The 72089-nt window shown below is 45.2% G+C and overlaps 2 protein-coding genes and 2 pseudogenes across 2 annotated transcripts; 2 read left to right on the top strand and 2 right to left on the bottom strand.

Moving 5' to 3' along the window:
• The first annotated feature begins 21162 nt into the window (after window positions 1-21162).
• On the top strand, window positions 21163-24058 carry LOC124691025 (annotated as a pseudogene).
• A 25723-nt stretch (window positions 24059-49781) lies between these two features.
• On the bottom strand, window positions 49782-55095 carry LOC124691024 (annotated as a pseudogene).
• A 562-nt stretch (window positions 55096-55657) lies between these two features.
• Window positions 55658-58982, bottom strand: LOC124688920 (mRNA-decapping enzyme subunit 2-like). The gene is made up of 8 exons (XM_047222541.1): window positions 58882-58982; window positions 58657-58808; window positions 58415-58542; window positions 57985-58083; window positions 57196-57348; window positions 56579-56682; window positions 56340-56407; window positions 55658-56019 (listed from the first exon to the last, which is right to left on the bottom strand). Exons 1-8 carry the CDS (start codon window positions 58965-58967, stop codon window positions 55838-55840), a joined length of 972 nt encoding a protein of 323 aa, XP_047078497.1. The 5' UTR covers window positions 58968-58982; the 3' UTR covers window positions 55658-55837.
• A 249-nt stretch (window positions 58983-59231) lies between these two features.
• LOC124693542 lies at window positions 59232-65562 on the top strand. Its single transcript, XM_047227019.1, has 3 exons — window positions 59232-59385; window positions 59782-60184; window positions 64914-65562. The coding sequence occupies exons 1-3, from the start codon at window positions 59256-59258 to the stop codon at window positions 65191-65193; spliced, it is 813 nt and encodes a 270-aa protein (XP_047082975.1). The 5' UTR covers window positions 59232-59255; the 3' UTR covers window positions 65194-65562.
• Window positions 65563-72089: the final 6527 nt, after the last annotated feature.

Genomic DNA, 72089 nt, shown 5'->3' with positions numbered 1-72089 from the left:
ACTGGGGTACAGGGACCGATGAAAATATCTTTTTCCCACACAAAAATTATTTGACTAAACCATAATGAATAAGTAATAATAATCTTGAATTCAAATAACAATAAAATGAATTTTACTTTTTTAAAAAAAATTACCGAAATCTAAAACCTAAAAAATCTCCTATTCCCTTTTTGATTTGGAGGAATGCAAAAAATGGTAAACAGCCATAGGCAGTAGAAATCATATGTAAATTATTTCGTATGTACATTTTCATATAAAAAACGTTTTCATCGGAGGTCGTATGTAACCAAAAAAGCAGTTTTAGCGAAACATGACGCGATTTTGCGAAAAAAATCAAAATTCATGTTTGTTAATTTCTCTTGCAACTAGATGACATGGCGCATGAACATCTCGAAATATTTTACTTTTTGCAATTTTTATCAAATTTTTTTTGTAAACTAGAAAGACGATCCAAGGGGGTGCATGGGGCAAAAAACATCCAAAACTTCTCCGTTGACATAGAATTTTACGGTCGGCGCCATTGCATCGCCGTTACGGCGAATCCTTCCAAGGCCACGTGTCCCAGAGTACGCTGATGGTAGGCCTTGCCCTACGCCGACGACAATTCCTACGCCGACGGTGGCCGTCGGCCTAGCATGCCCCTACGCTGCTGGCTTACCTGGGCTGACCGCCCTTCTGGGGGGCTCCCAGGCTCGTGCCCTACACCGATGGCCCCGATAAATGGCCGTCGGTATAAGTTCAAGCCATCGGCGCCTTGACTATTTTCTGTAGTGATATGGTGTGGCATATTTTCCAACGGTTTGTAAGTACTAATGCGGATTTGTTGCGTGAACGTGTTTTAATTATTGCATTATTTTTGCACATTTTCTTCTGACCATGGGTAAAATATATCGGGCTTCCACATTGCACTAGTTATACATTTCTGACCTCAGATTTAAATGAGGTCGGATAGCCAGGGAGAAGATTAAGTTGGTGAAAAATTCAGCCCACCGACGGCTAGGGTTGGCATTGTTGTTTGCATGTGAATCCATTGGCTGGGGTACAGGGACCGATGAAAATATCTTTTTCCCACACAAAACTAGCATCTTTGCCCTCAAACTGCAGCAAACTCGATCGCAACGCGCACACACGCGACATGCCGTCCGGTGCTCCTGCGTACATGCCTCGAGATCCACGAATGCCGGTGGTCCAATGTGGTCGCTTGGAATACCTGCAATGCAGCCTGCGCTTTTGCCTCCCTTTCCTTCGTCCCTTCGCATGTACAGTAGTAGCAAATCTTGGAGAAACTTTAGCCCGTTGTAAGATGGCAGACTCTATTGTACCCCTGTGTTAGCGACGATTCACGCTACGTGTTTGACATTTTCGGTTGATCACGAATGAGCATCCATTTCTTTCTTCGGGACCGATCGATCGAGTTGTACTGTACGTGTTAGTTCTGTAATTCAAACAAATACGAGTAGAGGACTAGGTGCTAGTTTGGTGTTTGTCACGTTGCTAATTACTACCTCGACAACTCTCTAAGCTTCCCTTCACGTCAAATTAGGGATATGAAAGGAGTGGAACAACTGTGATCAATGCAGCCACCCGTGTTGGGTAATAAAATTCTTGGCTGTATCCAATCGTGTAGACACCTCCATAAATGGGTCTCGATCCTCGAAGCGTTGAATCGGTGATCATGAACGGAGCATAGTTGCACATCTGTAGATAACCTGCATAATAGAAGAATTTGTGTCATTAAAAACCTTGTCGTTTCTACACAGCCAAAGCGACCATACAACTGCAATCGCTCCCACTCGGATAATCGTTTTATACCTTGAATCCACTCCATTTAACCAATTTCCAAATATATTGGTTGTACTACGGGGTGGGTACAAGGTAGAACCTATCTGAATGATTGACCATATAGATCTAGCAACCCGACAGCTGAAGAAAAGGTGTTTTATTGTCTCATCTTCGTGACAGAACACATATTTCTTGCAACCCTGCTAGTTATGTTTTACAAGGTTATCTTTAGTAAGAATCACACATCGACGAAGATACCAAGCGAAGACCTTAGTTTTTAATGGTATCTTCATCTTCCAGATGGATTTATTATTTAAAATCGATTGGGTATGAATGCAAAGGGCTTTATACATTCAGGCTACCGAGAATACACCATTCGACTCCAACAGAATTCATCAGTCCCCGTGGATAACTGTATTAAATCTTACAGCTGAAGCAGTTCGTTCCAAGAGTTAAGGTGGGGACCGATAAGATCACGTTTGAACATTACCGAGGGTGGAGAAGATTTTTTTTTTGAACCAGGACTGTGAGGCAAAAGCTCCACATAAATTTTCTTTATATTAAAGCAAATCAAGGAAACTGCACAAAGTGTTTATAGGGAGAAAAAGAGAAAGAACTAACCTAAATACAAGACTTCTCCCAAAAAGCCTACAACCTACAGCAAGGACTTAATCCAACTCAACAGAGTATCCTTATACTTTGCTTTGATCCTATAATACAGCAAGGAAATATCATGAATGAACTTTGCCTTCCACTTTCCAAAAGTGGGCTTCTCTTGCCTAAAAATTTTCCCATTCCTTATAATCCAAATATTCCAGCAGGCAACCATCACCACTTTCATAAAGAAAGGTTTACCAAAACCTTTTCTAGCTTCTGCTACTACAGCTTGAAGATTATCATTGGACACCCAAGATATTTGGAGATAATTCCAAACTCTCACACTGAACATACAATCAAAAAATAAATGAGCTCTGTCCTCATAATGTCTTCCTGGACATAGCTCACAATGAGTATCAGAAGTTACATTAACCAAGCAAAAACCTTTATCTTCATAATACATCTAGATTTCCAGAGCCATTTATAAACACTTGGTACCTTGATATGTGCATGTATCAGCTTATATAAATTTGCAGAAGTATACTTGTCACTCCATGTATAAGACCACACATCATTCTTATCAGACAACTGATTTTGCTGCAATAGTAATGTCAACTCCTGAAACTGCTGATATGCAATTTGGGACAATAGCCTATAAAATAAATTTGTAATGTCTTCCTCCATGTAGACATCTCGAGCTGAGATCTGACTATTTAAAGCATAAGAGAACAGTTATGGAAACCTTAGCTTCATTGGCCTAACAAAACCATTCAACATCCAATTATCCTCCCAGAACAAAAAAGTATTTCCCATGCCAACAGTAACAACAGCCACCCCTCTGAAATTATCAACTAACTTGAGAGCATCCCTCCACCAAAAGGAGCCTCATAAATTCTCAACATGAGGAATCTTATTGTCATAGTGAGAAAACCATACCAAATTGACCCAGTGGATGTCTTTACGATTGTAGAACTTATCTAAGAACTTCATGAGTAAAGAAGCATTCGGTTTCTGAAAGTCCACAATCCCTAGACCCCCATTTTGCTTTGGCTTTGCAATCATTTCCCGGGCAGCAAAAGATTGCTTAGGTTCATAAAATTTATCTCTCCAAAGACACTGATGAAGGATTCTATCCAACTGCTTGGTTAAACCTGGAGGCAATTGCAGGGAGCAAAGAAAATGCAGAGGCATGGAAGCTAGTGCTGATTTGATCAATTGTAACCTTGCTCCCTGAGACAAAAAAACTTGAACTAGAAGTTAGTTTCCTCTCCAGTCGACAAACCAGAGGTATAAGCTCAGAGATAGTGGGTCTAGTCGACCCCAAAGGCGGGCCCAAATATGTGAATGGCATTCTACCAATTTGGCACGCAAATTGAGTGGCCAAAACCTCAATATCCCTTTCTGGAACATTAATAGGAACCATGTGAGATTTATCAAAATTTATGTTTAGCCCAGTTGATCTGGAGAATTTGTCTAGGGCCTCCTGAAGGACAAATTGTCGGGGGGAAGAACCCGGGTAGGGCAAAGGACTGAGAACAGCTGGCTCAAGGCCGGCTGGCCCGCGGCAAAGGCCGGCTGAGGAGCAGCTGGCTGGAGCCGTGGCCGGCTGCCTTGGGAGCCGGCTGGTTCAAAGTCCACGCTGGTCTAGTCATAGCCGTCTGCGATGTGGCTGGGCCGGCTTCAACTTGTCATATCCGACTTGGGTTGTTTCTCCCCTGACCGGCTCGAAGCTGGTGAGCCTTGCAGGAGAAAGAACTGGAAAGGTGATCCGGCTTCTAAAGTCCACAATGATCTCATCCTTCGTAAAGTGCGGGGCGTCGTACGGCTACAGGCCACTCGATGGCGACAGGGACGCTTCCTCCCCATACCGCTGACTTCGGCAGGAGACAAGACAGGGCTTCCACGTCCAACGGCTCCTAACACCGGCGCCTCGGGAAGGAGCGCGAAGCCGGAGCCGGCCAGCCGGCCAGTAGGTCATAGGGACTTCTTTGTATATTACCATCGTCTATATAAGCTGTGTTACCCCTCCCGTGCGAGGGGACGATCGATCATTTCATTCATTCTAGTCTTAGCGCTACTCTGAGAGAGAGACCTTCGTCTACCTTAGCCTCCCCGAGCAGCCGGATACAGCTCAAGGAGTGCCTTTGTACTGTGATACCACTTATATACTCATAGCAGGAGTAGAGGTGTTACCTCCATCGGAGGGCCTCGAACCTGGGTACGTCGCCGTGTCGCTCGTGCCCATACCCGCATCCGGATACCACCGTAGACCATACAAGGAACCACTCTCATTAGCCACCCTATGGCATATGCCGTGACGATACCACGACATTTGGCGCTAGGAGCCACTCTCATTAGCCACCCTATGGCATATGCAGTGACGATACCACGACACAAATAACTTATGACTATCAGCAGGCATGATTAATAATGTGTCATCAGCATATTGGACAATAGGAAAGTCATGATCATTTGTTTCTATTGGCCTGGAGATCAAACCTTTCACAACCAAATCATTCACCACAGTCTGGAGCAAATCTGATCCAAAAGAGTAGAGTAATGGGTGACACGCGTACAGCACGCGACCGTTGGGAACCCCAAGTGGAAGGTGTGATGCGTACAGCAGTAAGTTTCCCTCAGTTAGAAACCAAGGTTTATCGAACCAGTAGGAGTCAAGAAGCACGTTGAAGGTTGATGGCGGCGAGATGTAGTGCGGCGCAACACCAGGGATTCCGGCGCCAACGTGGAACCTGCACAACACAAACCAAGTACTTTGCCCCAACGTAACAGCGAGGTTGTCAATCTCACCGGCTTGCTGTAACAAAGGATTAGATGTATAGTGTGGATAATGATTGTTTGCAGAAAACAGTAGAACAAGTATTGCAGTAGATTGTATTTCAGTATAGAGAATTGGACCGGGGTCCACAGTTCACTAGAGGTGTCTCTCCCATAAGATAAACAACATGTTGGGTGAACAAATTACAGTTGGGCAATTGACAAATAAAGAGGGCATGACCATGCACATACATATTATGATGAGTATTGTGAGATTTAATTGGGCATTACGACAAAGTACATAGACCGCTATCCAGCATGCATCTATGCCTAAAAAGTCCACCTTCAGGTTATCATCTGAACCCCTTCCAGTATTAAGTTGCTAACAATAGACAATTGCATTAAGTATTGCACGTAATATAATCAGTAACTACATCCTCGAATATAGCACCAATGTTTTATCCCTAGTGGCAACAACACATCCATAATCTTAGAGATTTCTGTCACTTCCCCAGATTCACGGAGACATGAACCCACTATCGAGCATAAATACTCCCTCTTGGAGTTACAAGCATCTACTTGGCCAGAGCATCTACTAGTAACGGAGAGCATGCAAGATCATAAACAACATATAGATATAAATTGATAATCAACATAACAAGTATTCTCTATTCATCGGATCCCAACAAACACAACATATAGAATTACAGATAGATGATCTTGATCATGTTCGGCAGCTCACAAGACCCGACAATTAAGCACAATGAGGAGAAGACAACCATCTAGCTACTGCTATGGACCCATAGTCCAAGGGTAGACTACTCACACATCACTCCGGAGGCGACCATGGCGGCGTAGAGTCCTCCGGGAGATGATTCCCTCTCCCGGCAGGGTGCCGGAGGCGATCTCCTGAATCCCCCGAGATGGGATTGGCGGCGGCGGCGTCTCTGGAAGGTTTTCCGTATCGTGGCTCTCGGTACTGGGGGTTTCGCGACGAAGGCTATTTGTAGGCGGAAGGGCAGGTCGAGGGGCGTCACGAGGGGCCCAGATGAAAGGGCCGCGCGGCCAAGACCTAGGCCGCGCCGCCCTGTGCTCTGGCCGCCTCGTGGCCCCACTTCGTCTCCTCTTCGGTCTTCTGGAAGCTTCGTGGCAAAATAGGACCCTGGGCGTTGATTTCGTCCAATTCCGAGAATATTTCCTTACTAGGATTTCTGAAACCAAAAAGCGATGAAAACAGAATCGGCACTTCGGCATCTTGTTAATAGGTTAGTTCCGGAAAATGCACGAATATGACATAAAGTGTGCATAAAACATGTAGATATCATCAATAATGTGGCATGGAACATAAGAAATTATCGATACGTCGGAGACGTATCAGCATCCCCAAGCTTAGTTCTGCTCGTCCCGAGCAGGTAAACGATAAACAAAGATAATTTCTGGAGTGACATGCCATCATAACCTTGATCATACTATTTGTAAGCATATGTAGTGAATGCAGCGATCAAAACAATGTATATGACATGAGTAAACAAGTGAATCATATAGCAAAGACTTTTCATGAATAGTACTTCAAGACAAGCATCAATAAGTCTTGCATAAGAGTTAACTCATAAAGCAATAATTCATAGTAGAAGCATTGAAGCAACACAAAGGAAGATTAAGTTTCAGCGGTTACTTTCAACTTGTAACATGTATATCTCATGGATATTGTCAATATAGAGTAATATAATAAGTGCAATATGCAAATATGTAGGAATCAATGCACAGTTCACACTAGTGTTTGCTTCTTGAGGTGGAGAGAAATATGTGAACTGACTCAACATAAAAGTAAAAGAATGGTCCTTCAAAGAGGAAAGCATCGATTGCTATATTTGTGCTAGAGCTTTGATTTTGAAAACAAGAAACAATTTTGTCAACGGTAGTAATAAAGCATATGTATCATGTAAATTATATCTTACAAGTTGCAAGCCTCATGCATAGTATACTAATAGTGCCCGCACCTTGTCCTAATTAGCTTGGACTACCGGGATTATCGCAATGCACATGTTTTAACCAAGTGTCACAAAGGGGTACCTCTATGCCGCCTGTACAAAGGTCTAAGGAGAAAGCTCGCATCGGATTTCTCGCTATTGATTATTCTCAACTTAGACATCCATACCGGGACAACATAGACAACAGATAATGGACTCCTCTTTTATGCATAAGCATGTAGCAACAATTATTTTTCTCATATGAGATTGAGGATATATGTCCAAAACTGAAACTTCCACCATGGATCATGGCTTTAGTTAGCGGCCCACTGTTCTTCTCTAACAATATGCATGCTCTAACCATAAGGTGGTAGATCGCTCTTACTTCAGACAAGACGAACATGCATAGCAACTCACATGATATTCAACAAAGAGTAGTTGATGGCGTCCCCAGGAACATGGTTATCGCACAACGAGCAACTTAATAAGAGATAAAGTGCATAAGTACATATTCAATACCACGATAGTTTTTAGGCTATTTGTCCCATGAGCTATATATTGTAAAGGTGAAGAATGGAAATTTAAAGGTAGCACTCAAGCAATTTACTTTGGAATGGCGGAGAAATACCATGTAGTAGGTAGGTATGGTGGACACAAATGGCATAGTGGTTGGCTCAAGTATTTTGGATGCATGAGAAGTATTCCCTCTCGATACAAGGTTTAGGCTAGCAAGGCTATTTGAAACAAACACAAGGATGAATCGGTGCAGCAAAACTCACATAAAAGACATATTGAAAACATTATAAGACTCTACACCGTCTTCCTTGTTGTTCAAACTCAATACTAAAAATTATCTAGACTTTAGAGAGACCAAATATGCAAACCAAATTTTAGCATGCTCTATGTATTTGTTCATTAATGGGTGCAAAGTATATGATGCAAGAGCTTAAACATGAGCACAACAATTGCCAAGTATCACATTATCCAAGACATTTTATCAATTACTACATGTATCATTTTCCAATTCCAACCATATAACAATTTAACAAAGAAGAAACTTCGCCATGAATATTATGAGTAAAGCCTAAGGACATACTTGTCCATATGCAACAGCGGAGCGTGTCTCTCTCCCATACAACGAATGCTAGGATCCATTTTATTCAAACAAAACAAAAAACAAAAACAAACCGACGCTCCAAGCAAAGCACATAAGCTGTGATGGAATAAAAATATAGTTTCAGGGGAGGAACCTGATAATATTGTCGATGAAGAAGGGGATGCCTTGGGCATCCCCAAGCTTAGACGCTTGAGTCTTCTTGATATATGCAGGGGTGAACCACCGGGGCATCCCCAAGCTTAGAGCTTTCACTCTCCTTGATCATGTTGTATCATCTCCCTCTCTTGATCCTTGAAAACTTCCTCCACACCAAACTTAGAACAACTCATTAGAGGGTTAGTGCACAATCAAAATATACATGTTCAGAGGTGACATAATCATTCTTAACACTTCTGGACATTGCACAAAGCTACTGAAAGTCAATGGAATCAAAATATCCATCGAACATAACAAAACAGGCAATGCGAAATAAAAGGCAGAATCTGTCAAAACTGAACAGTTCGTATTGACGAATTTTATTGAGGCACCATACTTGCTCAAATGAAAATGCTCAAATTGAATGAAAGTTGAGTACATATCTGAGGATCACTCACGTAAATTGGCATAATTTTATGAGTTACCTACAGAGAATTTTGCCCAGATTCGTGACAGAAAAGAAATCTGTTTCTGCGCAGTAATCCAAATCTAGTACGAACTTTACTATCAACGACTTTACTTGGCACAACAAAACACTAAACTAAGATAAGGAGAGGTTGCTACAGTAGTAAACAACTTCCAAGACACAAAATAAAAACAAAGTACTGTAGTAAAATAAACACATGGGTTATCTCCCAAGAAGTTCTTTCTTTATAGCCATTAAGATGGGCTCAGCAGTTTTAATGATGCACTCGCAAGAAATAGTATTTGAAGCAAAAGAGAGCATCAAGAGGCAAATTCAAAACAAATTTAAACCTAACATGCTTCCTATGAAAAGGAATCTTGTAAATAAACAAGTCAATGAAGAACAAAGTGAATAGCATAGGAAGACAAAACAAGTGTAACTTCAAAAATTTCAGCATATAGAGAGGTATTTTAGTAACATGAAAATTTCTACAACCATATTTTCCTCTCTCATAATAATTTCCAGTAGTATCATGAGCAAACTCAACAATATAACTATCACATAAAGCATTCTTATCATGAGTCTCATGCATAAAATTATTACTCTCCACATAAGCATAATCAATTTTATTAGTTGTAGTGGGAGCAAATTCAACAAAGTGGCTATCATCATATATAGGAGGCATATTGTAATCATAAAAGAAAATTTTCTCCTCAATGCTTGGGGGACTAAAAAGATCATGCTCATCAAAGCCAGCTTCCCCAAGCTTAGAATTTTCCATAGCATTAGCAACAATAGTGTTCAAAGCATTCATATTAATAACATTCCCATTAGCATGCATATAAAGTTCCATGGGTTTTTTAATTCTCTCTTCAAACACATCATGTCCTAATTCAAGATAAAGTTCATAAAGATCTCTCATACTTTTGTTGTTTTCCATTATGTTTAACTAGTGAAATAAAAACATGCATGATATTAAGTAAAGTAAAACAAGTAACTAATTTTTTTTGTGTTTTTGATATAGCAAACAAGATAGCAAATAAAGTAAAACTAGCAACTAATTTTTTTGTATTTTGATTTAGTGCAGCAAACAAAGTAGTAAATAAAATATAGCAAGACAAAAACAAAGTAAAGAGATTGCGATGTGGAGACTCCCCTTGCAGCGTGTCTTGATCTCCCCGGCAACGGCGCCAGAAATTTAGCTTGACACGCGTACAGCACGCGACCGTTGGGAACCCCAAGTGGAAGGTGTGATGCGTACAGCAGTAAGTTTCTCTCAGGTAGAAATCAAGGTTTATCGAACCAGTAGGAGTCAAGAAGCACATTGAAGGTTGATGGCGGCGAGATGTAGTGCGGCGCAACACCAGGGATTCCGGCGCCAACGTGGAACCTGCACAACACAAACCAAGTACTTTGCCCCAACGTAACAGCGAGGTTGTCAATCTCACCGGCTTGCTGTAACAAAGGATTAGATGTATAGTGTGGATGATGATTGTTTGCAGAAAACAGTAGAACAAGTATTGCAGTAGATTGTATTTCAGTATAGAGAATTGGACCGGGGTCCACAGTTCACTAGAGGTGTCTCTCCCATAAGATAAACAACATGTTGGGTGAACAAATTACAGTTGGGCAATTGACAAATAAAGAGGGCATGACCATGCACATACATATTATGATGAGTATTGTGAGATTTAATTGGGCATTACGACAAAGTACATAGACCGCTATCCAGCATGCATCTATGCCTAAAAAGTCCACCTTCAGGTTATCATCCGAACCCCTTCCAGTATTAAGTTGCTAACAACAGACAATTGCATTAAGTATTGCGCATAATGTAATCAGTAACTACATCCTCGAACATAGCACCAATGTTTTATCCCTAGTGGCAACAGCACATCCATAATCTTAGAGATTTCCGTCACTTCCCGCATTCACGGAGACATGAACCCACTATCGAGCATAAATACTCCCTCTTGGAGTTACAAGCATCTACTTGGCCAGAGCATCTACTAGTAACGGAGAGCATGCAAGATCATAAACAACACATAGATATAAATTGATAATCAACATAACAAGTATTCTCTATTCATCGGATCCCAACAAACACAACATATAGAATTACAGATAGATGATCTTGATCATGTTCGGCAGCTCACAAGACCCGACAATTAAGCACAATGAGGAGAAGACAACCATCTAGCTACTGCTATGGACCCATAGTCCAGGGGTAGACTACTCACACATCACTCCGGAGGCGACCATGGCGGCGTAAAGTCCTCCGGGAGATGATTCCCCTCTCCGGCAGGGTGCCGGAGGCGATCTCCTGAATCCCCCGAGATGGGATTGGCGGCGGCGGCGTCTGCGGAAGGTTTTCCGTATCGTGGCTCTCGGTATCGGGGGTTTCGCGACGAAGGCTATTTGTAGGCGGAAGGGCAGGTCGAGGGGCGTCACGAGGGGCCCAGATGACAGGGCCGCGCGGCCAAGACCTAGGCCGCGCCGCCCTGTGCTCTGGCCGCCTCGTGGCCCCACTTCGTCTCCTCTTCGGTCTTCTGGAAGCTTCGTGGCAAACTAGGACCCTGGGCGTTGATTTCGTCCAATTCCGAGAATATTTCCTTACTAGGATTTCTGAAACCAAAAACAGCAGAAAACAAAGAATCGGCACTTCGGCATCTTGTTAATAGGTTAGTTCCAGAAAATGCACGAATATGACATAAAGTGTGCATAAAACATATAGATATCATCAATAATGTGGCATGGAACATAAGAAATTATCGATACGTCGGAGACGTATCAATGGGGAAAGGGGATCTCCTTTCTTAACTCCACGCTTGCACAAAAAAGTTTTACCAGGTATGCCATTCAACAAAATTGCAGATGAGCTAGTAGATAGAATTGTTTTAATCCAACTTAGCCAAATATCATTAAAACCTTTATGCTTCATGACTTGCAGAATGGCCTCATGCTCAATAGTGTCAAAAACTTTAGCAAAGTCAAGCTTGATAATCACAATAGGTTTTTTTGGAAATTTGGCAAAGATATATATACTCAAAAGCCCAAGCCAGACAATCCTGAATGGATCTAGTCTTAAAAACCCATATTGATTCTTGTGCAAACAATCCAAAATTCTATCTTGGAGTCTATTGGCTGCTAACTTTGTCAGAAACTTTAAGCAGACATTGGTGAGTGAGATTGGAAGAAAATCACTGACATCTACTGGAGAAGCTTTTTTAGGCACAAGGGTTATATAAGAGACATTTATATTCTCCAATCTCACTGTGCCAGCATGAAAGTCCTCTGCTAGGTGGTAAAACTCCTTTTGAACAATGGGCTAACATTTTTTGAAGAATAGCCCATTGAAACCATCTAGCCCAGGGCCCTGTCAGGTGGCATATGCTTAACAATTAATGTCATCCATTTCCTTCTTTGTAAAAGGAACATTGAGCTGATCTAAACCTTCCACAATAGATAAAAGGGATGAACGATCAAATTCCATATAAATGCCCTAGGAGAGACCCATTCTTTCCTTATAATTAGTCCATAGCATGCCAGCCATAATTTGGTGATCAAAAATTTCATTACCCTCCTTATCTTTAAGCATGGCAATTGAATTCCTACGAAATCTTTCAGTAACCATGCCATGAATTTTTTTAGTATTATCTTCTCCCCGTTTAATCCATCTCAATGTACATGTTTTCCTCCAATAATTACACTCTGCTAGGAGCACCTCATCAAGATGCAATTTAACCACATTTCTAAAATTAAATTCATATCTGAATAGTGGCCTTCTCTCCTCTAACCCATCCAGAGAGAGAATTACTTGATTACATTAAAAAATTAATTCCTTAAGCTTGGACAAGCTAGTATGCCACTTCTTGATTGCAAACCTTAAGGATTTCAGTTTATCAGCTAAAACAACAGAGCAATAGTCTTTATTAGATTACATGTTCCAAGAATTTTGAACACACTCATTAAACCCTGGCAAATCCATCCAATAATTCTCAAAACGAAAAAGCTTGAACTTGGGTATGTTTGTTCCAATTGTGACTACACAAGGCACATGATCTGACCCTGTTTTAGCTAGTGGCAACAACATGGTATTAGGGTAATCTGACACCCAATTAGCACTGATGAAAAACCAGTCCAGATGTTCTAGTAAAGGCACACTTTGCATATTCGATCAGGTAAAAGATCTACCCTTTAGGGAGAGAAAGTACCTTAAGATTAGGGGGAAGGGAGATTTCGCAAGCGAAGAGCACGGGGAAGGTATCCGGTGGCGACTGCCTCCACAAATCTGCTAGGGCCACTAGTAGAAAAAAGGTCTTCCATCCCAACCCATTAGTCCTCAAATACTTTGGCCCGGGACTAATGGGGTCTTTAGTGACGATTCTGGCAGTGAACCGGGACTAATGCTTCGGCCGGGACTAAAGGGCTATGGCAGGCTGCGGCCGGCGCATGCCTCTTTAGTCCCGGTTGGTATTACCAACCATCTTTTTTTTGCTTTGTAAAATACAAAAGAAAATGATAGAAAATTTTAAAAATAGAATGTTTTTAGATTAGTGTATGTTATGCAACCTACTATTCGGTGAAATTAAGAAATTCCAATTTTCACTTTTTTGCAAAAAAAAGTTTGAAAAATGGTAAAACCGCATTAACGGTTGCATACGACGTCGGAAAAAAAGTATAATATATCAAAATCATCGTGGGAAAAAGTTACATCTGAATTAAAATTAATAATTGCATCCCGCATAAAGATTACGATTACTTTTACCCAACTTTTAGATTTTAAAACTATTTAGGTTTTAGGTTTGGCAAAAAAATAAATATTTTAAAAATTTTAAAAATACAAAATAATACAAATTTAAAAGTTATTTTTTATTTATTTATTCAAGATTATTATTACATTATTAATTTTGTTTATTACAAGAATTATTCAAACAATAAAGAAATATGACATCGACCAACATGTTCATAGGATTGATATGATACTAGTATCACATACATGCGTGCGAAGCACTTGGATGCGCGACGGGATGGAATTCAGAAGTTAAGCGTGCTAATGCTGCAGTAGTGGGAAGATGGGTGATCGAGCGGGAAGTTTGACACGAGTAAATAATTTGACTAGAGATAAGTGTAGTTAGAGATAGAGACTAAACTATGCAAATAACTGAAATAATAGAAATTCTAAAAAAATAGAAAAAGGGAGTGGAAAAATTAGAAAAATAAAATAAAAAATCACCTAGTGGCATTTTCGCCCCGACGAACGCAGCCCACATGGATGGACCTTTAGTTCCGGTTCGTAAGCAACAGGTGTCGTCGTGGTGAACAGACAGATGCCATAGGATGGCTTAAGTTGGGGCCGACTCCGGGGGAGAGTTTTGGTAACAAGGGAGGAGGTTTGGAACAGAATTCCGGTATGATTTCCTTAACTTAGACCTTGGCCAGAGGTTGAAGATGTACAGTACAAGCTCTGCTTCTCTCTACTGCTAGGTTGTGATCCTTCGAATGAGCCCTCTCGCGCAAGGGTGTGCCCCCTCTCCTTATATAGGGGAGATGGTGGCTTACAAGGGAAGAAACCCTAATGGCATCTTTGACTAGAAAAACTACTTTACAAAGCCTCTTTGGCATCAGATGACACCGGTATGTCTTTAATCAGGGAACGGTGACATCCTCCGGTAGCTTCTACGTCACCTTCTGCTTTGGCGCCAGGGCTTCGTTTAAAGCTGATTTGCTTCGCTCATCTTTGTCTTCTAGTTCTCGAAGGAATCTTTGACCAACGTGCCGACAGGCTACAGTAGAGCTCTTGCCGGTACTCCGGCTTCTTCTCTAGTTAACCAGATTCCGGTATACCCCTCCTGGGATACCGGTATGTTTTCACTTGGCGCTTGCCAGCATAAGTTAGTAATCCGGATTAATCTTTAAACCGGTATCTTTATAACTGAAACATGGCAAGTTTGCCAAGCCTTTGGCCTACCAGGGGCCATCCCCCCAACAACCGGGACTAAAGGAGGGTGAGCTTTAGTCCCGCTTATTTAGTCCCGGTTGCACAACCGGGACTAAAGCCCCATATGAACCGGGACTAAAACCCATTTTCTACTAGTGGCTTGATATCTTCTTTCCTTCGAGGAGGAGCCGGAGAATTGGGGATCGGGTAGGGCGGTGGGCACGACAGATAAAGGCCCAACTTAATGGATAGGTGCTGGAATAGAGACGACGTGTATAACCTCTAAAAATCGTCTTTATGTACCGCACTAACTTAGACGTAGAGACGAAGTTGAAAGCATCATTGCAAAAACATCTTTAGGTGCTCTTTTTCTTGTAGTGTTTGATTGGTCAAGATTATTCCAGTAGTGATATTGCCCAAACGCCGCCACAACATTAGCAATATCTGTATCGTTCCTATAGTCAGGCTGCATCCCCAAGAACATCAACCAGCCCCTTATGAAACCCAGCGCCGCCCTATGATTCTGCTCTGCCAAATCAGTACGCACGAACCACACCAATCTACCCTGAATCTGATAATCGCCATGCTGAACCAATGCATTGACTGAGTTCAAACTGCTAAGCTTATACAGACCAACACCAAAAAGACTAGGCTACACTTCAATCACATTGCGATTCAAAGGACCTTCCAGGAAGTTGCAAACATGCTCACGCCATAGCTCCTCCTCCGGCGGCAAAGGAAGCGGATGAACCATACCAATGCAGAACGCCTGATGTTGCGGCGGTGGATCCTGCACAGCGTAGTAGAACGTCCGAGGGAGGCGCGTCGGACCACCGTCAATGACCTGATGGACCCAAGGTAACCATGGCAGTGGATTGACCTCAAATATCGCCATGGCCTCATCGCACTGAGCAGGGGTTGGGCAATGTGGCGGTGGAGAATCTAAAATGCCAACCCTAGCACCATGGGTAACTATATTGGTACCAAAAGCAAAGACTAGGTTGGAAGCTGGAACGGCCAAGGGAATCTTTGTCTCGATACTAGTCGTATTAGGAGCAGAGACTTCTTTATCCGTATTTAAAGAAACACCTGAATTAATTCCACCAATTGATTTTTTGGGGACCCACTTCTGCAACCTCTTAGAAAATCTGTTAAGACAATTCTTTGCTTTATGACCGTAATTATAGCAGTTACAACATCTAATATCTCTTGTACAACCCACTGTATCATGGCCCATACGAAAGGCATCGTCGACAATCCCACATACTGAAAATATCATCAACCACCTCTTCAATACCAGTGAGTTCATGTGCCTCATCCTCAGAATCAGATAGAATACTTGCATCGAGATTACTATTCAGACTAGAACTGTTCGACAGTAATAAACTTCTCCTGAGAGAGCACAATATTAACTGGAACTGTAGTTCCAAACTTGACTATTGGAACAACATCAGATCTAGAACGTGCCCCATGTTGAATGGACCGAGCAAACTGCAAGTTATTCGACATAGCCAAAGTACTGAAAGTAATACTAGATTCAGTATTAGTCCAATGTACTATTGGGGCAGGCGCACCTTTTCTGTATCAGATAATATATAACCACCCTGTTGCAAATCCTGAATTTCCTCAGATGTAGTCGGATATCGATAACCTTGACAAGCAGGATAATGCACTATAGTAGCAAACTGCAAAATTTTCTGCACTTTAGAACGAGAGCGAAGAGCCGACTTCAAATTACCAGCTGCACAGATTGCATTGAAACCCATTTGTACAGTACACTTGGAAGGACTAACCAGAGTCCATTCCTGCTGCCAAAGCTTGAATTCATGCACCCAGTTAGGTCCTCCTCTACCCCAAGGATGAAAGAAGCATTTGAACTGATCACAAGCATATGATCTCTTCTGAAGAATCATAAATCCAATCTGTCGGCATGAAACAGTAAGGGCCACCGATACATTATCCTCAGTTAACCTAAAAAAATGGATCTTCCGAAATAAACCACCATCGTGAAATGAGATGAATTCCTAGTCGGATGCACCGTGGCATGAAACTCAGATCTAGCTTGTCTAGAAAAATCCAACCCTGGGGAGAAATCCAGCCCTAGCACAAGTGAATCATGGACCGAGGAAGACTCGGCCGCAATATCTTTATTGTTCATAGGCGTAGGAGAAGACTTTGACGTAGATCCATCCCCGTGCATGGGAGGTTTAGAAGGTGACACCGGGTGACCTAGTCCCCTAGCCATTTCGCCAAATCACCTCTGGGAGCGGCGATGCAGGATAAAACTTTGACATGATGATTTAGAAATTTTACCTCCGATCCATCCTTGATCCATTCTCCCTCCTTGAATGCCCGGTGCACTCTTGGCATTCATCAGCAACAGCCAATCCTTAACATTCCAGTAGAGAAGGGTTCCATCGTAGGGTTTTTGACGCCCATGATCTTGATCACGTGTGGTGATGTATGTGATCTTCCACCGCAAGTCTAGAGGGATCCCCATGCAGATCTAGCAGATATAACCCAGAGAGGGTGGCCGGCGCCGGAGAAGACCCTGACAGACCTAGGGTGGGAAACCCTAGATCGCCATGGGAGTCTCTCTTGCTATTTTTTTATTTTTCCTTAGGGTGGAGAAGATTCCATCACCTTGTGCAAGGTGTCCCCTTTGTAACGAACAATATTGTACAAGGCTGGATACTAGTTCACGGAGAGTGGTTGTTCCCAACCATTGATCCTCCCAAAAACGTATCGCCGCCCCATTCCTAATGGAGAAGGAGCCAAACGGAAAAAAAGTATTTCTTTGTTGCCATTATGCCATCCCAGAAGTGTGTATCCTCCGGTTTCCAAATAAACTGGGATATCGCCTTTGAGCCTACATACTTTTTCCGCAACAGTTGTTGCGATACACCTCCTCCGTTAATAACCTGGTCAGCCATTTGCCTAGCAAGACCCTGTTTTAAACATCTAGATCGTGAACACCAAGTCCACCTTGATCTTTTGGATGGCATACAACACTCCATTTTGCCAACTGATATTTTTTCTTTTCACTATCCCCTTGCCAAAAGAATCTCGATCGGAAGTAATCCAATCGATGCAAGACTCCTTTGGGTAACTGCAAGAAGATATCATATATAGTATCATATTTGTAAGTACTGAATATATGAGGACTAATCTTCCCCAAGGGATATGAGCTTTCCTTTCCAACTTGTAAGGCGTTTCTGAAGTCGTTGTTTCACGATTTTCCATTCAGCCAGAGTTAGTCTCCGATGATGAATCAGAATACCAAGATAGCTAATTGGAAAACAACCAAGCCCACAGCCGAATAGCTCGGCATAAAGGTTGACATCATCAATGGCTTTGCAAAAACAAAACAACTCGCTTTTATGGAAGTTGATCTTAAGACCTGACAATTGCTCGAACGCTGATAGAATTTTTCAGGAACGCGCGAGAAAGCACGCCTTTTTTTTATGGATAGAGGAAGAACCAAATACAAACTCCACACTTACAACACACGTGGCCAAGGCCAAAGAAGAAAAATAAACTCCTCACAAAAACCCCACAAGTTTCCACCTATCCGCTTCCTCGACAATCGCGTCGAGAAGAACAGCCTCCAACCTAGATTTGTTCTTGAAGATCCTATTGTTTTGCTCAATCCAAATTGACCTAAGAACCAACAAGAAGAGGGAGCACGCTTGAGGCTTCAGCTTGGTCGGCCAGGACTCAAGCACACGCGGCCACCACTCGAGGAGGCCATCCACATTGGTCGGGAGAAGGGAGGTGCGGTCCAAGCCCTTCAGGACTTCGAACCAGATGATTCGGGAGAAAGGGCACTGGAGGAGAAGATGGTCAATAGTCTCTGGGTGTTGCAAGCAGAAGGTGCAAGAATCATCGTTAGTCAATCCATGACGAAGCCTCCGTTCTCCCGTCAAGCAATGGAGAGGGTCTGGCATTGTCGTGGCTTGCGTCAAGGGAGACCCCCTGTCTCCACTTCTATTTGTCATTGTTATGGACGTTCTTGCTGCGTTGTTTAAGGCGGCATATGACAGAGGCCTGTTTGACCCTTTGTTTTCCTTTGGAGTGAAATTTTGGTTACTAGGCCTCAGGAACAGGAAATTTCCCTTGCTATGGAGATTTTCTGCCTCTTTGGTGATGCTTCAGGTCTTCGTGTGAACTATGCCAAGAGTACGGCCACCCTGATCCGCTGTGGAAATCTTGATGTGGATCATATTCATTCGCTGCTCCCGCGTGAGGTGGTGGATTTTCCCTGCACTTATTTGGGTCTACCGCTATCTACTTATAAACTGCCAAAGGCCCACCTTCAGCCTTATATTGACAAATCGGCTAATAGGCTCCCCACGGGGAAGGGATCCCTTCTTGACCTCCAAGGGAGATCGGTGCTGGTCAAGGCTGTGCTTGCGGCGATGTCTATATATATTATGATGGCTCTTGACTTACCCATGTGGATGATCAATGCCCTTGAGGGGCTATGTCGTGGATTCCTTTGGTGTGCGAAACCATCGGCCAAAGGGGGGGGGGGTGCCCCCTTGCTTGGTCCTTAGTTTGCACTCCCACAAGGTTTGGTGGATTGGGGATTCGGAACCTCCACATGCTTAATGATGCCCTTCGCATGAAATGGCTATGGATATGTCGAACCTCGTCTGATAGAGCGTGAACTTGTGATCAATTGCCTTGCACGACAAATGCTAGAGCCATCTTTCAGGCTTCGGTTATGCCGGTGCTTGGAAATGGATTTTCCTGCCTCTTTTGGAAAGACCGTTGGATCAATAACAAAAGTGTGGATATGGTTACTCCACTCTTGCTTGATTTTGTGGACAAGCGCGCCCTACGCACCCGTACTGTGGCGCAGGGGCTGCCGGCACATGCTTGGGTGCATGATCTCTCGGTAGGTCTCTCGGTCCCAGCGTTGGTCCAATATCTCAATCTTTGGAACGAGCTCTCCAGTGTGCACTTGGTGGAGGACATGGCCGACTCGTTTACATGGATATGGACTACTTCGAAAGAGTTCTCCGTGAAGTCTGCATACTTGGCCTTTTTTGAGGGGCGTACTTTGTGGGCGTGGCACGACCCGATTTGGAAATACAAGGCTCCTCTCAAATTCAAACTATTTGCGTGGAAAGTGGCGTGGAAAGTGGCGTGGAACGCTGATAGAATTAACTTCAGATTACGTGCCTTTGCTAAATCATGATCCATACCGTAAATGTGGTGCCCTATAATAGTAAACCCTAAAACCTACTAGATTTTCTCCATTGTGGAGGTCCACGGTGGGCTCATGTAGCAAGAGAAGAGTATTCTCCATTGTACCATTTGATTTATCTTATTAACACAATTCTACAATAAAATTTAATTAACACTCTTTTAATTGCTACGAATGACAATAAGAGATAGTCGTTGTACAACTTTTTTTTTATTGTGATATGGAGGGCTAAGGAAAGGCTCGTCTTATGTATCATTGTACATGCCATAAGTATTTTGCTTTTCGTCAAAAAACTTCTAAATTTTTTTCACTCACCACAGCGGATGCTTGGACTGGTGCAAAGGTAACGTATTGATGTTGTGCTAGGTTAGCACTGTGTTCATCTTTCCATGCTAGGCGTTTGACCTATTTGTGCATGCTCGGTTGGCTTTCTTCACACTCGTCGTCGTGATGCCTCGCTGCTGCTGGCTTGTGCATCGCCATTGCTAGCTTATAAATGGGAGGGCACGCAGTGCATCACAGCCTAGGCGCCTAGCTATCTAGATCCTCAAGTCCATGATGCGTGCAGCAGCATGATCACACACTAGCTACAATAGACTAGTCCTCCTCTGTGACTGTGGTGATCGACTTAATCGATCTCCTGTATCTTACTTCCTTTGATCATTCCTTCTATCTTACGTTGTTCGGTTTGCCTCTGATTCTTCAGAGGATTAGCCTTTGATGCCCTGCGCAGATTCAGTAGCTGTTTTGGCATTGTCATATCGGTTTTGATCTGCCTCCCCAAAAATATATGTCCTTGTTGTGAAGATCGAGTGTTTCTTGCTGGCATTTTGTCTCCAGCTAAGGTAATTGGTGTTTCTTAATTCCGAGCAAGTCACATCTCTATACGCTGTTTACCGTCCTTTTTTTTCTGAAGATGTATGTTGCTTGTTCTTGTCTGAACCGGTTGTCCGCTTTGCTGAATTCCTACTACACCGATCATGCAAATCAAACGCCATCGCTGACTAATTAAGCAACTCATCGTGCCTACCTAGCTTGCATGCCGTTTAAAGTAGCGGAGAGTTTCGTATTTTGCATGCTAGTTAAGCAAGTCAGCGGCATAAGTGAAGTCAGACTCACTAGTTTTTCAAACCTAGGCAGTGGGCGCGAGTTCCCGCCATCGTCGCGATGGGCATCACCCGCGCGCACATCGTGAAGAACGACTCCATGGAGGACAAGCTGGGCGACTACGTCGGCGTCAAGCCGAGGACGGTCACCGGCCGCTCGTCGGTGGCGAGACACTCGTCCCGCCTCGTGGCGGCGCTGACCTGCCTCCAGCTCGCCTTCGCCATCTACGCCACCTTCCTCCTCTACTACATGAGCCCCGCCGTGGACCTCCGCGGCAAGCCGGACTTCGCGTGGGCCGCCCGCGTCGCGCAGCGCTGGAAGCAGAGCATCATGGCCGGCGGGGAGGAGGGCGGGCCGCCGCTGCTGCCCCTGCAGGAGGTGTGCGAGCACGAGACCATCGAGTTCGAGCAGAAGAAGTCCACCGACGCGCTCATGATCCGCCTCAAGCGCGAGCTCTACGACGAGGTGCTCGCCTTCCAGCGGCGCTCCTTCGCCGCCGAGACGCTCCCGGAGCTCCTCCACATGCGGTCCCGCTGGAAGATCTCCGACGACGACCCGGCGTCCCGGCCGCGGGTGACGGTCATCCTCAACCACTTCAAGCGGCGCACGCTGTGCGCGCAGCTCGACACGCTCCGGCGCCAGACGCTGCCGTTCCACCGCGCCTGGGTGCTCGCCTTCGGGAGCCCCAACGAGGCCTCCCTCCGCCGCATCGTCGAGAGCTACAACGACTCCCGCATCAGCTTCGTCGCCTCCGGCTACGACTTCAAGTACTACGGCCGGTTCCAGATGGCGCTGCAGGCAGAGTCCGACTTCGTGTACGTCCTCGACGACGACATGATCCCCGGGACACGCATGCTCGAGATCCTCTGCCACGTCGCCGGCACCGACAAGTACCGCAACTCCGTACTCGGCAGCATCGGCCGCATCCTCCCGTTCCGGGGCAAGGACTTCACCTTCCCGAGCTACCGCAAGTTCCGGTCCAAGGAGGCAGGGCTCTACCTGCCTGACCCGGCCTACGACATCATCGTTGATCGGATCGTGCAGGTGGATTTCCTGTCCAGCTCATGGTTCCTCGCCACGGAGCTCGTCAAGACGCTCTTCGTCGAGACTCCGTTCACCTTCATGACCGGCGAGGACCTGCACCTGAGCTACCAGCTGCAGAAGTACATGGGCGCGGGCTCCTTCGTGCTCCCCGTCGATGCGGGCGACAAGGAGACGTGGGGGGACAGCGAGCACCGACTCGCCTACGTGTCGGAGACGACGGTGATCTTCAAGGACATCGTGCAGGTGCGCGACGAGCAGTGGTGGCGCGCGCTCACCTCCGGTTACGTGACGCAGTGGGCGGCCATGCACCCGCAGAAGGTGGACGCGCTCTTCTACGCGCACTCTCTCAGCGAGGTCAGAGCCCTGGCGCCGCTCGTGGAGAAGTTCCGCACCACGCCCGGACGCAAGGCGTACCTCGTGGTGTCCGGTGGTGGGCACTGCCCCTGCGAGGAGGCCGCCGCGGTGCTCAAGTGGCCCAAGGTGGTGTGCAAGGAGCGGCGGTTCAAGGTGTTCGACCTGGCGGTCGGCGCGATCTCCGGCCCATCGCGGTCCGAGGTTCCCGTGCTGCAGGCCGTGTACTCGAGCATGCGCGGTCTCGTTCGGATGCACAACCCCAGCGTTGTCGTGGCTGTGGCCGACATCGACGGCAAGGTCGAGGACGCGCTCCGCATGGCCACCGAGGGCGCTGTCAACCACACCGCCCTCGTCCTCCTCCCCAGGAAAACCATCCCCAAGGTTCTCTGGATGGCCACCCTCCGCCCCGCGTCGCTCCCAAGTAAACACATCAACCTCTTCTACTCGTCATATCAATTATGTTCTTGCATATCATCGAACACTTTGCACTGCATCGATCGATCATGTCGTGATGGGCCAAGTCTTGGGGCGCAGACTGGAACAAGATGAGGATCTCGGTGAACATCATCACGCAGACGCGCGCGGGGTCCCTGCAGCGTCTCCTGAACTCGCTCCGGAACGCCTACTACCTGGGCGACGAGGTGCCGATCAGCTTCAACATGGACAGCAAGGTGGACGCGGCGACGCTCAACACGGTGAACAACTTCGTGTGGCCGCACGGCGGCAAGACGCTGCGCCGCCGCATCATCCAAGGCGGGCTGATCCGGGCCGTGAGCGAGAGCTGGTACCCGGCCAATGACGACGACTACGGGCTCCTGCTGGAGGACGACATCGAGGTGTCCCCCTACTACTACCTGTGGGTCAAGTACGCGCTGCTGGCCTACCGCTACGACCCCACCGTGTCCCTGCCGGAGCTCTCCTCCATCTCCCTCTACACGCCCCGGCTCGTCGAGGTCGTCAAGGAGCGGCCGCGGTGGAACCCCACGGAGTTCTTCGGCAAGACGAAGCTCGGCGCCAACACGCCCTACCTCCACCAGCTCCCCTGCAGCTGGGGCGCCGTCTTCTTCCCCAAGCACTGGCGCGAGTTCTACGCGTACATGGCGGCGCGTTTCACGGAGGACGCCAAGACGAACCCGGTGCAGATCCCCAAGTCGCGCACCAATGGCTGGCAGGCGTCGTGGAAGAAGTTCCTCATCGACATGATGTACCTGCGCGGGTACGTCAGCCTCTACCCCAACTTCCCCAACCAGACCAGCTTCTCGACCAACCACATGGAGCCCGGCGCCCACATCAGCGCCAAGGACAACAAGCTCAAGCACGACAAGGGGATTTCGAGGTGCCGCTCGTCGCCGACGACTTCGCGCCGCTGCTGCCGTCCGGCAAGATGCCGCCGGCGTCCAAGCTGCCGGTGCTCAACCTGTTCAACCAGCCCGTGTCCATCAAGGGGCTCAAGTCCGCCGGCGCCAAGCTCCGGCAGGACGTCATCACCTGCGTCGCCACGCAGCTCGTCTCCGTCGACCACGTCACCGGCTTGCCCAAGAACTGCAGCGCCTTCTGATGAGTGTATCGTCTCTGACAGACATTGAACGATCCCATTGCATAAACTACGGGCTGCATCGCATTTGCGTGTATGCTAACTTCTCTCCAAACAATTTGTTCGATCAGCACGTACGCTGTGTGTGCTGCACATGATGGTCTATTAATTCTTCAGATTTCCTATAAATCTTCTTCAATGATGGTCTATTAATTCTTCAGATTTCCTTTAAATCTTCTTTTGCTTCCTGCACTCTACAGACTCATTTTGTACTTAGCTGTCATTTTGCGAGGTATTCAGTTGGCATTCAGTTTTCTCTCCCCTTTTAGTTTTAGTACTGTAACTGAAAGTAGATGGAGACACTTTTTTTTTCGAAATAGGAGCAACGTCCTCTGCATCGAAACGATGCACGCGACTTTTTATTTATTTATGGCAACACGAGTATCAAATACTATCAAGGTTTACAACTCACGAATCACAAAGGGTTGATACAAAGATTAGGCAACGAAATAAGAAAAACATGGCTCGTTTATGCATCATAGAGACGTTTAGTATGAAGCCAACCACCCTGGCTGAAGATAGGATTACAACCGCCATCAGCCCATTGCATCCATTATCTAAAGGTTCCCGCTGCTCCGTGGGAAGAAGGTAGGATTACATGTGAATTGATACCCTGTGGCTTTGTGGGATGATCTACAGAGTGTTACGTTCTAAAGCATCAAGAGTAGCACAAGATCATCCATGGTAGACTAGAACACCTAATGCACATCAATGCCTGCGTGAGGCAGGCTTGGTGCAGCGGTGGTGATGAAGATCTGGTGGTGGCCTGGAGATCCTCGTGATCCCTCTAGATGCCACCTGCACTGCTTGACGACTGGACTCAGGTATTTTGTGTTGCGTAAAACTTGCAATGTTTTCTGTATTCCTCTTCTCTCTTTATGCTAACTGCTTACAACTGAAAAGGCTAGAAACTAGGATCAACACCCGAGCCTACAGGGCAGTGCCATCCCACTACCGCACAGATCCATCACCCCTACAAGTTAGCTGCATGAATAGGTCGTGTCCATCCCCACGAGCAGTGGCGGAGCTAGGCAAGAAGTGCTGGGGGCGAAATGTAAAATCTCTAAGTTTTGGGGGGGCAAAAGGTTAAAAAATCCCATTTAAGCCTATCCCCCAAAAAAATTCTTCAGAGAATGGTCAAAAGTTGGGGGGGGGGGGCACTGCCCCCTGACATGCACATAGCTCCGCCAGTGCCCACGAGCATCCAAGGCAGCTAAGACCAAGTCTAAATTGACTGAAACAAAACGGCTAACTGAAAACTAGTCTGAAACTGAAACTACTGCAGCTAGCCTGCTTATGTCTGACGAAAAACAAGACCTACACTAGCACTGCACTGAATTATTCAACAATATCCCCTTAAGGCAGATGCAGTGCGCTTACTAAACCTTGACGACCTTGATCTTCTCACGGAGCATCTGGAGACGCACTCGGCCCAGAGCCTTTGTAAGGATATCTGCGAGCTGATCTTCAGTGCCAACAAACTGAACCACGATGGTGCCATTCTCAGCGCAGTTCCTGATGTTGTGGTACCGCACTTCAATATGCTTGATGCTGTCGTGGAACACTGGGTTCTTGATGAGTTGAATGGCGGACTTGTTGTCCATGTGTAGATCGGCAACCAGAGGATCAATTCCTAGCAGATTACCGAGCAAAAACCCTAGCCAGACTCCCTGACAAGCTGCGGTTGCTGCTGCAATGTATTCAGACTCGCAGGATGACAGCGCCACAACCCTCTGCTTCTGGCTCTGCCAAGACACCAAACAATCAGCGAAGAAGAAAAGTGTGCCTGCGGTACTCTTCCTGTCATCGATGTCGCCGGCCAAGTCTGCATCGCTGTAGTCGATCAGATGAGCTCCACCCGGTGCTGAGGTGTATGAGCAGCCAATGTCCATCATCCCAGAGACGTAGCGGAGTTGGTGCTTGACAGCACTCATGTGCTCAGTGGTGGGCGCCTCCATGAAGCGGCTCACCATGCCGATGGCGAAGCTGATGTCGGGCCTCGTTTGTACCAGGTAACGCAGGCTACCGACGATGTTGCGGTAGAGCATGACATCGACCGGTGGATTGGATCTCTGCTTGGACAGCTTCAACCTTGGCTCCATCGGCACTGCCTTCTCCAAGAGCTTGGCAGCGAATGCACTCTGCTTCAGAGTAATGTGGCCGGGCTTCTATGACACCTTCTCCAAGAGGTCGTCGACGTAGACCCCCAACAACAGCCGCGACTTGCCCTTCCCACGGGTGTACACAGCGTGCTCGGAGGTGTTCCGCTTGAACCCGAGCGACACCAGGACGACGTGGAGCTTGGTGTTCCAGGCGCGTGGGGCCTGGCGAAGTCCATACAACGCCTTGTGGAAGCGCAGAACCTTGCTGCTGTTGTTGCCATCGATGAATCCTGGTGGCTGGCTCACGTACACCTCCTCGCCCAGTTCCCCGTTCAGGAACGCTATCTTCACATCCATGTGGTGTACCTGCCACTGGAATTGAGCGGCTACGGCGAGCAGAAGCCTGACCGAGTCTAGGCGTGCGATAGGGGCAAAGACCTTATCGAAATCGATCCCCGGCCGCTGGACGTAGCCCTTTGCGACGAGCCTGGTCTTGTGCTTGAGGATGATGCCGTCGGCGTCGCGCTTCAGCTTGTAGACCCACTTAAGGCCAATGGGCCTGTGCCCGGCGGGCATGTCCACCAGCGTCCAGGTGGAGTTCTGCTCAATCGAGACCAGCTCGTCGACCATCGCCAGCCTCCAGTCCTCATCGCCCTCTGCCTCGGCGAGCGTCGATGGCTCGCCAGTGGGAGTGAGTAGGAGGTGCTCCGCCCGCCCTGGATTCTGTGCGTCGGGATCAACCAGATCGAGGACGCGGCGGTAGCGCTGGGTGCCATCTGGGTCGACACCAACATCGAGGTTGTCCACTTGTCCTCGTCTCGTTCAGCTGGTGGAGACACGAAGCGGACGAGCTGGACCTCGCTCGCAGTCGTGGGTATGACTGGGCTCAATGGTCCATCAGCCACGGATGTGGCCCGAGATAGAGGAGTTGGAGCCGGGGACGAAGGCATGGCTGGCACGCTTGATGCTGGCATCGGCATGGTCCAGTTCTTGACAGTGAGCGTGAACGCGCCACCGCCGTGCTCCCCCCAGTCCCAGCTGGTACTCTCGTCGAAGATGACGTCCGTGGAGACGACAAGTTTCTTCCTTGCTAGATCATACAGGCGATAGGCCTTGCTCCCGTGCTCATAGCCGATCATCACCATCGGTCGTGAGCGGTCATCCAACTTCTTGAGTCCTGGCTTCGTCTCCTTCACGTAGGCCCTACAGCCAAATACACGTAGGAAGTGTACATTTGTCTTACGGCCGTACCAGCCCTCGAATGGAGTCTTGCCATCCAGGCTTCTCGTCACTGATCTGTTCAGCACGAACACTGCGGTCATTGCAGCTTCTCCCCAGAACTCTGTAGGCGCGGACATGGCCTTGAGCATGCTCCTCGTGGCTCCGACGACCGTCTGGCTCCTCCTCTCCACTACTCCATTCTATTGAGGAGAATAGGGGCAGTGAGGTGCCGCTGGACGCCGCGATAGGCGCACCATTCAGCGAAGTCCACCGCAGTGAACTCGCCGCCGCGGTCCGTGCGAAGCACTCGGAGTGGCTGTCGTGACTCCTTTTCCGCCTCTGCCTGGAAGCGGCGAATTGTCGTTGCTGCTTCGTCCTTGGACTTGAGCAGGATCATCCACATGAAACGGCTGAAGTCATCGACGAGCAGGAGGAAGTACTTCTTCCCTCCGTGCGTTGGTGGCGAGATAGGCCCGCACAGATCACCGTGTACGAGCTCGATGGGCGTCTGTTGGAGATATGCCCAAGAGGCAATAATAAAAGTGGTTATTATATATATTTTTGTTTATGATAAATGTTTATATACCATGCTATAATTGTATTAACCGAAACATTGATACATGTGTGTTATGTAAACAACAATGAGTCCCTAGTAAGCCTCTTAACTAGCTTGTTGATTAATAGATGATCATAGTTTCATGATCATGAACATTGGATGTTATTAATAACAAGGTTATGTCATTATATGAATGATGTAATGGACAGATCCAATTAAGCATAGCATAAGATCACGTCATTAAGTTATTTGCTATAAGCTTTCGATACATAGTTACCTAGTCCTTTTGACCGTGAGATCATGTAAATCACTTATACCGGAAAGGTACTTTGATTACATCAAACGCCACTGCATAAATGGGTGGTTATAAAGGTGGGATTAAGTATCCGGAAAGTATGAGTTGAGGCATATGGATCAACGAGTGGGATTTGTCCATCCCGATGACGGATAGATATACTCTGGGCCCTCTCGGTGGAATGTCGTCTAATAGCTTGCAAGCATATGAATGGTTCATAAGAGACCACATACCACGGTACGAGTAAAGAGTACTTGTCAGGAGACGAGGTTGAACGAGGTATAGAGATACCGATGATCAAACGTCGGACAAGTAAAATATCGCGTGACAAAGGGAATTGGTATCGTATGTGAATGGTTCATTCGATCACTAAGTCATCGTTGAATATGTGGGAGCCATTATGGATCTCCAGATCCCGCTATTGGTTATTGGTCGGAGAGAGTTCTCAACCATGTCTACATAGTTCGCGAACCGTAGGGTGACACACTTAAGGTTTGATGTCGTATTAGTAGAACTTGAATATGGAATGGAGTTCGAAGTTTTGTTCGAAGTCTCGGATGGGATCCCGGACATCACGAGGAGTTCGGAATGGTCCGGAGAATAAGATTCATATATAGGAAGTCATTTTATAAGTTTGAAAATGATCCGGTGCATTTATGGAAGGTTCTACAAGGTTCTAGAAAAGTCCGGAAGAAATCACTTTGGAAGGCGGAGTCCCGGAGGGACTCCACCTATCATGGCCGGCCAACCCTAGAGGGGTGGAGTCCTAGGTGGACTCCACCAAGGGTGGCCGGCCACCTCCTCATGGAAGGGTGGGAGTCCCACTTGAGGTGGGAATCCCACCTTGGGTAGGTTTCCCTACACATGGAAGTTTTTGGGTTGGGGTCTTATTCGAAGACTTGTAGTCCAACACTTGGGGGTTCCACCTATATAATGAGGAGCAAGGGGAGGGGGCCGGCCACACCAAAGCCATAGCTGGTCGTACCCCTCATAGTGGCCGGCCACCACCCCCTCTCCCAAACCCTAGCCGCCCCACCTCCTCCACCTCTCCTGCAACGCTTAGCGAAGCTCCGCCGGAGATCTCCATCGACACCGCCACCACGCCGTCGTGCTGTTGGGATTCAAGGAGGAGCTACTACTTCCGCTGCCCGCTGGAACGGGGAGAAGGACGTCGTCTTCATCAACACCGAACGTGTGACCGAGTACGGAGGTGCTGCCCGATTGTGGCACCGTCAAGATCTTCTACGCGCTTTTGAAAGCGGCAAGTGATCATCTTCTGCAACAACGAGAGCCTCCTCTCGTAGGCTTTGGAACTCTTCAAGGGTTAGTATCGTTCATCCCCTCGTTGCTACCATCTTCTAGATTGCATCTTGGCTTGGATTGCGTTCTCGCGGTAGGAATTTTTTTGTTTTCTATAGAATCCCTACAGTGGTATCAGAGCCGTGTCTATGCATAGATGGTTGCACGAGTAGAACACAATTGTTTTGTGGGCATTGATGCTTATGTTTTCTTTAGTTTGAGTACTTTGCATCTTTGTGTCATAGTGGGATGAAGCGGCTCGGGCTAACTTTACATGATCGCGTTCATGAGATTTGCTCCACGCTGTTATCACCAGGATTTGACCGAGTCAGAGGTGGGCCGCGATCAAGATGGATTTAAAGAGTATACATAGAAGAATTACGTGAATCGGCCTGTTATGCAAAGTTGGGCTAGTTTGCCCTTGTATCTGTAACATAGTAGATTACGTGTCGGTTAGTTAGAGTTTGCCTCGTGCACGGTTGGGATTATTCCCACGTTAGAAAGTCCCCTGGACTATAAATATGTATCTAGGGTTTATGGAATAAACAACAACCAACGTTCAACCAACAAATCAATCTCGGCGCATCGCCAACTCCTTCGTCTTGAGGGTTTCTACCGGTAAGCATCATGCTGCCTAGATCGCATCTTGCGATCTAGGCAGCAGATGCTTTATGTTGTTCATGCGTTGCTCGTACTGAAGCCTTTTTGATGGCGAGCAACGTAGTTATCATAGATGTGTTAGGGTTAGCATAGTTCTTCGCATAACATGCTATCGTAGTGCGACCCTTGCATATCTAGCCGCCCTCACACCTATCTTAGGTGTGGGGGCGGCACCCGCTTGATCATAATTTAGTAGATCCGATCCGTTACGGTTGCTCCTTGTTCTACAAGGATTAGTTTAATATCTGCAATAGTTAGGCCTTACAAAGGGTTGGAGGATCCAGCGGCACGTAGGGTGTCGTTTGCTAGTCCTAGACAGGATGTTCCGGGGATCAACCTCGTGTTGGTTTTTAGGCCCTATCTAGGATCGGCTTACGATCACCGTGCGTGGCCGCGAGGCCCAATCGTGAGTAGGATGATCCGATTATGCGGTGAAAACCCCAGATCGTCGTAGATCGCATTAGCTTTATCTTGATCAAGCAGGACCACCATATATTCGTGCACCTCGTACGAATCATGGGTGGATCGGCTCCTTGAGCCGATTCACAGGACAACCTCGAGAGCCGATCGAGGCTCGTATTTAATGTTTACGTGTATGCCATGCAGGAAACTAAGCGCGGCATCTCCATCACCTTCTCGACCGGGTATAGGTCAGGTGGCACGCCCTTGCATCGGCATCGGACGTGTGTACCGGAGGCTTTGCGGGCCGTCGCTCGGAGGGACCAGGGCCAGCCGCAGCCCTAAGTTGTTCCCGGCTCTACTGTGTTGCCCGTCGCTGCCCGCCGGTGGGTTTTGACCGCAACACATTCTGGCACGCCCGGTGGGACTCTCGTCTACATCAACCACATCGCCATCTACATCTGAGATGGCGGACGGCACGCCAGTCACGTACGAGGATCTGACCGACGAGCTCAAGAAGAAGTATGACGAGGTCAAAGCCATCCTCGAAGCCGACCTCATCGGCTCTTTCCACAGAACCCGTTCACATGGCATCAGGTGGAAGGGGTTCACGTCCGATGGTGCACTCGATGGGATAGACCTCTCGCCCCGTCGGAAGAACGCACCAGGTCCCTGCGGCAGGAGATCAACTACTTGGTGGCTCACTCGCTACACCGCCACTCTGAGAACCTGGTAAACACGTTGGAGCGTGTCGCTCTTCGGGTGATCCAGGAAATCATGAGGCACCAGTACTCGCCGTCAGGACCAGCTCTCGGAACGCATCAAGGACAGTTGCCACTCCAGTCCCGTCCACCGCTGCCATTTGCGTTGGCAGCACCAGAAGTGCCGAATTCACCGGCATTCGTCGTCTACAAGATCGGTGGTGACCCTAGTGACTGCCAGTTCTTGCATGAGGCGCCTAAGGAGATCCCTCACGGGTACATGTGCACGTATGTGCCAGATTGCGGTAACTGGGCGCTCACAAACCAGGCCGCTACATCAGGGACTTCTGGGAAAGTAGGAGGAACGTCAGCAAACAGATCTTGAGAAGCAGACGTGGCTAACTAAATATGCCACGCCGACGAACCTCCAGAGCTCAGCTCCTGCAGTTGGCTCAGAGCTGGAAAAGCAAGCATGGCTGGCTAAGTACGCCACCCCGGTGAATCTTCAGAGTTCGACTCCTGCAGCCAGCACAGCGGATCAGATCAGTGCTATGCGAGAGACCAGTTCGGCATGGTGCCGAAAAGGAGGGCAATCGGCTATTCCAAGCCGTACCCCGACGAGTACGAGTTGATCCCGCTACCACCTAAATATCGGCTCCCGATTTCTCCAAATTCAGTGGATCAGATGGTTCCAGCTCCATCGAGCATGTGAGCCGATATTTGGCACAACTAGGAACGGCTTCAGTGTCGGATCCACTACGCGTGAGGCTCTTCTCACAGTCCCTCACGGGATCGGCTTTCGGATGGTACACCTCGTTGCCACCAGACTCGATCCGGACTTGGAAGCAGTTGGAAGAACGAGTTCCATACGCGGTACCACTCGGAGGCTTCCGAGTACGGCCTTGCCGATCTAGCACAAATACGTCGAAGCGTGGAGAAACCGTGACGAGAATACATCCAGGCGCTTCGGGAATCTTAGGAACCGATGTTATTCGGTTCGTGTGGCTGAAAAGAAGCGGTCGAGTTGGCGATAGCGGGCCTTGCGGCACCACTCAAGGACATGGCCTCCCAAGCGGACTACCCCTCATCGGCGCACATGGTTCGAAGCTGTCGGCATATGAACATCGCCACCCGGACTTGTACCAGGACAAATTCAAGCGTGCGGTAGTCCTGGTCGAGGCGAGAGGAAGACGAAGTTTCGCGGGAGATCAAGAAGTAGCAATGGCTGAATGGACTCGGGGGCAACCCCGTGTCCTGCAAATGGGTTAAGCCACCGGAGTCCGCCCGGGGGTTTTGATTTTGATGTGACCAAAGCGAGCAAATCTTCGACCTCCTGCTCAAGGAGAAGCGAGTTGAAGATACCCGAAGGTCTCAAATTCCCCACGGTACAGGAGCTGAATGGAAAGCCATACTGCAAATGGCATAACTCGCTCTCCCATGCCACCAACGACTGCAGGGTGTGGCGTCAGCAGATCCAAATGGCGATAGAGCAAGGACGTCTGATATTCAACCAGTACGCCATGAAAGTCGACACCCAACCCTTCCCCACCGTTAACATGGTGGAATGCACTTACCCTGAAGGTTGCCAGCCAGGATCCTCGTTCGGCATCAATATGGTAGGACTTGGACACCCCTCCGGCAAGGATGGAGACGAGGGCGGCTGCTCTCGTAGCAAGGACGCGAAGGAGGCCGCTCCACGCGATCGGCTCCGTCATGATGGCAAGCGCTACGTCACGAGAGGGGAAGTGAAGAACATGAGATATCAGCGACCCCTCTCGATCACCTCCTCAACAAGTATGTGAGTCAGTATGACCAACGCCGACGATCCAGCGATGATGATGAAAGAGATCGTCTGGCTAGAGAAGCCAGAAGATATCGTCGGCATGATTGCGATGAGGAGGAGCACGAGCGCCGTGCCAAAGGAAAGGCAAGGGAGCGAGACGACCAGGACAAGCACTGGGACTGTCCCTTCTTCAGACACTGCTGGGATTCAGGAATGAGCCGATTGCCTACAATCGGCAATTGCCCAGAATGCAACCAGAAGAAGAAGGAGGCAGCCAACGTGTCTGTGTTCAAACGTCTAGGGCCTCCCCCAACACAAAGCAAACGCGCTGAGTCCCCTCGTTTGGAAGATCTCGAGGATTCAGAAGACGAGGGAAAAGAAGAAGAAGACAGGTACCACCGTCCAAGGTGGTGCCCTGATGGACTCAGCCGTTCCGAAAAGCGCAGGGTTCAGCGATTGCGCGGCTTGGAGGAAGCCGAAAGGTTGTACTTGCATACGCTGAGGAAGGCACGACCCTGATCCGGCTGCGAAAGTTCAGCGAACCCCGGACGAAGAGGGTCGTCCACGGAAAATGGAGTGGCGCCCCAAGCAAAGGAAAGCCGATGATGAAACATCGGGCGGCACAAACATGGTGCTCGTCCTTCCGACGGAGCTTAGTGCTCCACGATTACACGATGCACTCGAGGTGGACGACAGCAAGCGCATCAACATGATAAAGTCGGAGGTTGGGCTGGTTTTATCCACTCGGCCTAACCGTGTAGCCGGAGCAGACCAATGAGCAAACATGGCGAGGCTGATCCTTGTGATCGGCCCCAAAAATCTATGAAGGGACATTACAGAACCTTCATTGAGTGTTTCGATCAATATGGAGGCCGATTTTTAGCAATCGGCCAAAATTATCTTCACCACAGGTTCTGCTTATGTTCAACGTTGATCTATTGGGCACCTGTCACGTCGGTGGATGAGAGTCAACACGGATCCTAGCAGAGCCGACGTGCAAGTGCAGTGCCTTGGCTAACCACAAAGCCGATATCTGTAGTCACCTGGCAGATTCGGCTCGGGGGGCACCTAAACCAGATGAACATGTGAACATGCAGAGGAGAACATTTGTGCAGTAAAATATTGGGGCTGATAGGAAAAATCGGCCAGTAAAAAAAAATTTTCTCGCCTCAAGTAAGGCTCGGGGGGCAGCAGGCCTGGTGGATGCTCTGTTTAGGAGCCGATTGATATGTCATCAGCTCATCCTTCGTGGCAACCTTCTTCACAGAATGATGAGTGCAGGCAGAAGAGGATCGCTGAAACTGGTGGGAGAAATTTAAGGGCTCTCTTGAAGATTCCACATTGTCCACCAGATCTTAGGATCATCAGTTGAAGAATCGAAGGGTGGATTTTAAAGGGCCGATGCGTTGCTATCAGCTCATGAAGCATTGGCCAAGGGGACGAATCGGCTAAATCAGCGTAAAGAACATCGGCAAAATCAAAGGAAAGTTTCCATTGATAATAAGATTTCTTACAAAGAGAAGCCGATTGTACAGCAAAAGGGACAGATTGCTACTGCTAATCCTATACTAGTAGGTCCCTATTCTAAGGGCTGTTGCCGTCTTCGCCGTCGCTGGGGTAGCTGCCCTCATTGTTGCTGTCGACGAATCCCTCGGTGCTGCTACTGTGACCTTCGACGGAGGCTTCTCCTCGTCATCATCATCGTCCTCGTCTGACCAAGCCCAGCCACGGATGCGCTTTGGCGGCGGTTCGTCAGAGGAGGTGTCGTCCTTCTGTTCCTTCTTCATGTCGGAGGAGATGTCTTCGTCTTCGTCATCCTCTTCTTCTTTGGTGACGGAGGTGAATTTACCCAGGAAGGGAGGGTCGTCGTCGTCGCTCTCCGCCTCCAGTGCTCCGTCGACCAGGTACCGGAGGTCATCTTCCCCGTCGGTTAGGGGCATGGCCCCATCTGACCAGACGAGGTCCTCGCCCTCTGGCACGAAGTCGAAATCCCATTCCCGCTGGTCCCAATACTTGGGAGCACGACGGTTGTACGCCTCCATCTGGTCGTGCTCTGGAACCGACTCGCTTGAGGAAGAGGATTGGAGAGAAACGGAAAAGGAGGAAGAAGACGACATGGCTATGGAAAAAAGAGGGTTTTTTTGTGCCGATGGCTGGGATAGAAAAGGGGATGAAGACGGCTAATCGATCGGCATGGATAAATAATGAGAAGCCTGGTGGAGATTTAATGCCATTGCAGTTTCCAAGGAGGTGATGCTAAAGCTATCGAATTGCAGCGAAGCTGAGAAGACAGGATATCATGATGAAGGATGCTGCAACGGTTCTGCTCTGCCACGACATGACCCTTCGTAGAAAACAGAGTGGTTTTGAAATTATCATTATCAAAACCAGGGGGGCATGTGTTATCACCAGGATTTGACCGAGTCAGAGGTGGGCCGCGATCAAGATGGATTTAAAGAGTATACATAGAAGAATTACGTGAATCGGCCTATTATGCAAAGTTGGGCTAGTTTGCCCTTGTATCTGTAACATAGTAGATTACGTGTCGGTTAGTTAGAGTTTGCCTCGTGCACGGTTGGGATTATTCCCACGTTAGAAAGTCCCTCGGACTATAAATATGTATCTAGGGTTTATGGAATAAACAACAACCAACGTTCAACCAACAAATCAATCTCGGCGCATCGCCAACTCCTTCGTCTTGAGGGTTTCTACCGGTAAGCATCATGCTGCCTAGATCGCATCTTGCGATCTAGGCAGCAGATGCTTTATGTTGTTCATGCGTTGCTCGTATCGAAGCCTTTTTGATGGCGAGCAACGTAGTTATCATAGATGTGTTAGGGTTAGCATAGTTCTTCGCATAACATGCTATCGTAGTGCGACCCTTGCATATCTAGCCGCCCTCACACCTATCTTAGGTGTGGGGGCGGCACCCCGCTTGATCATAATTTAGTAGATCCGATCCGTTACGGTTGCTCCTTGTTCTACAAGGATTAGTTTAATATCTGCAATAGTTAGGCCTTACAAAGGGTTGGAGGATCCAGCGGCACGTAGGGTGTCGTTTGCTAGTCCTAGACGGGATGTTCCGGGGATCAACCTCGTGTTGGTTTTTAGGCCCTATCTAGGATCGGCTTACGATCACCGTGCGTGGCCGCGAGGCCCAATCGTGAGTAGGATGATCCGATTATGCGGTGAAAACCCCAGATCGTCGTAGATCGCATTAGCTTTATCTAGATCAAGCAGGACCACCATATATTCGTGCACCTCGTACGAATCATGGGTGGATCGGCTCCTTGAGCCGATTCACAGGACAACCTGAGAGCCGATCGAGGCTCGTATTTAATGTTTACGTGTATGCCATGCAGGAAACTAAGCGCGGCATCTCCATCACCTTCCCGACCGGTATAGGTCAGGTGGCACGCCCTTGCATCAGCATCGGACGTGTGTACCAGAGGCTTTGCGGGCCGTCGCTCGGAGGGACCAGGGCCAGCCGCAGCCCTAAGTTGTTCCCGGCTCTACTGTGTTGCCCGTCGCTGCCCGCCGGTGGGTTTTGACCGCAACACACGCTCGACATGCAACTTGTATTGCATAAGTGGCTTTGCGGGTGTCTGTCTCTCCTACTATAGTGAAGATTCAATTTACTCTTCTATTGACAACACTAGTATCACCGTTGTGGTTCATATTCGTAAGTAGATTAGATCTCACTCGAAAACCCTAAACCACGTAAAATATGCAAACCATATTAGAGACGTCTAATTTGTTTTTGCAGGGTTTGGTGATGTGATATGGCCATAATGTGATGATGAATATGTATGAGATGATCATTATTGTATTGTGGCAACCGGAAGGAGCCTTATGGTTGTCTTTAAATTTCATTTTGAGTAGTATTTCAAAGAAGTTGTAATAGTTGCTACATGGGAGAACAATCATGAAGACGGCGTCATTGACCTTGACGCTACGCCGACGATGATGGAGATCATGCCCGTTGATGATGGAGATCATGTTCGTGCTTTGGAGATGAAGATCAAAGGCGCAAAGACAAAGGGGCCATATCATATCACATATGAACTGCGTGTGATGTTAATCCTTTTATGCATCTTATTTTGCTTAGATCGCGACGGTAGCATTATAAGATGATCCCTCTCACTAAAATATCAAGATAATAAAGTGTTCATCCTTAGTAGCACCGTTGCCAAGACTTGTCGTTTCGAAGCATCTCGTGATGATCGGGTGTGATAGAATCAACAAGTGCATACAATGGGTGCAAGCCAGTTTTGCACATGCGGATACTAAGGTTGCCTTGACGAGCCTAGCATGTACAGACATGGTCTCGGAACACGTGATACCGAAAGGTAGAGCATGAATCATATGATTGATATGATGAACATTTTGAGTGTTCGCCATTAAAGTTACATCTTGTCTCGTGATGATCGGACTTGGTGTGGTGGATTTGGTTCGTGTGATCACTAAGACAATTCGAGGGATATTGTTTTGAGTGGGAGTTCACCTAGTTTTTAATTTTGTTGAATTAAAATGAACTCAACTTTTCATAAACATTAGTCTAAGCTATTGCAAATATATGTTGTAGATATGGCGTCCCCAATCAATTTTAACCAGTTCCTAGAGAAAGAAAAGCTTAAGAGCAACGGTAGCAACTTCACCGATCGGTTCCGTCATGTGAGGATTTTCCTCGCTGGTGGAAACCTGCAATATGTGCTTGATGCACCGCTAGGTGACCCTCCTGCAGAAACTGAAACCGATGAAGTAAAGAATGTTTACGCGGCTCGAAAAACTCGGTACTCTCAAGTTCAGTGTGCCATCCTATGCAGTTTGGAAGCCGATCTTCAAAAACGTTTTGAGCACCACGATCCACATGAGTTGATCAATGAGTTGAAAACTATCTTTGAAACTCATGCGGCCATGGAATGCTATGAAGCATCGAAACACTTCTTCAGTTGCATGATGGAAGAGGGTAGCTCCGTTAGTGCGCACATGCTCGTTATGACCGGGCATGCGAAGAAACTCAGTGACTTGGAAATAGTTATTCCTAACAGACTGGAAATTAATCGTATCCTTCAATCACTGCCACCTAGTTACAAGAACTTTGTGATGAACTACATTTTGCAGAACATGAACAAATAGTTACATGAACTCTTCTCCATGCTTAAAGCTGCTGATATTGAGATCAAGAAAGAGCACCAAGTGTTGATGGTCAACAAGACCACCAGTTTCAAGAAACAGGGCAAGTCTAAAGGAAAATTCAAGAAGGGTGGCAAGAAAGCTGCCACGCCTCCTGTGAAACCTAAGACTGGCCCTAAGCCTGATGCTGGAGTGCTATTACTTGCAAGGAGAAGGGACACTTGGAAGCGTAATTGCTCCAAGTATTTGGCTGATCCGAAGAGCGGCCTTGTCAAGAAGAAGAAAGAAGGTATATCTGATATACATGTTATAGATGTTTATCTTACTGGTTCTCGTACTAGTACCTGGGTATTTGATACTGGTTCGGTTGCTCTTATTTGTAACTCGAAACATGAACTAAAGAATAAACGAAGACTATTAAAGGATGAAGTAACGATGCGCGTTGGAAATGGATCCAAAGTCGATGTGATCGCTGTCGGCACACTTCCTCTACATCTACCTTCGGGATTAGTTTTAAACCTCAATAATTGTTATTTAGTACCCGCGTTGAGCATGAACATTATATCTGGATCTTGTTTAATGCAAGACGGTTATTCATTCAAGTCAGAGAATAATGGTTGTTCTATTTTTATGAATAATATCTTTTATGGTCGAGCACCTGAAAAGAATGGTTTATTTCTATTAGATCTCGATAGTAGTGATAACATTGATGCTAAACAAATTAAATTGAATGATAATTCTACTTATATGTGGCACTGTCGTCTTGGTCATATTGGAGTGAAACGCATGAAGAAACTCTATACCGATGGATTACTTGAATCACTTGACTTTGAGTCACTTGATAGATGCGAAGCATGTCTAATGGGAAAAATGACTAAGACTCCATTCTCTGGTATTATGGAGCGAGCTACAGAATTATTGGAAATCATACATACCGATGTATGCGGAGCAATGAGTGTAGCCTCGCGCGGTGGTTATCGTTATGTTCTAACCTTCACAGATGATCTGAGTAGATATGGGTATATCTATTTCATGAAACATAAATCCGAAACTTTCGAGAAGTTTAAGGAATTCCAAAGTGAAGCAGAAAATCAACGTAACAAGAAGATTAAATTTCTACGATCTGATCGCGGAGGTGAATATCTGAGTTATGAGTTTGGCATACATTTAAAGAAATGCGGAATACTTTCACAATTGACACCGCCGGGAACACCACAACGAAACGGTGTGTCCGAACGTCGTAATCGAACTCTCTTAGATATGGTTCGTGCTATGATGTCTCTTACTGATTTGCCGTTATCATTTTGGAGTTATGCATTAGAGACAGCTGCATTCACTTTAAATAGGACACCATCTAAATCCGTTGAAATGACACCGTATGAATTATGGTTTAATTTGAAACCTAAGCTGTCGTTCCTTAAAGTTTGGGGTTGCGAAGCCTATGTAAAAAAGTTACAACCGGACAAGCTAGAACCCAAAGTGGAGAAGTGCGTCTTCATAGGATACCCTAAGGAAACTATAGGGTACACTTTCTATCACAGATTCGAAGGCAAAATCTTTGTTGCTAAGAACATAACCTTTCTTGAGAAAGAATTTCTCACTAAAGAAGTGACTGGAAGAAAAGTAGAACTCGACAAGATTACTGAATCTTCTCTCGTTGATCAGAGTAGCGCAGTACCGGAAGTTGTTCCTGTGCAGCCTGCACCGGTAACAGAGGAAGCTAATGATAATGATAATGAAACTTCAAACGAGATAGCTACTGAACCTCGCAGATCGACAAGGGAACGTGCCACTCCTGATTGGTATGATCCTTGTCTAAATGTCATGATTGTGGATAACAATGATGAAGACCCTGCGACGTATGAAGAAGCGATGATGAGCCCAGATTCCAACAAATGGCAAGAAGCCATGAAATTCGAAATGGGATCCATGTATGATAACAAAGTGTGGACTTTGGTAGATTTACCTGATAGCCGCAAGGCTGTCGAGAATAAATGGATATTCAAAAGAAAAACAGATGCCGATGGTAATATTACTGTCTATAAAGCTCGACTTGTCGCAAAGGGTTTCCGACAAATTCAAGGTGTTGACTACGATGAGACTTTCTCACCTGTAGCGAAGCTAAAATCTGTGAGGATTTTGTTAGCAATAGCTGCATTTTTCGATTATGAGATTTGGCGAGATGGATGTCAAAACGGCGTTCCTTAATGGAGACATTGAGGAAGAGTTGTATATGGTACAACCCAAAGGTTTTGTCGATCCTAAAAATGCTGACAAGGTGTGCAAACTTCAGCGTTCAATTTATGGACTAAAGCAAGCATCCGAAGTTGGAACCGACACTTTGATAAGGTGATCAAAGACTTCGGGTTTATACGAGTGTCATAGAGAGGCACTGTATTTACAAGAAAGTGAGTGGGAGCTCTGTAGCGTTCCTAATATTATATGTAGATGACATATTATTGATTGGGAATGATATAGAACTATTAAGCAGTGTAAAAGGTTATTTGAATAAAAGTTTTTCAATGAAAGACCTTGGTGAAGCATCGTACATATTAGGCATCAAGATTTATAGAGATAGATCAAGACGTCTAATAGGGCTTTCACAGAGTACATACCTGGACAAGATTCTAAAGAAGTTTAGAATGGACGAAAGTAAGAAAGGGTTCTTACCTATGTTACCAGGCAAGGTCTTGAGTAAGACTCAAGGACCGGCTACGGCACAAGAAAGAGAAAGGATGAATCAGATCCCCTATGCCTCGGCAGTAGGCTCTATCATGTATGCCATGCTATGTACTAGACCGGATATAGCACATGCTTGTTAGTTTGACTAGCGAGATATCAAAGTGATCCAGGAATGGAACACTGGACAGCAGTCAAGAATATCCTGAAGTATTTGAAAAGAACTAAGGATATGTTTCTTTGTTATGGAGGTGACCAAGAGCTCGTTGTAACCAGTTACACCGATGCAAGTTGGAACACTGATCATGATGACTCTAAGTCTCAGTCTGGGTACGTGTTTATATTGAATGGTGCTGCAATAAGCTGGGCAAGCTCAAAGCAGTGCACGGTGGCAAAGTCTTCAACAGAATCGGAGTACATAGCAGCTTCAGAGGCTTCATCAGAAGCGGTATGGATGAAGAGGTTCATTGTAGAGCTCGGTGTGGTTCCTAGTGCATTGGACCCACTAGTCATCTATTGTGACAACATGGGTGCCATCGCCAATGCACAAGAACCAAGGTCACACAAGAGGCTGAAGCATATCAAGCTGCGTTATCATTCGATTCGCGAGTACATCGAAGATGGAGAAGTAAAGATTTGCAAAGTACATACGATCCGAATGTAGCGGATCCGTTGACTAAAGCTCTCCCTAGGGCAAAGCATGACCAACACCGAGAATGCCATGGGTGTTAGGTACCTTACAATGTAATCTAGATTATTGACTTTAGTGCAAGTGGGAGACTGTTGGAGATATGCCCAAGAGGCAATAATAAAAGTGGTTATTATATATCTTTGTGTTTATGATAAATGTTTATATACCATGCTATAATTGTATTAACCGAAACATTGATACATGTGTGTTATGTAAACAACAATGAGTCCCTAGTAAGCCTCTTAACTAGCTTGTTGATTAATAGATGATCATAGTTTCATGATCATGAACATTGGATGTTATTAATAACAAGTTTATGTCATTATATGAATGATGTAATGGACACACCCAATTAAGCATAGCATAAGATCACGTCATTAAGTTATTTGCTATAAGCTTTCGATACATAGTTACCTAGTCCTTTCGACCATGAGATCATGTAAATCACTTATTCCGGAAAGGTACTTTGATTACATCAAACGCCACGCTGCGTAAATGGGTGGTTATAAAGGTGGGATTAAGTATCCGGAAAGTATGAGTTGAGGCATATGGATCAACGGTGGGATTTGTCCATCCCGATGACGGATAGATATACTCTGGGCCCTCTCGGTGGAATGTCGTCTAATAGCTTGCAAGCATATGAATGGTTCTTAAGAGACCACATACCACGGTACGAGTAAAGAGTACTTGTCAGGAGACGAGGTTGAACGAGGTATAGAGATACCGATGATCAAACCTCGGACAAGTAAAATATCGCGTGACAAAGGGAATTGGTATCGTATGTGAATGGTTCATTCGATCACTAAGTCATCGTTGAATATGTGGGAGCCATTATGGATCTCCGGATCCCGCTATTGGTTATTGGTCGGAGAGAGTTCTCAACCATGTCTACATAGTTCGCGAACCGTAGGGTGACACACTTAAGGTTTGATGTCGTATTAGTAGAACTTGAATATGGAATGGAGTTCGAAGTTTTGTTCGAAGTCTCGGATGGGTTCCCGGACATCACGAGGAGTTCCGGAATGGTCCGGAGAATAAGATTCATATATAGGAAGTCATTTTATAAGTTTGAAAATGATCCGGTGCATTTATGGAAGGTTCTACAAGGTTCTAGAAAAGTCCGGAAGAAATCACTTTGGAAGGCGGAGTCCCGGAGGGACTCCACCTCTCATGGCCGGCCAACCCTAGAGGGGTGGAGTCCCAGGTGGACTCCACCAAGGGTGGCCGGCCACCCCCCTCATGGAAGGGTGGGAGTCCCACTTGAGGTGGGAATCCCACCTTGGGTAGGTTTCCCTACACATGGAAGTTTTTGGGTTGGGGTCTTATTCGAAGACTTGTAGTCCAACACTTGGGGGTTCCACCTATATAATGAGGAGCAAGGGGAGGGGGCCGGCCACACCAAAGCCATAGCTGGCCGCACCCCTCATAGTGGCCGGCCACCACCCCCTCTCCTAAACCCTAGCCGCCCCACCTCCTCCACCCCTCCCGCAACGCTTAGCGAAGCTCCACCGGAGATCTCCATCGACACCGCCACCACGCCGTCGTGCTGCCGGGATTCAAGGAGGAGCTACTACTTCTGCTGCCCGCTGGAACGGGGAGAAGGACGTCGTCTTCATCAACACCGAACGTGTGACCGAGTACGGAGGTGCTGCCCGATTGTGGCACCGTCAAGATCTTCTACGCGCTTTTGAAAGCGGCAAGTGATCATCTTCTGCAACAACGAGAGCCTCCTCTCGTAGGCTTTGGAACTCTTCAAGGGTTAGTATCGTTCATCCCCTCGTTGCTACCGTCTTCTAGATTGCATCTTGGCTTGGATTGCGTTCTCGCGGTAGGAATTTTTTTGTTTTCTATGCTACGAATCCCTACAGCGTCGTGGCACGGAACTTTGCTGCAGCCGGGAACGGAGCGCACCGGTGCTTGCCAGCGATGCAGGCCTCACACAGCTGCTCGACGTGGTCGACCACAGGAAGCCCACGCACCATGTTTGTCCTGGACATTTTCCGGAGGCTATCGAATCTTTGGTGCATGAAGCGCATGTGCTAGTGCCAAGCCTCATCGTCGGTGTGCGCCGCCAGGCACACATGCTGCACAATCTTCAGATGTGCTATGTACAACCTGTTCCTGGTGCGAGGGACCTTGGCGATCAGCAGCATGTCTTGGTCCCGTACCGTCATGAAATAGTGCTCGACGTGGGTGGGGAAGCCGAGCTCGTCCAGCTGGCCGATGCTGACGATGCTGGACTTCAGCTTCGGTATCCAGTAGACGTTTGCGAGCTCATGATGCCGCTCGCCATCGATGGCGAACAAGACGGTGCTGCGCCCGCAGATGTCGACGATGGAGCCATCCCCGAACCGCACCTTGCCTGACACGACGCGGTCCAACTCAGCGAAGATATCCTCGTCACCAGTCATGTGGTTTGAGGCCCCAGTGTCGAGGTACCACGCGGGGTCGACGTCGTTTGGCGCACGTCGGAGCACGACGCGTGCACGCTCCTCGTTGAGGAAGATGTGCTCCCCATCAGCAGCGAGACGTCCACCACTGGACCAGGCACGACAGGCCCGGCTGTCGTGGCATGGACAATCTCCACGACAGTGGCCATGTGGAGGCCGGGCTCCTCGTCGTCCTCATGCTGCGTGAGGTGGACTGCCGCCGCCGCCTCGTCGCACTGCTTCTTCCTGCACTCCCGGGCCCAGTGTCCCTTCTTGCCGCAGTAGTGACACTTTTCGCGATCAAGATCATCGCCGCCGCCAGACGGTGGTGTGCCCTTCTTTGGAGGTGGAGTGGTCTTCCGCGCGCCAGAGCCCTGGCCGCGGTCACGCCCACCGCCAGCGCCAACATCACTCCCGCCGCTGGGCTTCTTCTTGCGCGCCTCCCACTGCTCCTCTGTCAGCAGCAGCTGGTCGCCGGCGTTCGTGCCGCCCGGCTCGCCATCAAGTCGTTCCTCAACAGCACGCAGGTGGCCCACAACCTCCTCGACAGTGAGGGTGGCTGGGTCCATCAGCGTCTCCATCGAGAATGCAATCTGGATGAAGCGGCGTGGAACCACAAACAAGAATTTTCGCACTACCTTCTCATCGTCCCAGGCATCACCGAGGGAGCGCTGTGTCGCCGCCAGGGTGGAGATGCGCATGCCGAAGTCCTCGATCCGCTCACCGGGCTTGAACATGATCGACTCGAACTCGGTTCTGAGCCATCGCACGCGAGTGTCGCGCACGCGATCGGTGCCCTGGTGCTAAACGCGGATGGCCTCCCATGCAGCCTTGGCGCTGCTTTTCCCGATCAGCATCGGGTGCATCTCCGGTGGCGTGGACCGCAGCAGCGCCACGAGGGCCTGCTTGTCCTCCCGGCGAGAGATAGAGACGTCCTCGATCGCGTCCCACAGCGACGCCGCCTGCATGTTCACCTCCATGACCATGGCCCAGTTGGTGTAGTCGCCGCGCTTGAGCATCGGGAAGACAAGGCCCACGCCGCTGCTGCCGCCGCCGTCACTCACTTTACGAAAAACAAGATTGGGGAGCAGCGAGGCTAGGCACTAACTTTGTAGATTTCACAGCCGCCAGGAGCTCCCCCTATATATATGCGCACACAACAGGGGGCAGAGCCATTAGTTGGTTGAGGTGCCCCCGATCAGGGCGTTTAGGAGATAAGTGACGTAAAGAAAAGGTCCTCCTAGACGTTGGTCCTGTGGGCCACTCCATTTTCTTTTAACGTCAAGTGTTTTGACTATCTCCTTTTGTCTATCAAATCAATTCAACATTCTCCCCTTTGATCATTAGGTTTAGCCCCATGTTGCCATCTTGACGTCCATTTGATGCTATTCTAGGTCAAAATGAGCTACCAGAGCCATAACAACCCTACAAGAATTTTTACATGACACATGAGAGAAAGTCTTATTGTAATCGATTCCTTCTCTCTTTGTGAACCCTTTTTCCACAAATCTTTCTTTGAATCTTTCGATGTTTCATTTGGAGTCGTCCTTAGTTTTGTAGACCCATTTGTAGCCTACTCTTTTGGCACCATTAGGAACTTCTTGTAAGTCCCAACCATCGTTTGAGCTCATAGATTTCAACTCGTCTTCCATGGTAACTTGCCGCATTGATGAATTCAAAATTTTAATGGCCTCATTATATGAGATTTGATCCTCCAACTTTCCTATATCATTTACATCCTCACTCATGTAAGTGAATAACCATCTGAGATGGCTTTCATTCCTTGTTTCTCGATGTGATCTTCTCACAAGAGATGGTGGTGGGGAGGGGCATCATTATTATAAGGATATTCTTCATTATCTGACTGGTGATTGTCTTCACCTTATGGATTTCCATTATCATTAGTTTCAGAATCGCCATCAGATTGAGGACCTAAACTGTGAGATCTAGTCTCAACACGAGATGGGATTCTCCTCTGCATTGGTAGAACGGTCTCTTTCATAGTAGGGGAAGGAGAACACGCCCTCTTTTCCTCAAGATCAACCTTCCTTATTTTCGTAACTTCATTCTCCTCGAAAAATACCTCTTGCCGAGTCTCTACATACTTAATGGTATGACCAGGGCAATAGAAACGATATCCCTTTCCCCAATGTGGGTATCCGATGAAAAAACAACTAACTATTTTTGGATCTAACTTCTTAAGTTGTGGATTGAAAACTCTAGCTTCAGCAGGACAACCCCACACACATCGTCCATATCTCGTAAAGTGTGTTCGGTGCTAACTTAGTGGGAGCAAGATTTCAATATGTGCAGCCGTCTTTGATGCCTCCATCCATAGGCTTACTGGCAAACTTTCATGATTAAGCATGCTACACACCATATCCATAAAAGTACGATTGCGACACTCAGCCACACCATTTTTCCGAGGTTCACAAAGCATTGAATAATGGGCAACAATTCCATTCTTAGCTAGGAATTTAGCAAAGGGTCCTGGAATTTTCCTATAAGGAGCATGCTTACTGTAATACTCTCACCCGCAATCAGATCGTACAACTTCATTTTTTTGTATTCAATTGGTTCTCAACTTTGGCTTTAAACAATTTGAATTTGTTCAAAGCTTCCGATTGATCACTTAATTATAGGGTAAATATACCCATGGCGGGAAGTGTCGTATGTAAAGGAGATGAATGAAGCAAAACCATCTATAGAATTTACATTAAGAGGTCCACATATGTCAGTATGAATGAGTTCGAGGACACTTGTGGCGCTTACTGCTCATTTCTTAATTGTTTTTTTTCCTATTTACCTTTTATGTAATTGATGACTGCAATTGCAAGGTTCGTTTGTAGCTAGTTTCGAAAGTAAGAATATCAAACCACAGAGAGTTAGTTTGCAAGATATCTTAATGCTCATAGTTACCGTTATTAAAGTATACTTATATGAAATCTAGTAATGCAAGTAATAATGTGAGTTTTTAAGAATGTTTGAATGAACCAGATGCTAGAGATTCCAACCTAGGGGGTGGAGTATGAAGTTTTAAGATGAAACTGCAATAGGCGAAGGAGTTATTAAGGAGGTGTGGATACAACGCTAACAAGAGGTATTAATCATAATTATGGCCTACTACTGATGTAGATGGCCAAGGAAGAGAAGGCTAACATATATCATCCGAGCCGCCAGCTTCGAGAAAAAGGCTGAACACACAAAGGGATAGTGATAACTTGAAGCATATGAAGGCTGTGAGGCTGTAACGTTTGGCTTGTGCATGCGAGAAAAACGAAACCCCTTTCCTTCCATCGAGATCACTACACCCCACACACTATAATAACTAGGGGGCAACAAACACCACTACTCCTTCTTCAAGTGTCCAACGCCGTCTTGTGCAAAACGATACATGTACCTAGGACAAATTAGAACATGGAAAAACCTTTCTTGTGTTGACATCAAACATAAAAAAAATCCATTTAAGTAGGGAACTGCTCTTTCACCATCTAGCTCCGCAAGATAGCCATCGGAAAACACGTTGACAACCAACAACTACAATCCATACTTTGGATATCCTCGGCAGAGTTGACAGAGGATAAGTATGGCTGGCTTCCAGCCACATCTTGATGTCGACACGACGCTTGGACGCATTTTTAGATTAAATTTGAGGTAGCTTTGCGTTCAGCAAACATTGTTTGTGCGTCCTTGTGTCCGTCAAAATGCATGTTTCCCTCTATATGCTCCCCTAATGAATGCACGGCCCATAAGGGTTGCCCTTTCATGACCATGTGCCAGCCACACAAAAGGAATCTTTGCCCCTCTCTCTCCTCCTCTAATAATGCATGCCCATACGACATGCCTTTGCCCTGCCAGATGCGGTAAAAAAAGGGCAGAGCCGCTGAGGCAGGTTGGCGCAAACGGATAATGAGCTAATTTATAGTTCGTGACCCAACAAAAACAGATCAAAACAAATACAAGTTATGTCCAAAATCCACCAGGATAATTTTTGATGCTCCATACTTAGTTTACACCAATTTCTATATGTTTAGTTTACACTTCATGGCATTTTTATGCATTTTCTAGAACTAACCTATTAACAAGATGCCACAGTGTCAGTTCTTGTTTTCTGCTATTTTTATATTTCAGAAAGGTTGTACAGGAAATATTCTCGAAATTGGATGAAACAAAAGCCGAAGTTTCTATTTTGCTGTCACGAAGATGGAGTCCAAAAGGGAGACGGAGAAGAGCCAGGAGTTGGCCACACCACCCCTAGGCGCGGCCCACCCCTGGTCGCGCCTAGGTATGGTGTGGGTCCCTCGGGCACCCACCGACCTCGCCCTTTCGCCTATAAATTCACATCCTCGGGAAAAACCTAAACACCTGAGCCTACATCCACAAAAAGTTCTGTAGCCGCAGCCATCGTCGACCCTAGTTCGGGAGGGTTCTGAAGCTCTTCCCGACACGCTGCCGGAGAGGGAGATCATCACCGGAGGCCTCTTCATCACCACCGCCTCCGAAGTGATGCGTGAGTAGTTCATCTCTGGACTACGGGTCCATAGCAGTAGCCAGATGGTTATCTCCTTCACCGTTAAAAAGATCAAGTCCGCCGTCGGCAGGGTCTTATCGCTCACTAGCAGCCCCAGATACTGAATCTGCAGGTTGCCCAGTTTGCAGTTAAGCCTGCTGGTGATCCTCAACCTCCCCGGCTCTGCAACCCCTGTCACAACTGGCACACTCTTTAAGAAGTTCATCTTTTGTCCCGACATGTTCTCGAAACATAGTAGGATGAGCTTTAGGTTAGCAGCCCCCATCCGAGTAGGATCAATTAGGATCATGGTATCATCTGCATACTGGAGATGGGTGACACCCCGAGGGATGAGGTGAGGCACAACCCTGTATGTGCCCAGATTCACTCGATTTAGATAAAATAACGGCAAGAGAATCCACCATGAAAACAAATAGAATCGGGGAGAGGGGTCCCTTGTCACACTGCCTTGCATTTTCTAAAATAGTCCCCAACCTCCCCATCAACATTGACAGTTGTGTGGCCCCCAGATACCACCTCCATCAGGCGGCGAACAATCATCGTGGAAAAACCCTTCCTAAGGAGCACCTCCCGAAGGAAATCCCAGCTCAGACAATCATACGCCTTCTTAAAGTCGAGCTTGAGAAGTAAGCCTCCCCGCTTCTTTATCCGCAGCTCATGCACAATCTCATGTAGCGCAAGCACATCCTCGTGCAGGCATCTACCTTTAATGAAAGTCATCTGACTTCGGACAATGGTCATGTGCGCCAACGGAGCAAATCAAGCCGCATATGCCTTGGCCATGAACTTAAAAATAAAATTAATCAAAGCAATCGTCCTAAACTATTTAATGCAGTCCGTGCCCTTCACCTTAGGGATGAGCGAGATAGCCCCATAGTTGAGACGAGCGATGTCGAGCCTCCCTAGGACGAACATAGGTCCTTTGAAGGTTCCCCAGAACTTCTTGAAGAACAACACCGGCAAGCCGTCCGGCCCAGGAGCTGTCAGCGATGGGTTCACAACCTGGCTATGCTGGCCAAATTCTCAAACATAGCCAACCTAAACAAGAGAAGCTTTCAGAGTAATTGAATAGCAGGTATCGACTAAATTATACTACTCAGCTTGAAGTCATGCAGATAACCGTCCATGTCAGGTAGCAAAATAGCGGTTACATTTCTGTCAGCTCCAGGTACATGAAAGTTACACAAGTTCAGTGAACATCCTCTTCTATAGCTCCACACACAAAACCTTTCAAATGAGATGACGGTGTTGAGGGCCTGGCAACAAAAGTAATAAAAACATAATGTGAAGATGTCCCACTGACCCAATATCCATAGAAAAACATGCCATTAGTGAAAATGCAGTTTGAATTGCATTATTATTTGATCTATTTCGGACTGTAAACACATAAAAGGTTTTGCCTGAATAAGTAAATCCTGAGTCATGTCTACTTGCTGTGGAAAATTGAAAGGAAGCAAGCCCAGCTTTCAGAGAAAAGACCATATATATTCCGTACAACTGAATACTCACACGATAACTGCCTAGTATATGAGCTAAGTGGGCCTAGCCAACACTCAACACATGTGTATCACTAGGTGCATTTTTGTTTTAAAAAGAAATATTTGCACTTTTACCATGTAGACATAATAGACATATTCCATCTTACAATACATAGGAAAACCAATCTAGGTTATGTTTATCACCCATGTAGCATGAAAACAGTTTCATAAATCCTTGTGTACCTAATACCAAACAATATGTGGATTCTGTAAGAATGTAGTTGCAGATAATTTCATAAAGAAAAATAGAGCAGAAGTTCTTTAGGCATAATATAGCTTAGTGTTGATCACAAATTATGAAGATCTCTATAATGAAATTAAAAACTGAGGGCAAATAAAAATGTATTCAGAAATATTACAAACCTGCTGGCTAAGGAGAGAACTGAACACGTACAAATTCTTCCTTGTAGCTAACACTTCCATCACATGAATCTCGACATGTGTACACAATTATTGTTGCCCAATCAAGGGGGTCTGGTTCTTTTTCAACATGGAAGTAATAGAGCAGCTGTGGCATTATCTGCATGTATAGTAGAAATATATATAATGTGAAACCAAAAGCAAAAAAAAATGTGTCTGGTCAATGAAAGGGAAGCAATAGTTATCTAGAACAATGCTCCCATGTTCTTATCTCCACGCCCCCCTGCACATCATATGCGTTTTTCCTAAACCCTAACTGCGCACCATGGCACCAGGCCAGAGAGGCTTCAAGCCTAAGACACTAGACTTGATATGGCGGTTAGGCTGTTTTGTGGAAAACTGCTCTTCCAATGGGTCCTCTTGAAGTAATAGAGTGACTTTCCAACTCATTATCATTTGCAAAGTCATTTATCAAGGCCGGTTTCCTGTCATCCACTGAGAAACTAGCATCCAAGGCAATCCTCCAATAATTATATAATATACAAGTGGCATAAGGATCTACCTTCCGAACCTGCTTGGCGAAAGAAAATAAACGAAGTAGGTTTTCCTAGGGTAGAAATAACACACCACTAGAGATACTATACATGCATATCAACATATAAATGCATTAGTGAATTCAATGTGCGTAGATGTGTTTTCGTTGAAGAATTCCAATATTCTATACTACAATACTGACGGCAGAATGCATTTCCAAAATTTGTCCAGATTTAGTACATGTATATTTGTCCCTACACCTGTACAGAAGAATTCAGAAGCTATGATAAAACTCTACTATTTGCCTCTTCTCTAGGCGGTAAAAGATAGGAGTCTGGCTGATGCCGGAATGACAGAGGTGAAGTCAGGACAAAAACCAAGCAAACGTTGAGTGTACATGGAGGGTCGATATTGAAGGAACATCACGTTCTGACTTGCCTCTGATAAGTCAGGTAGGCATGAAAGTAACATAAACACCAAGAGTAATAATGCATCACATAAACAAAAAGGGTGATAAGACATGCATATACTTTTAGAGGAAAGGCACAAGGCCCAGCTTTTGATTGAAAGCCCAGGTTCACTTGGAATATCAGTCTTACACGAAACGGTTCAGATTCAAACAGTAGGTACAGAAGTAAAACTGAATAGTATCATAGTTCATAAAAATCTTTTTCGTGGACAGAAAATAATAAGCTGAATAGTTCATAGAAATTGAAAGTTGTCCTACCTGAAATTCAAAGCCAAGCGGGCCATTACAATAGATGCACGATGGAATATCAGCCTCTGATAGAGACCCAGATGATACTGCCCAAAGAGGTTCTGCACCTTCCTTCCTATGGTACCTGCATGACAAAATAATTAAAATTATGAATACGTTTTTTTCGCAAGTAATGCTCAATCTAATTGTTGCCAGGTCTAAGCAAGTGTTTTGGATGTATGTTGAATGGCAAACTAAACAAAATTGATGTGTAGTGAGATTTTATATTGCTTTGTAATTAGATTTTTGTTATTGTTATAGTTTAATTGTTGCATTTGTTGCAAATATTTGTTGCTTTTATTGCTCATGTTGCATAGAAGTGTACCATCATTGCAATTTCATGAAAATAAATGTTATGATAATCTATGGTCCTTTTGCCAAATGATTTAATTTTTACTACACATTTTTAATGCACTTATTGCACACAAATAACACTCATGTTGAAACCTAAAAAACCGTTGCATAATCATTAAATTTTGCTGCAAGTTATTAAATTTCTTCTTGCAATATATACTAAATGGATGAAGAAATTGTTAACATGGAGCCTTCAATGGTGACACAGGCAGAGTCCATGGTGACCTGAGCAGTATGGCTAGCAGTTCACATGACATCAAGGCCATTTGATGCCAAAAATTCATGATTCGTTATAATAAGATAGGACAGTGTTGTAAAGAGGGCCAATCCAGTGTTGTGGGAACTCACAGTCCTATAGGTAGTCCAGAAGGTCAATCAAGTGGCGGTATCAACAGACCTACACCTAGTCATGTCCTTAGTATAAAGAATAACCAGAAGATTCACTAAAACCCATGATGACCAAACACCAGTACCCATGACAATACAAGCCACTTATTCAACTTGAAACGGTACATCGTGTTCCAATAGCAATTGTGGCGCAAAAGTAAGACCGAACACTAGTTTTGTCGATCCAAAAGCTAAAACACAAACAAAAGTCTGACTTGTTCACACTCAAAAAAAAAGTATACTCGTTCACACTCACCTCAATACTTGACTTCCTTTTCTTTCAGTACGGTCTCGGAAAGATGCCCAGCATGTATTGTCTTCATCAGCCTGCGCATAAGTTGTAGCATTTTACTGAATAAATAGTAGCATTTCACTACAAATAATACAGAAAAGCACGGAGAAAACCTCAAAGTGGTCCATAAATGCTTGCATCATGACATCTGGTTCGACTTGTCCTTGCACACCCATCAGTTCCGACTTATCATCACCAGAACTAGTCGAAGAAGAGGGCTCGGTTTCACCAACCACCAGATATTCGGGCCATCTGTGGCCAGGAAATACTACAAATAGTACAAACGGCAACAAATTACATGGGAGGTACAACGAACACCTAAAGAACACTGAAACAGTCGACAACCTTTCCCTGCGCCTGGAAGAATAGAACCATCGGGTGAACTGGGTATTCGACATAAATCGTTCTCGTGACCAGCGCGCCAATGCAATTCCTGAATAACATTACCGAGAATAACTCATTATTCAAGCAGGGGAGGTAAACAAATAAAGCTAAATGTACATGTGAGAAATTTTGGTACCTGATGCTTCCTAGAACAGTATCTTGTGTTCCCACAGTGGCTGCAAAAGTTTTCACCTTTCCATGTAGCACACCAATCACAAAGCCAAATATGGACTCCTAATAGAAATATTTCAAAGGAAAAAAAAAATACATGACTCAGTGTCTTAATTACTCATCGTACTCCAATAATTCAACCACACAAGAAAATCAGTGCATAGCTTTGTGATCCAATAATTATATTATCGAAAACGTAGTGACTACTGGAGGGAAGATGTCAATAATACAACAGAAATATGTCCTATATAGCAGAGTAGCTATCTGCCTGCACAACTTCAAAAGCTAGTTTCGTACTAGGAGAAATGCAGCTCAATAGCACAAAACATGTAGAACTAAAAGCAAAAAAGCTACCTCCTGAACATTGTGATCCGACACACCCCTTAGGTTCTTCAGCTGCATAAAATTCATTATCCTTGGGCAGCTGGCACCGGAAGACCTTCACACTGCAGCACAGTTCACCGCAATCGATCAAACAAGAAATGCAGAACTTCAGGCTAAAACACTAGACAATCGACAGCAATGCTACCGTACGTACCTTCTTCTAGGATTTGCTGCCCTGTCCTTCCCCTGCTCATGCTGGTCTAGTTGTAAGCATGACATGGATGGGCACATAAACACAAAGAACATGCGGTGGTAGTCTGTCTTATGGGGTGCGTTAAGCTGCACAGATGTAACCAATTTTGTTGGCAACCCTAAATATAAAGGAGGATCTAGAGTTAATATTTACGGATGAAACAAACCTGCAAGACGAAACGCAGTGGGTCGCCGCAGAAGCCACAGCAGCTGGACCTTCCTGATGGCAAATTGACAGGATCAAGCCAGGCCTGAAAAGCAAACACGTTGCTCATAATTAAAGAACAGTTCAGATGACATCACGATGTAAGATGAATGTACTACTTAAAAAAGTATAGGCATATGCACCGGGGCACCGCCAGCTTTACTGGGGAAGTGCTGGGGAAGAAAAAAATGCCAGTTTTGTGGTCTCTCCCGTAAGACACCTAAGGTTACTCGAGGCTCTAAGTCTTCACCATCCTCATCATAATTATCATCATCGTCGTCGTCGTCATCATCATCATAATCATCATCATCGTCAACAATGTAATCCCTTTCGAATATGGCATTGGGCTCTGTTTCCACATCGCTGGTTGCGTGATGATGCTGCAACACTTTGGCGTCATCGACCGTCTCATCAGAGGCTATGTTAAGATTCTGAAGCTTGTTGGTGTGAGCTTCCATGGTTCGTGGCGCTTGGCGGCAAGGCAGTTGATGCGCGAGGGGACGAATGTCGCCACAGTAGCTGAGAAAAGAAGAAAAACAAGATCACGCAACGAATATAAACTATCAAAGCGGCGGCCGGCACCGTCGGAGGGGCGGCGGTACAAACCCTAGCGGCTTCGTTAACAGTCGTGACTTGAGAGCTGAGGCGTTTTTTTAGGCTTCGCTAGTTCACGTGATATATGGACCAAATTTTCGCTGCCACGCGCGACGCCGTCCGATCTTGCGCTATCGAGCGCTAGGCCGTCTGTCAGCCACTGCATATCGTTTTATCAGGTTCAGAGTTTCAGTTAGCTCAGTTAAGTGTGTGGTACTGGTATACCTCGATACCGATCGAGGCGACAAACAGCATGACGGGCTGCACAAGGCCGATGATTTCTTCGCTGATGGCTCGCTGGTAGAGCTACGCCGGCCACAATGTGCTTGGCGAGGTGTACCTCGTACCTGATCGGAGCAAACGTCATTAGCCTATGGTGGCGATATATCGATCCAAGGCGTGATGCTGAACATTTCTCAGGCCATTTTTGCATTCCCTTTATGCAAATTTTATGCTGCCATGATCATTGTACACAATATTTCTCATCTTTGTTATTGTTATGCAATATATATAATTATTCGAATATATTGACAGGTTGTGCATAAATGCATTTTTAAACATGTAGAAAGCAATATAATGATTGTAGTCTCGCACAAGGGTGATTCAACATTTTGACTGTCCAAACAGTAATTGACATTCAACCACAATATCGAGCCTAGATTTGAAATATGTGAATATCCAAACAGGATACTAGCACTCAACCTCGACATGAATATCCAATGATATTTTTGCATTCGAGCCAATGCAATGCCGAGCTTTTGCATGTCTACATTCAAACAGAGCCTTATACATCTGTATGTTTGTGACACCACAAATTAAAGCAAGACGACCGCAATTTGGAGCAAGATGCATGTGTTGTTTCATAGAGGACACCCGGTTATTCTTGCTCTAGGTCTACATTTCAGACATCACATATAGGCACCAAGTTAGAAAAGCAAGAACTTAAGCGGGAAAAGGTATGATATTAGAACAGCTCAAGAGAGTTGTAACACTTCATGTAATCTAGATTACAGATACCAACACAGGGAGACGATTGTCGTGGATTTCAGTTAAACAACAAGGGAGGCTATTCACATCAAGGGTACAGGAGTTCATGACCTGTCAGGATCCTAGGTAAGTAGAAAGGATTCTTCCATCGACTGTAGGATACTCGCCGTATCGAATCTGAAGTTTCTGAAGCTTTTACCAGGACGGTTGTCAACATGCTGCGGGTCAGACACTGCTCTATGAATCACAGGGTTCTCGACAGGCACAGTAACACCTGAGGGATTCTTCGCTTTCCACACGGTACCTGTGCAGTGATGTTACCACAAATGTTAGCGCAAGGTTCGCAGCCATGGAAGAAAGCAGTACATGTCCAAACAGGTTCAACATGACCAAATGGGTATATATAAAGCACTGAAAGTTGCTCATGAAGATAATAACTATGACTACTCTGGCCTCGAATGTGTTCTATTTGTGTATTATCTGGCATTTGATTCACTTTGGAAACACATATAGAGAAAAGAACTTGGCAAGTATTAAGCAAAAGAGTCAACACGGAACTACATCATGACAATTCAGGAATGTTCATCTTGACCATCAATGGGTATAAAAGGAAGCAGAATAAACCTCTAGCAGATGCATCTGACTTCTGGTATACTGGTTGACGATGTGTACCTATCCATGCTTTTAGACCCCTGGGACACAAGCAAAAGAGTAAGGCACCAAATAATGCAGAGCCACCAGAATTACATTGAAGAAGCAGAACCGACCAAACATGCTAAGATGCTAACATCCAACCATGGTGGTAATGCATAACAACGTCTGCATACAGAATTATATAGAATGGAGGTAAAAAAGATACTGACGTCAGAAATGGTGCAACCATATAGAGCTTCATCCCATTCACTCCACGAGAGATTGCATCATCACTAGCAGGTAGAAGATCATCAATTTTGTGCCACGAGATCTCCTGCCAGATTTGCAGACAGCCATAGCTTAGCAGTGATCATTTCTCTTATATTTAACAAAAGAAAGGGTTCAAAACAGAAACGGCATAGTAAATAAAAAGCAACCAATGCAAACAGCAATAGCTTAAATATCAAGCACAATAATTAGTGAACGCTAAGCTATAGCTTAGAGTATAGGGCATAATAACAAGAAACTGCAAGCAGTTTGGACACATGACTAAAATTTTCAAGCCAAGGAAATAAGAAACATGCACCAGTTAGCAGTTTTGAAAAAATAACACATGATTACGTTGCGCTACTTATCAGGCTGGATGCAGTGTCTTAGTTATGATCATTCATTTACAACCTGTTATTTAGTAAGGAGAAAACAGTACACAATACAGACTAAACAGACATGTTATGGATAAAAGAACCATGTCAGATATACCATACCATATCTGCCGAAAAGTTTCTTGATAGGTGCACACAAAAAATTAGCCATAAAAAGATGAGAAAAGACTTTGAAAATTGCATACACTGATCTCTTTCTTGGTTTGAGGTGCAAAAACAGTATCTTCCTTAACACCCGTAATAATATAGAGCCGAACTCTTTGTTGCCCAATTGAAACTTCAATGTGGTCATCCAGTTTCAAAAGCTTGGAAACATCACACCCAGTTTCCTCAAGAACCTGCATCATGTTGCAAATAAATGTCACTTAAGGAAAATCAGTAATGTAATAAATGGTGGTGAAGTGTTATATTGGACAGGACCCACAGCAAACTGGACAAAAGATAAACTATGACAACCTGGAGATCTTCACGTAATTTATGCAGAGAAGCTAGCGCGCATAAACACAGCTAACTGATGCTAAATTGGCCAAATTCTCATTTCAGAAAAATAGGACGGACAACTAGGGAGCTGTGCAGCCTAGCAAAGAACACATGCAACAGTGAAATAATGGCTCAAAACTGGAACCTTTTAATTCTGTAAAGTTCTTCAAATTGAAGATTTACTTGCTATATTTGGCATCGTGATACATTGTTAGTGTGGTCCATCGTTAGAGGATCCTTTCAAATGTCTGAGGGGGACACTTATGCAATAGAGAAAGACGTAAACATTAACTCAAGAATGTGATGTGTTTGGGTGCGATAGAATATCTATAGCTTTAAAATTTGAATTCTAGGAACTAATCTGTCGAAGTGAAGGACTCTCATGTTCAGCGAACCAGAAACTGACTGTCCAGCAATATCTAAGAACATCAGTGCTTCACAATGCGGTTCATGGGAACTGCAAAGCAAAACATGGATGAAGCCCAGAAATTTACCTCTCTAACTGCACAAGTATGATCTTCTTCATCTTTGCTCCTCTTTCCGCGGGGGAAGCTCCAACTGGCACTAGACTTCCAGCCTTTCACAAGTAAGCACTGCACAGAAGGGAGCAAACCTTGAGATAAAACAAAATCTTGAGGAAACTGTTGGCTACTAGGGTCGAGAAGCATAAGCTGTAAATTGATGTATATCGCAACAACTGAGTGCGAAATTGTTTGTACTGAAGTTTGAGGCAATTACGTGATCAGCCATCTGTAAGAGAGAGCAATTTGATAGCACACAATAATATGATTTAAGTTGCATCTTTTCCGAGCAGGGCGGCTGATATCAGACGTGCTTATTTCTAAATTTAGGTCTTAATACCTAAACACCATTGAGGGAGGCAGTTACAATATGTTATAGGATGCGCGTAAAAGGAAGAATTACCCTGTCATGTGTGTCATCGAGGATGATGGCGCCGGAGACGGGGACGCGGAACTTGTAGTGGGTGAAGTCCTTGTAGATGTCGTCCAGGTGCGCGCGGTAGGGCCTGAGAGCGTTGCAGCTGTTGAACACTACACACACAACAACGGCGACAACAAGTCGGAGTTAGCCACGAACCAGCGAAACATCATCTCTGATAGGGTTTTTTGGAGTCATGAGCCGTAACGAGAGGGATTGAATCTTACTGAGGGTGGTGAAGTCCTTGAAGGAGAGGGACTTGAGGGAGGGGTTGCTCTCGACGGAGTTGTCCTCGTAGAACCAGTGCGCGCACTCCAGCAGGAACAGGATCCGCTCGAACGACTCCAGATCCTCCTTGGGCACGTTCAGCACGAACCGGCTGCCACCAGCAGATTGGATTTGGATTTGGTTGGACTCGGATGAACTTGGGATTGGGGGTTAGGGCTACGAACCTGCAGAGATCGTCGAGCAGCTCCTGCGGCGGCAGCTGGCCCCTCGACGTCGACCGGTTCAGTCCCCCGCCGCCGGCCATCGTCATCCACCGACCTTCGCCGCCGCCCACCGATTGCCTCCCTCTCTCTCTCTCTCTGGTCTCGCTCACTGACTGCAGGCCGGACTCGAGCAGAGAGTAAGAGACCCGTGACTCCAGCAGGAAAACGTATTCGTTCGGGTTACGTAAAATGAAAGTGAAGACGCACAAACGCTTTACGTATATCTCAACAGAATACGCTCTCAAGCAGGAAAACGCATTCCAGTTGGCTTGCGGGATTAAAAAAAAATCCAGTGGAGACAGCGAAGGAGCGGAGGAGGCGAGGCGGAGGAGGCCATGATGCCGCCGGCGCTGCTAGGCTTACCGCGCTCCTCGTCGCCGTCGGTATCCTCTTCGCCTCTCTGCCACGGCCGCCGATCCGCCGTCCAGCGCCATCGCTCGCCGTTCCCCTCCAAACCCGCCGCAGGTCCTTCCCCTCCGCTCTCCCCTCCGATTGAAATCCTCTGTACGGTTGGGGCACTGGGTCATCAGGTTACGCCGAACCCAGTCAATTTCACACCATATATGATTCGGCATGCGTAATTCTGTACTTGTGTATCCTGAACGAGAATGGAGGCTTAGTAGGTCGGCCCCAATTGGGCATTTGGTTTGCCGTGTGGCTATTACCAAGCCCCTGTCGCTGCCAAACGAGCCTAATTCAAGAACTGAGCATGGTAGTTCGCGCATTTAGCATTTTATTTATTCTTCGCATATGGTTGAACGCAAGTTATCTTTTATCTGGTGCATTTTTATTTGTGAACATCACTGCACAGTGCCAGCTTGCTGCCCCCTTGACATATTTGGCATCCATGCTTATTTACAGGAGTATGCTACGCCAGCCAAGCAGTTGAACTGCTGCCGTCTTTGTACCCTGGAACGGGCATCGTCGTTCGGGATGCGCGGCTGGAGGACTGCTGGGAAGTTGCAGACACTCACTGCGGATCCTTCTTTCCGGGCTACAAGTTCCCGTTAGACCTCGTTCTCCGGCTCGACCGTTACATCGCCCTCCTATCCGGTTTCGCGGTTCCACCTGGCTGCACGAGGACGTGCCTTGTCGCGGTGAACCCTGCCGCGGTTAACAGCACTGTCAGTATCGAGTGTGGGGATCTGACGGATGCCGAGTTTCATGGGAAATATGGCGTCAGTAAAGGCTCAATTGCTGGTATTCTCACGGTCGACACGGTGGCGGACTACCTTCCAAGACGGGGACCTCTCAAGCAGAGAAGGTACATCGCTATTTGCTTGAAACTTAAATACGCAAGTTTTTTTCCAGTTTCTAGATGCTAGAATCGTTTAGGCTGTGTAGGTGCAACTATAAGCTATAAATGTTTCTAAGCACCCATATCATTGATGTCAAATTGATTATGCCTTGTAATACCAGTGTTCTCATTACTTCTTCATGGCTTACCTATTGTATCTATTCTACAAGGAGATGTGGGTATAATCACAGTTTCTATAGCTATTTAGATGCTAAATTTTTTTAGACATGTAGGTGCATCATCATGTGTCTGATAGCTATTTGCTCCTACCTTGTTGTCTTGACATTGATATGCACTACATTTTATAACCTCGACTTAAGCCAGCAGTCACGCGCTGTTAACATAACCTGTCATGGAATACCAATATAATATTATAGTCAAGAATTTGCACAATTGAAGGTGATAGACAACATAACATTCTACTCTTGTTACCTAGTTCTCTAAATCTCCATGGGAAGCCGAAAACAGAAGTGGGGTGTCCTTAGCTAACTACAGATGTAAGGAAACCTGAGAAAAATATTAGAGTTACCAGAAGTGTAAAACTAGCTCTGCAGTCTATGGAAAGCCAACCGGCCGAACCAAAACTCAACCGTCAAATCTTTTTTTAGCTTAGCTGGTTGTGGCATATGATTAGAAGCACAGGGGATAATAATAAGCAAGTTGCTAAGAGAAAATGTGTACTAGTTTTCTTCCCCAAAATAGGAACAGGCTGGGGAGCTGATATTGGGGATTTTGTTCAAAACTGATGCAAGTTAGGTTTCCTATATCTCTTGAGCAAAATTTGTAAAAGCTCCTTGCCTCAAATAATGGCTCAGGGTAACAATTTTCTTTCAAGCACTGGAGACAAGGAAAATTTTACTCAAACTAAAAAAAGTCAAGACATCTAAAATATTTACCTCAAACTAAAATTAGTTCCTTGCATTTAAGCCGCCTTTGTAGCTGCATTTCAAGAACTAAAAAGGTTGAACGCAAATATTAGAACCAAGATAGTAAATCGTACTGATTCTAGTCCAACTTGGAAAGCAAAGTCTAACATCCTCAAGTCATGCTATATTAAATGTGCATGTAACTGTTTCTCCAAAACATTTTGAAAAATAATTCATCAACTGAATCTTTTGAGAGTGCCTCTCCCCTGTGGTATTTTTTTCTTCTTATTCTGCCATGCTACCAGCAAGAGTGGACAAACTTGGTGTTGCCATGTTGCTATTTTGATAGTGCATGTCATATAGCTTTGCAAAAGGAAGTATCACGTCATTGTCTCACTGCATCAGTCTTCTAAGAATACTGGTCATATATTTTATCAATCGCATACCATACAATCATAAGCATGATTACTTAGAATGTTCCGTGATCTGTGTTCCAGGATTGCATATTCAATTTAGTCACAGGTTATAAGATAACAGGATTTACGCCTCATCGCACTATAGCATGATAGTAATGCGTAATCAACTAATCTTGTAGCCTTTTTTATAATTATGATGACTCATGTAATTCTCGATTATATAATGCATTTTAGTTTCTAAAAAATAAATTGTTGCTCTATCTTTATGCGTAGTTGCTCTGCTTTCTTTTATAGTTATATATTGATGTGGGATCTGGGGACCCCATTACTTTTTCCTTTTTGTTTGTGTCTGTCTTCTTGTGCTTGACTAGAACCAAAAGTTTATAGTCATCTAGTGTTCCTACACCATGAACATAGAATTCTCAGTTGAATGTTATAGTTTCAGATGACCCTTCTCTTCACCACAAACAAACCATAGTTCGAAACGAATCCAAACCCATAAAACTCTGCTTTAACTTGTACAAGATGAAAAACATCATCACGAGTATAAGATTCCAGTACTCAAACTATATGGATGCATTTGAATAAAATGCAATACCCAGCAAATTTAGTGGCAAGTGTATTATTATCACAAAAGGCCAGTGTCGTCAAATTTAGCGGCTGTGCAGTCGCCTTGTCAGTCGCCAATTCTTTTCCCACCAGCATCTGCGCTTAGTGACGTTGCTATCAGAGCGTCACCAACACCTGGTGAGCTGTGCCGCAAACCCCAGTAGTCCCTTGTGTTTTGTAGCATATACTCCTGCCATGCCACCTACTGACGCTGGCTCACTCCTTTCCCTTTCCAGTGTGAATGCTTTTCTCATATGCTTTTCCATTCCGTTAGCCAGCAGCAGCAATACTCCCTCCGTTCCAATGATTAAGGCTTACAAATTTAGTTAAAAGTCAACATCGTCTAAGTTTGACCCATGTTATAGAAAAAATATAAACAATTACGATACCAAATAAATATTAGTAGATTCATTTTTTAAAAATAATAATATATTCGTTTCATCTTGTAGATGTTCATATTTTCTTCTTTATATTTGGTCGAAATTTGCAAGATTTGACTTTTGACTAAATTTATAAGCCTTTATTCATCGAAACAGAGGTAGTATGTTTTATGGTTAGTAGCTATTAGTATGTTTTTCTTTTTCACTAGGCTACAAGATTAATTATTTATTTACCTTGCTTGCTCTACATATTCCTATCCTATGATGACTATTGTGCATCAGTAAAATGTTTCACATGTTGCTGTTTTTGTGGGGTCCAGCTGATTTTTTTCCACGGCACTGGTCCTACATGTCAGTACTGGCTGCAAATACAAAGTTAAATTAATTTGATGAATGTGATTTTGTTTCTTTCCATATCTCTGAGGCAATTACACAAACCTAAAGACAGGAAGATTCTTTTATTTCTATATATGCGCTAACATAACCTAAGCAATAGATTAGTTGTTGGTCACTTGGTCCAGAACTATGAAGGTGGTGCACATGCAACCATCGTGATCCCATGTTTTCCAATTATTTTCGTTTTTTTCTCCTTTTCCTTTTAAATTTTCATACTATTTCTTTCTGGGTCTAGCATGTGATCCCAGATATGCCTTGACCAGTTTTTCATCACCTACTAGCCACCCACTTGGCTTTTATGGTATTCTCCCAGCCAATAATGATGCAACATAGGAGTATCTTAGAACATGCCATATTAAATGTGTATAGGACTACTCTCAAAACATTATTTTAATAATTCATCGACTCAATCTTTGGAGAGCGCCTCTCCCGTGTGATAAAAAAAATCTTATTCTGTCATACTAACAGCAGCAGTGTGGAAACTTAGCATTGCTGTGTTGCTCTTTCACTAGTGCATGTTGTAGCTTTGCAAAGAGATGTATCACATCATCTTCTCACTTCCTTAGGTTCCTGAGAATCCATATTGTATAAACTCCTCAAATGGCATAAATCTACTCAACGTGACAACATGTTCTGTGATCTGTGTTCCAGGATTGCGCTCATAGGTTATAAGACAATATGATTTACGCTCATCGCACTATGACATGGTAGTAATATGTAGTTGTGTAACCTTTTCTTGTCTAAATCATGACGACTCATGTAATTCTCGACTACATAATGCATTTCAGTTTCTCAAACCAAAATGTTGTTATTATCTTGCCTGGATGCATGAGTTCTTGTGCTTCCTTCTATGGTTATGTATTGATGTATACCTTTTTCTTTTTGTTTGTGTGTCTTTCCTTTTGTACTTGACTAGAACCAAAAGGCTATATGGTCATCTAGTGGTGCCTATAGCATAACATAGAATGGCTAAGGTGAATGTTATTGTTTCAGATGACCCTTCTGTTTACCGCAAATGAACATCATGGTTCGAATTGAACCCAAACCTGTAAAACTATGGGTTTACTTGTAGAAATGAAAAATATCAACACGAGTATAAGATGACAGTACTCAACCTATGTGCAGGTATTTGAATAAAATGCAGTACCCAGCCAATTTAGTGGCAAGTGTATTAGCACAATATTGGTTCATTGCTGTTTATTTTTACAATTCATTGTAAAAAAGTGTTACAATTCGAAGCTCGATTGGGATAAGATGCAACAACTTGTGCAATATCACTTCTGATATTTTCAGAAAACAAAATATATAGAAAAGCAACCAATAAAAAGAATAAACATTCATTTGAATCCTGATGTCTACCATATTTTAAGAATGCACAACTAAACATAACTATGTATCTAGTATAGGACACACTTTCTGCTCAATGAAAATAATATGCAAAACCCTGGGTGTTCTTTAAAATTATAGGGCAAGCTTCATGCATCTCTAGTGCAGCTTTTAATCTCACTGGAATACTATTCATCCTTGACAATCTTGTCCGACAGTAATATGTTTAGGTACTAACTAGATCATACTTCTCAATTTTCCCGGTTCTATCTAGTATCTATGTTTACTTTGTAGTCATGTTCTGTTGAGATGTCAATTTCCTAATATGTTCTACTTTATAGCTACTCCCTACCGATACGAAATGCAGGCTCTTTACCTGCATAAAGTTGGAGAAATATGAAATAATAGGGGGAGACCATGTATATGCTTTGCTTCATCAAGAAAGTTTGAGGGAATGGGTCCTCTTGTGACATTCATCTGAGTATTGGACACAATTACCTGAGTCGACTCATTCTAAAATATTCCCTCAATAGGAAAACTTTCAGCCTGAAATTGGTTGTGCTAATTTTAGTCTGCATGAAGTACTCAGCATTGCAAAACCTTCTCACGCAGATCATTCTGCATGAAGTGTTCTGAATATGTACATGCAGCAAGTAGTTTCTCCCTCTTGAAAGTCACCCAAGTTCCTTCCAAATATGTGCAGAACAGGTATTGCATACATAGCAAACGTCGCGGTTCGAAAGGAGGAACGTCGAAAAGGAATCGCTAAGATGCTCGTCGCGGAAGCTGAGGCACGAGCAAGGAGTTGGGGATGCCGGTCTGTGGCCTTGCACTGTGATGTAAGTAACCTCGCTGCGCTGCGGCTGTACAAAAGCCAAGGTTACAAAAGCATCCGTGTACCAGAAGATGCCAAGTGGCCGGCACCTAAGATAGCTGAAGGAGTGCGCTATGACTTCATGATGAAGCTAGTGCCCAAGAATTAGGCTGTTATAGTTTCACAGACCACAAGAAATGAAACATGTAGATAGATGCTACAGAGCTGATATGTAGATACTCCAGAGGTACTATGGAGGTGCCCCAGCACGTCTCTTCTCATGTATAGCAGTTGGTGTATAGTACAGGGTGCATATCATACATGTATATCATATAACAGCTACAGTGTATTGTTTCGAAAAAAGTGTAAGGATTTCGAGACTTCATTTCTTCAGACGAGCTGACCCAGAACTCCTGGCAAGTAGCTTGGGGAGCAACAGAAAATTCTTACAGCTTCCATGCATCCCCATTGCTGTCATGTCATGTACACAAGTTCCTTTTGTTTTTCATCAGAGTTTATTCAGTTGTGCAGGGTGTTCTGCTTTGCCTCTCATTCTAATGACTGACAATACTTGTGAAGATTGTTCCCAGATATGAATCACATATTTTTAAGTCGATGTTGTAGTCTCCCTGTGCTGGTTCAGGTATGTGTCTCTGCTGCTCTGTACTGCAGAAACTGTAAGGTACAATCCACATTATCTCGGTGCGCCGTACATCTTCGGTTCCTCATAACTTTCAACTTTTTTTTCTTTCTGATGCAGCAATTCAAAACATGAACCCTAAAGGGTGCACCCTGGGACTGTTGCCTGTCAGCAGAGAGGGTGCCAGTACGCTAGGTGGCATAGTGGTCTCTTTATGATGTTCTTGACACCAAACCAGGTACGCCCGTAACGGCCCCCTTTTCCCCTCTCAACTGTATGGTTGTTGGAGCATTGCTGATGATGTTCCTGTTGTGTAGAGCCGATTCCGTTTGAGGGGAGGAAATGGGGGAGAGATTTTGCTGTTGGGTGGGTGGGGTGGGGGAGATGGAACTGAAGAACATGTCACATGGGACGCATGCACGCACTGTCCTGGAAGGGAGAAGAGAAGCTCATCTGAACTGATCATCATCTCCGCACCACACCACCAGCACAGCAGGTGAGGTGAGGTGAGGCGAGATCGTTGGATCTGTGCATAATGCATGTGATCTCAACGAATTCTAACGCTATTTATATGTGCCTTCCCTTTTGTTTTGTGCCCGGCATTATGCAGTACACGTACCCTGGCTTCCAGATTCAGATCGGCCTCAACTTAACTTTCTCTTTAGGTTAGCGGAATAATGGTGCTCGCACATGCAGGGCAGATAGTGGCACCCGGGGTGAACAGAACGAAGTAGTTGTCCAGAAATAAAAGGTGAACAAAGAGTTACTGTACTATTTCCAATCCCTCAAAAAATAGTTATTTTCAAAGTTCGATGGGATTTTTCGATCATATTTTCAAGAATCGTCATGGCATCCACTGTACACATATATTATAAAAAATCATAACTTTTGAAGATTTTAGAATGTGTCGACTGGAATGGTGCCCACCAAAAATGCCCAACCGCACACTGCTCGTGCTGATTTTTGTGTTTTATTTGCTGGTCAATTCGCAAATTTTGATACAGTACTTGTATACTCTGAGCCACGTACTGATATGTTTTGTTCAAGGCTGGTTGTAGCTAAAATAGAAAAATAGTTGGGCAATGTGGTTGGAGAGGGCAGTTTGACCGGGACCATTTGACATCTCTGAACTATGATCCGATGGAAATCCCGAGGCTAGAAAAATCTAGCAAAAGAAATATAACGCCAAACAATGTACTCCTAGTACTGTATACTGGAGTATTATTACTTAAGTCACCGACGATCCCCGGTTCTCTGCACGGGCAGCAGGCGGTGCGGTCGCCGTGTCGGTGGCCGACGCTCCGCATGGGGAGACATCGGCATCAGCGCGTCACCACCAGCAACAATACCTGGTGAGCTGTGCCGCAAAAACAAAAATGTAGTCGCCTATGTTGTTGTGTAGCATGTACTCCTGCCACCCCCCACATGAGCCGACCGACGCCCATACGCTATACCTCACTCTCCTTTCCCTTTCCTTTGTCTCCGCTTTCTCATGCTTTCCCATTCCGTGGCAACCTGAACTAGTATGCTTCCATGTTTTTCTTTCCGTTTCACTAGGCTACAGGATTGCTCGTTTGTTTTTCTTGGCCGACGTTTTATTGCTATGCATACCGTGCGTCAGTATGAAATGTTCTCATAGGTTACTGTTATGTATATATGGGGTTTTACCGACCTACATGTCAGTGCAGAGTGCAGTCAACAAGTAAATCAAATTCATGAAATACGAATTTGTTTTTGTATTTCTCCGATATACGATTAAACAAGCCTAAAGGCTGGAAGATTCTCCTTTTTTTTATACGCCCGAATAACCCAAGCAATAGATTATGAGCTGGAGTTGGACCCTCGGTCCAGAACTGGCGCGCGCACATGCAACAATCGTGATCCCATGTTTCCCGTTTTTTCTTTATTAATATTCTTTTATCTATGCTTTTCCTTTCCCATTTTCAAACCATTTCTTTTCCTTTCCGAGCATGCGATCCGAGATATGCCCTTGACCAGTTTTCATCACCTAATGGCCACCTACCTGCTACCAGTGCTCGGCTCTCATGGTACGTACTCTCCCGGCCAATAATGATGGTGCAACATAGGAGGGGTATCTTAGAAGCAATACCAACGAGAAAAATAGGAGTACATGCATCCACAAAGGTACAATGTGCATGCCCGATGCAAGTACTTGTTAACTAATTTAGTGTATATGATAATTAACTAACAAGGCTAGCTTAGCTTTGTTGGAGCATATGGAATTAGCTGAGAGCTCACCTACGTGATTAGCAAGTCGCAACGGCAGCCGTGACACCCCTAAACAAACACCACAAGCTAGCTAGCGTAGTGCGGTCCGACGTGGCGACGATGGCGACCGGTTGGCGGCTTGTGCCAGCTGGCAATGTGGCCAGTGGCACGTCGGATTCAGGGGGCGATGCCAGGTCAGTATTACAGGAGGTCCACCTCGCGAATTGATTAGTATTAAGCAGATAGTACCGCTGCTCAAGCTAGCCTAGGCAAATAGTCAGGTAACAACATAAGTATAAAGTAGGGTAGTAGTAGACTAGAACAGATGATTGTTTTATTTGCTTTGCGGGGAGCCGGGGATACAATTCAATGGAACCGGCGAAACTGAGCCGCTTCGTCGACCGATAAAGTAGTCGCAGATACAATTCAGAAAAATATACATTTAGAATGTTGTCAGCATAATATTTGCCATATCCATTTTCGCACAACAATAGTCGCGCGCGTCCTATGGATCAATTGATTTCGTTAACAACCGGAATGGCGAGATGTTAGCGGAAAGACCAGTACGTGGCAGCGAGTGATGACCTGTATTTAAAGACGGGGAAGCCGGGGTCTACAGTGGTAGCTGATGCTTAGCGCGCACGTCGCCGTCGATCGTCGGCAGCAGCCATCGTCCACCGATCGGAGCAAGCTGCTGCTAGCGTCCAAATCGCGCTACCTAACTGCCACGACCTTCGCTGAGCCGGAGCCATCAGAATATCAGACGAGCTCGCCGGAGGCACTTATCAGTCAATCAATCAATCGAGCTCGAATCCATTCTTGCGTCCGAGCTCAGTATTAGCACTGGAGTACAGCAGTTAGCTAGCAAGCACCTGCGCCTAACTTAATTTGGTCTCGTTGATTAATCGATTCGCCGGCCGTGAGAGCGAAGGGTCGAACCATCGGTATCTGCTTGGTAGCTATACGTACTTACTCCAAATTAATACATGTCGACACAGCATGTGTACTAATGTTTTGAGGATTATTATTTTTGGCTTTGCATTACTTGTATGTGGGTGGCGATCGATGACTGTTGCGTGGGGCCCCGGCCGGCATGATAGATATGCCTGCACGATATATTGCTCCAAGCGCCTGCCATTCGCTTCGACTGAAATTTTAGTATGATCGGGCTCGAAACGAGTTTTGACGCTGACACGCTCGCTGGTGGTGTTGTACTGCACCCGATTAATACGTGCGGGCAACCGAATCGAGTTAGAGTCACTTGCAAGAACTTTAGCAGTTCAGCCGAACTAGGAAATTTTTGGAAGATACTCCTTCTGTTCCATAATAGTTATCGCTGATTTAGCTGTATCTAGATATAAATCTGTGATCGACAACTAATTAATATGGAGCGTAGAGTGTATTACAAGTTACAACCCAGGCCTAAACTATCAATTTTGGTTATGAAAGAAAATTACCGAATGAAGTGTAATGTTTATGCGGAGAAATTACAAAAGAGAGAAGGAAAAGAAAAATGATTTGATCAATTCATTTTCGTTCTAAGGGAAATCCCTGATCCCGGCTACCACCGACTACTAAGGGGCGACCCTAGCTGGCGGTCGTTCGCTCAAAGCTTACTTAGCGATCACTTTCAGACAGCTTTTTTGGGTTACGTGAGCAAACCTCTTTCTTCTCCTTTCTCTTACTCATGTTCACGTTAAAACTTACTCCCTCTGTTCCATTCTATAGTGCTTATAGTTTTTCGGCACGGAAATTAGCGCAAGAGTATTTTTTATACAAGACCCCCTGGCTGAACGATTTGAGATCGGACTAAAATTAGGGAAATCGATAACTTCCTAACTTACCATAACAAATCTCACAAATCTGTCTGGTTGACTCTCCATATATGTGCAGCCAGGTTTAATTAAGGAAAGAAAAACATTGCTTCCTAAATCTAAGCAATCCTTGGGGCCATGCATTAGGAATCTCAATTAATTGTTTCCTATTTTGTATGGATTTTTTTCATGCATGTCATGTGGGAGTTGACCAGTTTGAGGGGGTAATTGAAAAAAGCCAAGCTACAGCCTTATATTGTGAAACAAATGCCAAAAATCTATAGGCACTATAGAAAGGAACGGAGGGAGTATCAAATTCGAAATTTTAAAATGTTTTATCTCTCAAACAACAACTCCGATTTAAGATCCGTTTTAACAATCAAATCCGTCTCGACGAGATCTTCAAAACTAGCACCCATATTAATATGTTTCGACAAACTTATTTTCCGGCTAAAAGTTATCAACCCTCTCTATTTGAATAATCAACCCCTCCGTACTTGAGTGATCAACGGTAAATGTATAAAATTATCAACCTGGTGCATGCTATTGAGAAAAAGTTCTGCATGCATGCACAAATAGACGAATCTGCTGATGTCAGCGGAATCTTTTCCAAATTTGTAAATTTAAAACGTTTTAACTTTCAAACGATAACTTCAAATTAAGATTCGCTTTCACCAATAAATCCGTCTCGACGAGATCTTCAAAACTAGCACCCATGTTGAAATGTTTCGAGAAACTTTTTTTTGAGCTAAAAGTTATCAACCCTCTCTGTTTGAATAATCAACCCCTCCGTACTTAAGTGATCAAAGGTGAATGTATAAAATTATCAACCTCGTGCAGGCTATTGAGGAAAAATTCTGCATGCATCCACAAAAAGACGAATCTGCTGATGTCAGCGGAATGTTTCCCAAATTTGAAAATTCAAAACGTTTTAACTTTCAAACGATAACTCTAAATTAAGATTCGCTTTCACCAATAAATCCGTCTCGACGAGATCTTCAAAACTAGCACCCATGTTAATATGTTTCGACAAACTTTTTTTCTGGCTAAAAGTTATCAGCTCTCTCTATTTGAATAATCAGCCCCTCCGTACTTGAGTGATCAACCATAAATGTATAAAATTATCAACCCTAAAGTTAATTTTATTTTAAATATTTTAGCGAATCTTTTTTAGTTTAGAAGCTATCAACCCGTTGTCCTGTTATTTATCAACAGTAAAAATAAATAACTACCAACCCTAAAAATCTAACTTCATTTCGAATATTTTGGCGACTCTTTTTAGTTTACCAGTTATCAACCCAGTGCCCCGTTATTTATCAATGGTAATTATAAATAACTACCAACTCTAAAAAGTATTTCATTTAGAATATTTTAGCGAACATTTTTTATTTTACAAGCTATCAACCTAGTGCCTCGTTATTTACCAACGGTAAATATAAATAAATAATAACCCTAAAAAATATTTCATTTAGAATATTTTAGCGATTCTCTTTTAGTTTACAAGCTATCAACCCGGTGACCCGCTATTTATCAATGGTAAATATAAATAAATATCAACCCTTAAAATTTAATTTAATTTAAAACATGTAGCGACTCTATTTTTGTTTACAAGTTATCAACCCGGTGCTCCGTTATTTATCAACGGTAAATACAAAAACCCAGCGACTCTAAAAAGTAAATTTCATTTAAAATATTTTAGCAATTTCTGTTAGCTTACAACTTAAAAACAGTACTTAATTTGAGTAGCAAGTGGTAGTTCATTTGAGTTGCAAGTGGATCTTCCCACCCGTTATTTTCCCCCTTAAAAACCACTGGCCCGAAAAAGGGAATTATAAAAATTAATCCAAAAAACATGAAATCCCGTACGAAATAACAACATAAAGGGAATTGCAAAAAAAAATTGTCAAAAGGGAATTGCAAATAAAGAGAATTGAAAGTATGCGTCGTGCTGAAAAAAAAGAGCGAGATGCTCTGTGCATGCATGCAGCAACTTGTGAGAGCTAGCCTCATGCTAAAAAGTTGGCTTATTAAATGCAGGCCCATGAGATACTTTATGCATGCATGCAGTGTGAACACTCTTGGCTATATGCAACTTGCAAGTGGGAACGTGAGCTATTAGTGTGAACACAAAGCTACATGTGAACGTAATTAAACACTAAAAGACAAAAAGGGAATTGATTTCGCGCATGGCGCGAGCGCTGCCGCGCCAAGGAAAATGATCGCTCCAACAATCGATTGCCAGGAAGGGGATTCGACTACTAAGATGAGTTTGTCCACAAAATACACATGAAGCTAAGCATATAATGTGATATATGGTCGACCAGGGCTGCAAACTAGTCAAGTCAAGCGAGTTGGACTATGCTTAAGTTAGCTCATACTAAA

This window comes from Lolium rigidum, chromosome 2, assembly GCF_022539505.1.
Source record: "Lolium rigidum isolate FL_2022 chromosome 2, APGP_CSIRO_Lrig_0.1, whole genome shotgun sequence".
NCBI lineage: Eukaryota > Viridiplantae > Streptophyta > Magnoliopsida > Poales > Poaceae > Lolium > Lolium rigidum.
Note: the sequence above shows the minus strand (reverse complement) of the source record. Positions and strands in the feature narration are given on the sequence as shown.

Excerpts from the sequence above, each read along its gene's own strand:
- LOC124688920 (XM_047222541.1), bottom strand. The coding sequence starts at position 58,967 with ATGACGATGGCCGGCGGCGGGGGACTGAACCGGTCGACGTCGAGGGGC. Across the intron at positions 58,543-58,656 it reads CAAGGACTTCACCACCCTCA|TGTTCAACAGCTGCAACGCT; the intron begins GTAAGATTCAAT and ends TTGTGTGTGTAG. Across the intron at positions 58,084-58,414 it reads TCGATGACACACATGACAGG|TGCTTACTTGTGAAAGGCTG; the intron begins GTAATTCTTCCT and ends CCTTCTGTGCAG.
- LOC124693542 (XM_047227019.1), top strand. The coding sequence starts at position 59,256 with ATGATGCCGCCGGCGCTGCTAGGCTTACCGCGCTCCTCGTCGCCGTCG. Across the intron at positions 59,386-59,781 it reads CCCCTCCAAACCCGCCGCAG|GAGTATGCTACGCCAGCCAA; the intron begins GTCCTTCCCCTC and ends GCTTATTTACAG. Across the intron at positions 60,185-64,913 it reads GGACCTCTCAAGCAGAGAAG|AACAGGTATTGCATACATAG; the intron begins GTACATCGCTAT and ends AAATATGTGCAG.